Source organism: Dipteris shenzhenensis, chromosome 22 (genome assembly GCF_047967505.1).
Source record: "Dipteris shenzhenensis isolate YYH24624 ecotype China chromosome 22, Dip_SZ_1.0, whole genome shotgun sequence".
Classification (NCBI taxonomy): domain Eukaryota; kingdom Viridiplantae; phylum Streptophyta; class Polypodiopsida; order Gleicheniales; family Dipteridaceae; genus Dipteris; species Dipteris shenzhenensis.
Genome location: NC_141617.1, coordinates 16,389,818 through 16,451,521, shown reverse-complemented (window position 1 = coordinate 16,451,521; position 61,704 = coordinate 16,389,818). Strand labels below are relative to the sequence as shown.

The following is a 61,704-nucleotide window of genomic DNA, read 5'->3' as shown; positions in this document are numbered from 1 at the left end:
TCTTCCTAAAATTTTCCTATTTTTTCTAAAAGTTTTTAAAATTTCCCTATTTTTTTCTCTCCCTATTTTGTCTAATTTCCTTTTTTTAATATTTCTCTATGTTTCCTCTCCCTAATCTCTCTCTCTCTCTCTCTCTCTCTCTCAAAACTTCCCCTTAGTTCTTCCAATTTCTCTATTTTCTTCTCTCAATAATCACTTTTCTCTCTTTTTCCTAAATTCCCTAAGTTCAACTCTCTCAAACTGCTCCTCTCCCTATTTTTCCTCTATCCCTATTTTTTCATAAGTTTTACTTTTCCTCTTTTTTACTTGTTGTTTTCCTAATTTCTTTTATTTTATCCTAATTTCCTAATTTTCCCTAATTGTTCCCTATTTCTCCCTTTTTTTCTTTAATTTCTTCTAGATTTTTGGGTCACATATATATATAAGGATGACAAATTTTCACCACGATTACAATAATAGAAAAGAAAGAGAAAGACCATGGGGGATGAAGCTACATTTTGACCTTTATTAGCATAAATAATATACCATTTGGGCTTATATGGAGACATTGGCTCTGGGCTAAACCATTTGGACTTTTATTAATACATGGACTAGCCTATCGGATATATAATAGAGCCACAGTGGAGAGGGATAACTACATGGGATGTTACTCTAACCAGATTGGGACCATGCATGAGAAATGGAAAGCATGAGCTTGGACCACTTCCATGAATTAATGGAATGAATGCATGGTTAAGGGTATGCATGCCCCCATTAAAGCTAGAGGGGTACATGAGGACCTTGAGACCTTCCCACTAGGAGAAGAAGGCTCTAGCATGAATTTTGAGCAAAGGAAGGCATTAGTAGCATGCTGAAATGCGAGTATATAGAAGGAGATCACGACAAGATCGATGATCGCACATAGCTCAAGGGATTGATAGGCTACATGACATTTGAAGTGAACTAAGCAAGGAAACGGATGGATGATGTGCATGTCATTGGGCTTTCCACCCTACATACCACTTGACTATTAGTGTTCTTTGTGATGGCAATGCTGCCCCTCAGAGTGGGGTATCTTTGCAAGGAATGGAGCTATGGCTCGGTGAGTAGAATGACACACTTCTGGACCTCGTCTAATTTTTGTTCATTGCGGGATGTGTTGTGATTGTAGTAGCCAGAAATACTTTGTTGGCATCGACCTACAACATTCGTTAGAGAGAGATATGAAAGACTATGTAGATATGTGCTTTTGTTGCTTTGAATGTTTTTTATCCCAAAGGGAAATCCATGCCATCACGAGTCAGATTGGAGTCTTCTTGAGAATGGATTGTGTTCTCTATAGCATGAAATCAAACATATGGCTAGCTAGACATATCAACTGGCATGTTGACGAGTTGGAGCACTTGACATCCGTGGCCCACAACCCCCCCTAGTATATAGGGGACTCTAGCCAAAAAGTGCGAGTTTAGTCACTCTATTCCTGATTGTACATACATGAATTTTGAGCAAAGGAAGGCATTAGCAGCGTGTTGAAATGAGAGTATATAGAAGGAGATCACGACAAGATGGATGATCGCACATAGCTCAAGGGATTGATAGGCTACATGACATTTGAAGTGAGCTAAGCAAGGAAACGGATGGATGATGTGCATGTCATTGGGCTTTCCACCCTACATACCACTTGACTATTAGTGTTCTTTGTGATGGCAATGCTACCCCTCAGAGTGGGGGATCTCTGCAAGGAATGGAGCTATGACTCGGTGAGTAGAATGACACACTTCTGGACCTCGTCTAATTTTTGTTCATTGCGGGATGTGTTGTGATTGTAGTAGCCAGAAATACTTTGTTGGCATCGACCTACAACATTCGTTCCCCATTCGTTAGAGAGAGATATGAAAGACTATGTAGATATCTGCTTTTGTTGCTTTGGATGTTTTTTATCCCAAAGGGAAATCCATGCCATCACGAGTCAGATTGGAGTCTTCTTGAGAATGGACTATGTCCTCTATAGCATGAAATCAAACATATGGCTAGCTAGACATATCAACTGGCATGTCGACGAGTTGGAGCACTTGACATCCATGGCCCACAACCCCTCCTAAGTATATAGGGGACTCTAGCCAAAAAGTGCGGGTTCAGTCACTCTTTTCCTGATTCTACATACACTAGCATCGACTCTCATTACTCATACTTAACTAAGTGTGTAATTGCTCGAACACTGCCCATCAAAAGTGGCTAGTAAACTTTGGATCCCTATCGCTTACAATATCAGTAGAGGTAAGTCATATAAGCGATAGGAATTATCAATGAAGAGGGGCACCTTTGATGTCTTTACTGTATTCTTCATTAGAATAAACAAACATATTTTAGGCAATCGGTCCACGATTACATATAATGAATCATGGCCTCTTTTTGTTATGGGTAATCCCACTTTAAATCCCATGGAGATACTTTCCCACTTTCCATCAAGAGCCTTCTATGGACTCAATAAGATGTTCATCCTTATTGGTCTAACAACTTATGAAACTTCATAACATAATCTTGGGCATCCTTATCCAAAGAAATCGATGCCGTATGTCTAATTTTGCTAGTATACATACTCTAACTTTGTAGAACAAGTAATCATCTCCGATGAAAAATTTCTTATGCCAAACCTTTTCATCGCTCATCACAGTAGTGTCGAGACACAAGTTGAAATCTATTGCTTTCTGCTTGTGTCATGTTCAGGGCCAACATCAGTAATTTGCTCTAAAGTAGAGGCCAAGGGTGAGGGATCCATCCTTTTTACTACATCCCACACCTTGGAATAATATGGACTCTTTAACTTAAGTAAAACTCAACTCATGAAGCAAATGAAACAAACCCTAACCAGTTCTAGTAAGCCCCAAGCCCTGGTACTATACAATTTCAAATGAGATTCCAATCAATCCACGGGATGCACCTGCAAACAAACCATAAGAGTTGGATCTAGCAGCTCATCTCCTAGCTATAGGCTCAACGTTGAGCCAACCCCGAGCTAGAGGTCAAGACCACCACAAAGAGCAAGCTAGGCTTGAAGTCCAAACATGTGTTCCATACCACATGCCCTTTCCTCTAGTGACTCAATGCATTAGTAACCACATTGTATTGACCTTTGCGATACCTGAGTTCAAAGTCAAACATCTAGAGCATCTCAGCCTAGCAAGCTTGATGATCCTTTAACTCTTTTTGAGATAACCATTTGATACTCTCTTGATCAAAGATGAGCACTATACAAATAATGGCACCACTTTTTTAACTCATGAACAATTTCTTACAGCACCCTCTCATCTCATATTCCTTATTTTGGAGCTTAAGGTGGCAATCAAAGGTTGTGTCATGTGGCGATCAAGGGGCTCCTCTTGAGTTTGACAACGGGGTGATCAGTTTGTGCATGGATAGTTCGTTTTGACGGTTTTGATCCCTTCACATTTTAATTTGGTCTCTCTCTCTCTACATGCTTACGCCCTTTCTTCCTTTATAGTTCCCTTTCGTCCCATCGCCTCCCCGCACATCCATGTAAGAAATTGAAGGATCTCTCACAAATCATTCTTGATGTCCTCTCGCGTGTGCTTCCACAATGTTCTTTATCACCAACTCTATCTACCTTGCTAGCTTTGCTTGCCAGTGTTCCAATGATGGGGGATGCTTTGCGCAATTAGAAGAGGCACACCATTTTCTTTCTTGCAGGCTTCCTATAGGTTCATCTGCCATTTTACTTCTTAGGGATTTGGTGCTTTCGAGGATGCTTTCCTCTTGCAATTCCTCTCACAAACTACAACAAACTAGTAAGATTCTTCTCAATTATTTTTGCAGAATTTTCTGGGTGCGATGTGTGTGTGTGTGTGTGTGTGAGAGAGAGAGAGAGAGAGAGAGAGAGAGAGAGAGAGAGAGGGAGGGAGGGAGGGAGGGAGGGAGGGAGGGAGGGAGGGAGGGAGAGAGAGAGAGAGAGAGAGAGAGAGAGAGAGAGAGAGAGAGAGAGAGAGAGATACGCTATGGATGATCTTTTTGGTCTGCAACTTCTTGCATAACACCCTATGATGGCTGCGTGCAGCATCAATGATTTCGATTGTCTGCAGCTTTCCTTTGTTTCTTAAAATCGAGGACTCGTCTCTTCAATACTTTCTCAACCAAAGAAAGCATCTTTCAAAGCCTTTAGCCTTCGGTGTCATCCCAAGCTCTGTCTTTGTTTTCACCCTCCGACACCTCATGGATTCTATCGCCCCCATTCTTGCAACACATTCATAGAAAATCCTACTCTCGTGAGAGAGAGAGAGAGAGAGAGAGAGAGAGAGAGAGAGAGAGAGAGAGAGAGAGAGAGAGAGAGAGAGAGAGAGAGAGAGAGGGAGAGAGAAACTAAGGCGATGGGGGGATTTCATCACTCTTTGCACGGAGCTCATCGAGCGAAATGCTTGTCGTAAGTCTTTAAACCAGGTTTCTTTTGTATTGCAAACTAAAGGGAATTTTGTACTTTGTATCTTTTGTAGCAGCATGCTTACAAGGGGTGCATGAAGACTTTCCCCTCTCCTCTTGGCACCCTCTCGACTGCCTCAAATTCTAGCTCACTTCCCCAGCTTATCTGTCTCAATCACAATGTCAAATTAGCTAGCCATGATGTGCCTCAGAAACTGCCTTAGATAAGCTCAACGTGCTGTTTTGGGATGAGCTTCCACATTTCATAAGATGCCTAAGATGTTTTCATTTTGTTAGCTCACAACAATCGACCACAAGTAGTGCTCAAAGGTGTTGGTGAATGCATGGAAAATAAATCTTTTGAGGAGACAACAGTTCAAGGCTCTTTGTATCCATGACTTGCACATAGAGATGTCATAAGCAGAAGCTGCAACAGGCAAGTTCTACTTTCGAAAGTGCAAAGGATAGATGAAGATTTGGCTCCTAACATTAAAGACCGCATACAAAGCTTTGCTTCTCATGCTGCGAGCTCATAGAAGGTGCAACTTTGTCTTGATCTTTTGGCATATCCTCCACTCAAGGGTGCTCAAATTGTCAAGAAATAAGGTCTTGCAAAAGGTGAAGATAGGTAGCGAAAACATAAAGCTTGGAAAGCATTGAGGTGATACCCAATTTTAAGGTGACCCTACTTGACACTTGCTCTCATGTACAATTTTCCAAATGTGGCATCTAGCTACATCTATTAGCTCCAGGTATTGATGACGACAGGCTAGATTTTCTCATTGTCATTGAGCTTAACAACACGGATCATCCTAATCAACACTTCAAATGTCAAGTTCATTTCTTTGAGGAGTAGGGCAGTTCAGCCAAGCTTTTCTCAAGAACTTTCTAATAGCTCCATAAAGATGGTTGCATCACGAAGCTGGCCTTTCAAAAGCCTACCATCTTGCACGATGATGCTCATGAGAAGCTATTCAGTACATCAAGTTGAATTAAGGATGGATATATCCACATTCCGAGTCTTGATGGCTTGAATGCTTTTTGGTTAACACCAGTTGGATAGGTGCATTCAAAAATTCAACTACTCTCATATGGATAACACTCATCATGCGAGCAAGTTTCCCATTTGGGACTAATTGTTGATGCATGTTGTTGTGTGGAAAAAGGATTTGCTAGCTACAATCATCACCATTCTATGTTTGAGCTATGTGATCAATTATTGTATGATTTTCTTTCCCATCAACATGATAAATTTATATTTTCTTACCACGGTCCAAGGTTTTCTTGCCTTTCCAAACAGTTTTGAGATGGTTTGGGAAGCAAAGAACATCGTAGACAACTTTAAGCTGAGGTTACCTCACTTGCAGGTACTATTATTGTTAGCATACATGCTTAGAGGAAGTAGGTTTTCGAGTAGCATTAATGTGTGATGTTGCCCAATGGCTTTCAATGATGTAGGATTGGAATAGTTTATGGCATCAATGTAGGATATTGCTATATGTAGAATTGATGGACACTATTATGGATGTTGCAAAGTGAATGTAAGAGCTTTCAAGGATGTATGATTAGAATCTTTTCAAAGTGGATGTAAGAGCTTTCAAGGATGTATAATTAGAATCTTTTACAAGTTCATTATAAGATAATGCTAGGTAAGGATTCTTTGGATGCTTGAAATATTGAAGGCACACTTTTGGTTTTAGAATCTAGTATTGGACACTTTTATGGCTTCATTGCTCGATCATACTATATTATAATTCTTCATATGCTTCTTCAATAGCACTAGAATGGAGAGCCCAATTATTTTGTGAAATATGATGGCTTACATTTTTACCCAAAAAAAAGCAAGGTTAGCAAGAGTATTCCAACTTATTCTTGTATGTGTGTGGGGTGTGTGTGTGTGTGTGTGTGTGTGTGTGTGTGTGTGTGTGTGTGTGTGTGTCTATATATATATATATATATATATATACATATATGTAGTTCTAGAGGAGATTGTCAAAAGATTGAGATGTTGGAGGGAAGTGAGGTTGCCCAATACCGAGGGGATCTAAGATTTGAGACACAAGAGCTTAATCCCTTGCAACCTAATCTATTGGCTCCTCCTTTAGAAAGTGCAAGCTTTGTTGGTGGCCCCGTAGGACTAACAAGAGATCTTGTAGGTGAAAATACTCGCAAATCACTTTCAGATGGATGCACAAGTTCTATCAGTATAGTGTGGAGATCTCACAATCGAACAATAGTGGAAGAGGCAGAAAGTCAAGGGCAAAGGCAAAGATGGAGATAACAATGGCAATGAGGCTGTCTCCAAGGTTATTGCACAAAGCATTGAGCAACGCTTTATGCAATCCTTCTTCGAGGAGATGGGAAAGCAATTGCATGTCTTCTATGGCAGCATCATCATGTATACCGCAAGTGCTCTCCCTTTCCAATCCAAAACCTTCTCCATCATCATAGCTAGAGGCAATGGCTTGTAGCAGAAACAAGAATTCTTTGTCGACATGAAGTTTGCTTCTGCCCTCAGCATTTTGTTCCTGTGGCATCCACCTCCTTCCTTATTAGCAATCCTCCTGCAAGCTCTCAATGTTGTGGTTCGCAAGAATCTCATCACCTCTTGATCTCTTAGTGATGGAGGTTCAAGGGTAGTTAGTAGTCAAGACTTTCGATGCATTTTGAGGCAAGCTTGGATAAGGAGCATAGTAGAGGTGGGGAAAGCTCAATTTGATGGCTATTAGGGTCCATGGAGTATAGGGGCTCATCCTCAATGCCAAGGTTAATGAGAGCAACTAGTCTATTGCTGTGCTTACTTGGGAGCCTTGTAGTGAAAATAAGGCAGAGGAAGAATTCAAAGCAAATGATGGGAAACACCAATGAAATCCACAAGCTAATGGTGGGAAGTAGTCAAACCAAGGATCCTTTTGATATGCATTGAGATCATTCATTACGTACGATGTTTAATTTGCCATAATACTATGCAAACTGGAATCAAGGATCGCATGGCTTTTGATGATGCTCCAACATGCAAGAAAGTCCACATTTTTTGTAAAAACAAGGGTACCTTCAGCTCTCTCTCTCTCGCTCTCTCTCTCTCTCTCTCTCTCTCTCTCTCCCCTTCTTTGAGCTTGGAGTTATATATTGTTTGAGAATCTAAGCTTAAATAAAACCCCTTCTCCCAGTAGAGTGAAACATAAAGGTTTTTAAAAATAGTTTTTATTTTTTCAATTATGTCATCCACATCTGTGTGTGCTTGTGTGTGTGACTTTATACTTACATACATGTGTATTGCATGCATATGTACACATGACATATATACCATATTGCATGTGTTTTTATTTCCCAAAATTATGTGTGTGTGTGTGTGCGCGGGTGCGTGTGTGTGTTTTAGACTCGACATGACCCCTTTCCATAGTGAAATGAAAACAATGTAGCTCAAAAGAGAGAGCAATTGTCATTAATGAAAAATATTGAACGCTAATGTTTTGTCAAAAGGTCAAAAAATTGTAGAATGCACAATTGTTCAAAAGGTTGCACTTTGATAAGTCGTGGCAAGCATCACTTTTATTGAAGAGGGGAGTCTACATACCTGCCACCATCCAACAAGAAAAACATGGTGAGAACCTGCTTAAAGTTTAGTTGGGAAGACATGTGTCATAAACACCCCTCCCTTGTTATCGGGATCACAATAAAATTAACACTTATCCACAAACTTATCAAGCATGTTTTAATTTAAAGAGTGTCGAGTAGAGTGGAGTAACCATAAGTGAATTTTGTACTCTCTAGAGTTTATAGAGGGTGAACTTAGTATTTTGTAGAAAGAAAGGGTAAGTAACAAGGAAGGGGGAAGGGGGAAATGGAAGAATTATAAGATTTATTATGAACTATGAAAAAAAGAAAAAGAAAAAGGGGGCTAGTAAATAAGATTTTGAGAAAGTTAGCAAAGGTGAAATCCAGTCTAGACGAAATTATGACAAGAGAGAGAGAGAGAGGGAGGGGGGGTTAGAGAGAAAGAGTTAGCAGAGAGAGATAAAGAGAAGGGGATTTAGGGAGAGAGGAAAGAGAGAGAGAGAGAGAGAGAGAGAGAGAGAGAGAGAGAGAGAGGACCATAAGGAGGTGGAAGGGAAAGCTAATGTAAGGGTGATAGGAGAGAATGACTAGGTGAAGAGGGGGGGATTGTAATTAAATAAAATATTACGAAAAACTATAGTCAAAAAAGTGGGGGGGGAAATTAAAGAAGTAAGAAGAGGGGTGTAAAAGTGTGTACAGTGGACTGAGTGTAGTAGAACAAGGACCGGAATGGCCATGGACTGCACCTGTGCATCCTTAGTGAGTATTGGTCTTGTATGGAGTTATGGCTGAGAGGCGGGGTCCGTGGGGCAACCAAAAACTGTGGCATAAAGTATGGCCTTCGAGGTTCACGGTGCGCTACCTTTGAAGACTACAGTCCATGAAGGGCTCAATAGCTCACAATCTCCAAAGCCCAGCCAATGGTCAGCACGGTAGTTGAGGAGGGGATAGGAGCCACGGGAATGCACAGTGCAGCGCCTAGTCTAGGTAGGGAGAAGCAAATAGACAGCCTCACATGGGTGGGAGGGAATTGATTGTTAGGATGGGTGGAAGGGAAATCCTGATAGTAAGAACAACCGTCAATCGGCGAGGTACTAGGAACGGAGGTGGGGAGCAAAAAGGCAGTGGGCATACAAGGCAATAGATAGTAGAGTTAGAGGAGAGTAGGCAAAGAAGATAGTGGGTGGGAGGGCTTAATAAATAGGATAGGGTAGGAGGAGTCGGGATGCTGGGGAATTTTTTTGGGAAGGTTAGGATAATCAAGATCAAGCTACGTTAGGGCTCCGTTAGGGAAAGGTTAGGAGCGAGGTTTAGTTAGGCAAAGGTTAGGGAGAGAGGGGGCTAGAGAGAGAAAAATTAGAGGGAGAGAGAGTCAATTAGAGGGAGAGAGAGAGAGGGTAAAGAGAGAGGTGAAAGAGAGATAGAGAGCAAGTAGAGAGAGAAAAAGAGAGAGAGAGAGGGGTTAGAGAAGGGGAGAGAGAAGAGAGGGTGGAGAGAGAGAGAGAGAGAGAGAGAGAGAGAGAGAGAGATTTGGGGGAGAGAGAGTAAAGTAATGGAGAGAGAAGAGAGGGGGGGTGTTATAGAGAAGAGAGAGAAAAAGTTGAGAAAAGTGGTACAACGAGGGTAGAAGAAACTTGTATTATCAGGAGAGAATAAAGGTAGAAATGGGGGGGATGAGAGGGGCATGTAGGGGAGATGTAAGTATGAAAAAAGGAAGGTAATAACATACTTGTTGAGAAGGGGAGAAGAGGAAAACTTTAAGGGAAATATAAGCAAAAATAGGGGGGAAAAAGGAGAAAACTAGGAAAAAATTAGAGAGAGGGGGTGGGGAGAAGGAAGGGAAAAGGAAGGCAGGGGGAATTAAATATGGAAATAGATAGGGGGAAAGGGATAAAAAGTAAAGTGAATGTAAAGTGGAAAAGGATAGTAAGTGTGTGTGTGTGTGTGTGTGTGTGTTGATAGATAGATAGAGATAGATAGATAGAGAGAGAGAGAGAGAGAGAGAGAGAGAGAGAGAGAGACAGAGAGAGATGTATGCAATGCCACTAAAAACATAGTTACCACTAAAAGCAATGCTAAAAAATCATTCAAATATTGAGATTTATAAAGCCAAAATTATTTTCCTTAAAACAAACAATTGTATTCCTCGAAATTAGAGTGACCTAAGATCCCAACCTTGAGACGTGACAAAGTCGGTCCCTAACCCGCCATCGTAGATGGGTCATGCTACTCATAAGCTAAATAATTAAGTTGTGCATTATCCAATTTCTTACTTTCAAATGAAATAGGTTGATCGCCTTGGATAAGGAACGCCATGACCGTTGGCGTCCAATTTTAAGCACAAGTGGCTAGTTTGGATCCACTACCTTTAGGATGGGATCAATAGCAATCGCCACCTTGTGTTTTGCAAAACTCCTTTGCTGGGGTGACCCCCCGAGAAGGTCTATCCCTTCCCCTTTAGCCGATCCATTATAGGAACAATAATCTTCACATTGTCCTTAACAAAGTTGCGATGATAAACCCCAATAAACCTAACAAAAATTTGTAATTTTAATAGATTTGTCAGTGCAAGCCATTTCAAAATAGCCTCAACCTTACTTGGATCCATATGTATCCCCTCACCAAAGACTATATGACCCAAATAAGCAACTTCTTTGACAACGTATTTGCATTTAATTTCCTTAGCAAAGAACGAATTCTCTTGAAGCAATGTAGAGACCCATCTCAAGTGTCCAAGATGTTCCACTTTTGGATGAGCTATCATATAAGAAAATGACAACAAACTTACATAGATACGGTTGCAAGACTTTATCCATAAGTATCGTAAAAGTCACAGGAGCATTAGTCAAAATGGAAAGGCACGACCAAAAACTCATAGTGTGCCATTCTTGTTCGAAAAGCGATCTTGGGGACATCCGCTTGCCATGTGGATACCTGATGATAACCAAAATGCAAATCAATCTTAGAAAAAAATCATGCACCCTTGAGTTGATCAAACAACTCATCAATGTGTGGCAGAGGATATCTATTCTTAATCATGATCTTGTTAAGGCCACGGTAGTCTATGCACAATTACATAGACCCATCCTTTTTCTTTCTTAACAGAATCGTTGAAACCCAAGGGGACACACTTGGCCATATAAAGTCACTTTTGAGGTAGTTCATCAACTGATATTCTACCTCTCGAGCCTCTTTTTAGCTCAGTTTTGGTAAGGGGGTAAATTGATGGGTTTAGAACCTGATATAGCATCTATGGCATGTTCTACCCCACACTAAGGTGGTAAACCTTCAGGTAGCTCAGCTCAAATCCCTAAACTCATGTAATTATTTTTTCAAACATGCAATTGCCTTTTTTTACTGCATAGATTTTGTATTAAGAGAAGTCATGCACACTTCAATTTCTTCATTTCCATTAGAAGTTGAAAAACCACACAGACATGCCACATCATCGCATAATAAAGTAATACCAAAAAATATCTTGAATTTCAAAATTATGTACAAGAGTTTCAAGTTCCACACCACACACCATCATCGGAGATGTAGGCACATCCTTTTCACCATGGTATAGCCGTCTTACCGTCTACCTTAAACTCGGAGTTATGAAGGTAACTTTGGGACAAATGTGGACTTAAATCATATAAGTACTCCCTACCCAAAATGACATTAGCATGGATTATGTGCATAGTCTGAAAATCAATGTTCATCTCATGACCTTGGATAACAAGTGGTACATCATGGACGATGATGTCCCAAACATCATTATCATAACCATTTAGCAGTGAGACCACATCATACTGGAATTTAACTTCTTGACTAATTTATAATTCAAGAAATTGTGCATGGCACTTTCATTTATCATGACCTGCACCTTCTACCCACAAATATACCATGCATCCGAACGTGTCATGTGGCCTGAAGGTGGGTAACCACATAGACGCAGTGAGACAACACTCATGGGAAGCATAAGAATGACAAATTGTTACCTCACAAAATTTACATGGATTCTCGAGAGATAATACTTGTATGGTACGAATGGCCTTTTTAGACACTTTTTCCTTACTCTTGTCCTTCTTAGGACACTGATTATGATTATATTGGTCCTTGAGCTTTTTTCACTTGCTCAAACTTTTGTTGAGGTCTTTTTGTTTCTAGGACGCTTGATTTTCTAGGCGCATTAGATGCACGTTTCCGTTTGCCAACTATGTCATTAAAGATTTGCGCAGATTCAATTGGTCCTTCAAGCATCTTAGGCTCATTTTGCTTAACTTAATTTTTATAATCAGGGTCAAAGCCCACAGATGAATCGTGCAATTTGGAAGTTATTGATGCCGATAGGCTTCAAATTGACTTCCCTATATTCACTAATGTACTAAGTCAGTGGTTGATTATTCATCTTACATTGATCTATAGGAGAATAAAAATAAATAATCTATGGAAATAACAAAAATGGAAGCAAAAACCAACTAGAACTCCAACACCTGAAATTCTCTTTTGCAAATTATCACGAATTAGGCGCAACTCCGCAACCCTTCAAGCTAGACCACTATAGGTCAAAGTTAAACCACGATCTTCGAGACATTACAACATCCATTATTGGTCTTGCACTCATCTGCAATTGTCGAATTACCATTGTCGTAATAGAGCATCCCTTACAAGCGATGAGAATAATATGAGACATCTACAGAATATGCCAAACTTATTATGTTCTTCAATCCTTGATCAAATAACCATAATCAACTGATGGAAAAAAATAATTAGGGGATTTTTCTTTAAAAAGGTCTATGGTTGCTCTGACTTTATTCTATATTCGAAAGAAAAGCTCTACATTCTTTTTTGCTAATTGTAGTAGAACATTTGTCATGTGTTTTAAGCCAAAGATAGCTTGCTCTTTCATATGAGAACAAAACTTGAGGGTCAATCATCCGAAATTGTACAAGTTTATTGGCTATATTTCATCTACAATAGGAGGTTTAGGAGGAGAATGAATCCACCTTAGCATTTTGGTCCTTGTTGACATAGGCAATTTCAGCATATTATGGCTTTTTTAATCATCATCATAGTTAGAAAGGGCCTACTGATTCTCACGATGTTCATGAGATAGAACACAATGGTACAACTAATGGTGGAAAGCAATTCACAAAGAAGCCTAATTTAAGGGTAAAATTGATCATCTTTTCGAAGAAGCACCCACAAAATATAGCAATGTCACTCACCCAATGAATGGGCAAAGGGGAATTACTAGTCAAATTCCATTGCAGGTGTGGTAGCTCACTTCATAAAGTTGCAATGTAGCCTTCTTGCATGTGCTGGGCCAAGTGCTGGTTGCCCAGAATCACCTTGAGAATTGGATGGGAACTAATGCTGAAAAAAATATTTTTTAAAGCCCTTAAATTAAGGGTAACCCTAAGACTTAACCGGGATTGTATCTTAAATTTCTCAAAAGTCATATAAATACTGGGATTTTCCAATAAAACACGTATACTATGTCTCTTAAAATTAAAGGCAGCCTCGAATCCTAACTCGAATTTCTCAATTTAAGCCGAGAAAAATGCTAGCTCCTCGACCCCTACTGAGGTGTTGCACTTCCCCTCCTCCACTGGGCCAACCCAAACTGTTAGGAAAATTGACTTAGGTAAACAATGGGGGCGAGATGGCTCTTTATTTTTAGTTTTATATCTGCTTGTGTCTTATTCTTCCTGTTTAGACATGGTTACCCCCCAAAAAAAAGGGGGGGGGGATCCAAGTGGCCGCTGTGTACGCATAGGTACACATGAGTGTGCCAGGCAGCAACGATGTTGTGTGAGTGTACACGGGTGCACTAACTGGACGAGAGTCGAGGTTAGAGATAATAATAAGGGTAATAAAAATGAAGCGTTGAGCTGAAAAGCAACTGATTTTGTACGAAAGGGAGGATGAATAAAAAAAATAAAAGCAAAGAGGAACAAGAAGAAATAGATCACCTTTCAATAAGGAGCTCATTCTTAACCTAAATCTTCAATCCTTATTCTTATCTTCTCTTTCATATCCTCTCTCAGCTCCAAACAGCATCTATGGCTATGGCTGACGATCAACAGGACGACGTTCTTCAAGAAGTTAAGGAGGATATCGGCGAGGTACCTATCCTCTTCCCCCTCCTTTTCCTGTCTGTTTTTTGTTGCTTTCTTGGCTCACCTCCTTTCCCCTCCCCCTCAGCTTGCCCCTTTTGACCCTTCCAAGAAGAAAAAGAAGAAGAAAGTCGTCATCCAGGATCCCGAGGATTCGGAAAACTTGGAAAAAGTGGCAGAGAAGATGGAAAGCCTCTCTGGTATGGATTATATCATTGGCATGATCGCAGACTTCGTTTTTGATGCGTCGATCTCTGCGCATTTTGGTGCATCGGCGGACTTGCACCCCTGAAATTTGTTATGGTCTGATTGCGTTTTATGCAGTTGGTGATGGAATCGACTCTGCTTTTGCTGGAAAGAAGAAGAAGAAGAAAAAGCCGGTAAATATTTTTGCATGTGAGAGTGCTCTTTTATTCGTTCAAAGTTAGATTGTCCAGTTGGTGCCCACACTGTTATGAATTTGCAGGTGGAAACTGATTTTCAAGAAGAGGAAAATGGTGATTCGTTGGCAGAGCCGAACGGTGAGTAGCTATGTTTTTGGCAGCTTTTGCGAGTTGTTGCATTGTGCTTTACTGGAGCCTAGTTTAATGTCGCTTGTAATTTTAACGCGTGCATAGAATCAACTTGGGTTGAAGTTGGGATATTCTGGGTTGTGCAGGTCTTCAGACTGAGGATGATGAAGAGGGTGAGGGCATTGTTTTGAGAACTCAGTTTCCTTGGGAAGGAACAACTCGGGACTACCTATATTCCGAGGTGAGGGAATAGCTTGTTGCAACAAAGAAGGCGGTGAACAATCGTCTTGCAGTTTCTTGCACTCTGTTTTTTATTCATTCAGGTCTTTTGTTGAGACGGTGATTGGATGGAAATACGGCTTGTGGTGTTTGTATAACGACTTCTGATCACGTTTTCTGTGATAGCTTCTTGGAAGGGTCTTCAATATTCTGCGCCAAAATAATCCAGAACTTGCAGGAGAGAAACGGCGGACAGTTATGAGGCCTCCTCAAGTTCTCCGTGAGGGTACCAAAAAGACCGTATTCGTCAATTTCATGGATCTTTGTAAAACGTAAGCTTTTAGAAGGCTCTTCATTTCCTCATAAAAAAGATAGAGTCTCGGTTATGTCGGGAAAATTTGGTTAGTTGAAAAATGGAACAGAACTCATTTTGGCTATTGAAGTTTTTGTTGTTTGGGTTGGGATTTCAAAGCTTAGTAAACACTAGGTTTACCCAAGAGATTCTGGAATCTTTCGAAACTCAGATGGCAGCTTATGCTTGGCTACTGAGCAGAACATAAGAGGAGCTTTGCCTACTAAGTTATTTTATTTTCTATTTTTCTTACTTACCCAAGTCGCTTACAAGCTCTCTTCTTTTCTTTTGGTTCTTTCACTTTTTGTTAAAAATAAAAATTTTAATTAGTAAAATTGGATATATTCAAGTCCATGATAAGATCTCCTTTTGTTCCAAACCATAGTGCTGGGTCACTTTGTTTGTTTTCTTGTGCTGTCTATTTTTATTGTTTCATTCCTTGTGCCACTTCCAGCAGGAAATTTTCATATGAATATTTCCTTCCTGATTGTGTTCACACATATAAACCTTTGGCAGAATGCATCGCCAGCCCGAACATGTGATGAACTACTTGCTTGCTGAACTGGGTACCAGTGGCAATCTTGATGGTCAACAACGCCTAGTTGTTAAAGGAAGGTTTGCTCCAAAGAATTTTGAGGGTATCCTTCGAAGATATGTCAGTAAGTTGTCTATTCTCAAATGCTTCCCCTTCTTTTTAACAGAGATGAGAGAATGCCTTTACACTTGTATATGCAGTAATTTTCAAATGTAGAATTATGGTCTTTAGAACAACAAAAATCTGAATTTGTACGAATGGATATATTTTAGTCGTACAATGGTATGTAAGTCATACAGCGATAAACTAATTCCGAAGAACTTTTGTTGTTGTATTTCTGTGATGATATTGTGCACAGATGAATATGTTATGTGTAATGGCTGCAAAAGTCCGGATACTGTTCTCACCAAGGAGAATCGGTTGTTTTTCTTACGATGTGAACAGGTGAGTCATGGGCTCTGAACTTTTCAGCTTCTCTAAGGACTACCGTCTGTCTTTGAATGCATGGGTGGAAATCTGTTTGGGCATGTTTTCTCAGGCCTGCCTGGTCTGAGTGGACGGCCCCCCTCGTACACCCTGCTGGTGGCTGTCCCGTGTGGCTGTTTGCTGGTGGCTGTTGCTCGCTGTTATGTGTGGCAGCTGCAGCTGTGTATTGTTGTTCTGCTGCTGTTCAGTTTGTCTGCTTGACACAACCCCAGCACTCCTGAAACCTCTGATCTGCAAGCAAACACTAGAACACACCAACGTGAGGAAACTGAGCAGGCTGCTCACCACCCAACCATGACATCTACGAGATGTGATCCCGAATCAGGAGATGTCCCCTCCGAGCCACGAGCTGAGCTACTAGCACGAACTCCCAACCAGATCCTAACCAGCCTGGTGTCCCATACCACCAGGTGGCGCTGTGAAGCCTGGGATCTGCTGCTGGGCCTTGGGCTACGCTATGATGCAAGTGCTCGTCCGCGACTCAATCTAGGATCAGACATAAAACTAGGAACGAAACTTGCTCCCATCGGCCCACTGAGAACTGAACCTGTTGGCCCCTTATATAGACTCGGGCCCCAAGTGCCAAAAATAGCGAAGATCTCTAACTGGTTCGTATCCTTGCCACTCAACCCGAGAATCAAGCCCGCCTAGCTCTAAGCCTCCCCAGGCTATCTGAGCTAGTCGTGTGTACCTAGGACACATCGGATACCAATCCGTGCACATGACATACTTCCCCTCCTCTAAGAACTCACTCCTGAGTTCGCTAAAAAATCCGGGAATGTCCTCTGGAGGTTCTGTAATGTCTCCCATGTTGCATCCTCCTCAACACGATCCTTTCACTTGATCTTGTATTTTGTGATAGTTCTATTACGAATTTGTCTATCACGAAATTCAAGAATAGTCTCAGGTTCGTGTGGAATAAAAGTTAAACCTGTAACTTCTATTATCTCTTGGGGAGAAACAAGTTGATCATTCGCACCCAATACTTCTTTCAGTCTATTGACATGAAATACTGGATGTACTTTAACATCAGGAGGTAATTCTAGTTTATATGCAACTGGTCCAATTCTTTTAATAAGCTTGAACAGACCACAGTATTTGGGGGATAACTTCGGAACCAAAGCAGTACTTAGGCTCTTGGATTCCTTGGGATTTCGCAAATATACCATTGTTCCTTCAGAGAACTCTCTAGGTGAACGATGTCTGTTAGCATAAAATCTGTCCCGATCTTGGGCACTTCTAATAGACTCCTTGGCAAACTGCAACATTTCTTGCACGTCTAGCAAGAAGGTCTTTGCAACATCATTTTGGATTCCCTTTAACCGAACCATAACTGGTGACTTAGGTTGAAACCCGTACATAAGCATAAAAGGACTGTAAGTAGTACTCGTGATAGAAATTCTATTCCCTAAAACACACTCAGATCACGAGCGATGGCATCTATTATTTCCTCCCAGCCTACTCTCGTAGATCGCATAATTTTCAATTGATTCGTCCCTTTTTCCTTCCTTATGCATATCCACGAGACTCTCATCTCCCTAGATGGTTCCCCTTGCCAAATGTCATAATTTTAGCCTTTCCACTTGGTGCACCATTTACCCCTCTCTTGGGGCACATTTAAAACCACTTGCCCCTTGGCATTATTGCACATTTAGGTGCACCTAGGCCTTAGCACTCAGAACCACCTAGTCAATGCCATTTGACCCTCACCTAGGACCTTGGCAGTTACTTCTCTTGACCATATCATTTACGCACATTAATTATTACAACAGTTGGTCACCTAAGAGAAAATGCCCACCGATCTTTTCGAGGTCATGCTATCTCGGCTAGAGCATAACATTCCTTCCCTCTTCAAGCATCAGCGTCCTCGATGATGAAATCTGGGAACACTCTCCGTAACTGGTATACGGATTCCCAGGGAGCTTCCGATAGAGGCTGACCATGCCATGCAACCAACACCGTGGGTATCTTTCAATTTCGTATTTGCATTGTTCCTCGGTCCAGGATTCTTGTTGGTTTGCGCCTTGCAATATCCTCTATCTCCTGAAACAAAACCACACCTTCGATTAGTGAGTCACCTGTATGCAAAAATTTCTTTAAGCGCGAAACATGAAAAACCCGGTGCACCTTACACCCCTGTGGCAATTCTAATTTATAGGCTACACTGCCTATTCTCTTTAGAATTAACCACGGCCCACAGTATCGAGGTGATAACTTAGCACACTCTCATGAAGTCAGTGACTTCGAGTGCGAAGGAACTCTAAGAAAAACTTTTTCTCCTTCCTTAAATACTCTTATAGACCGGTTTTCATTCGCATACACCTTGGCTCTATCCATAGCCTGGCGGATATTAGCTCTCGCAAGTGCTAGCATCTCCCGCATTTGAACTACAAAGTTCGCGGCACTAGGCACTTTCTGAGGTACTCCAACTATAGTTGGATTGGCTGGTCTATAACCATAGTTCAGCTCAAACGGACTGAACCCGGTAGAGGAATGTTTTCTATCGTTGTAGGCAAACTCCAACAATGGCAACCACTTGTCCCACGTATGTTGCCTCAATGACACATATGCCCTCAGCATATCCTCTAAAGTCTGGTTGACTCTCTCCGTCTGACCATCCGTCTCAGGATGATCCCCACTACTCATTCCCAGCTCAATCTGTAGTGTCTCAAACACGTTGTTCAAAAATGACCGGTATATCTGACATCTCTCTAACACTATGGATCTAGGTAATCCATGCAGACGAAATATACGTCTAATAAACAAATCCGCCACTTGCGGGGCACTAACAGACTCTCTAGTCGGAATGAAGTGAGCCATCTTGGTTAGACGATCAACCACCACAAGGATAGAATCATACCCTCCCTGTGTCGTAAGCAGCCCTACAATAAAGTCCATGGAAATGCTCTCCCACTTACTTAGTGGTATCTCCAAGGGTTGTAAAAGTCCGAGTGGCTTCACCTGCTCGGCCTTGCTTACCTGACACGAGAAACACCGTGTCACATATTCATGAATATGCTTTTTCATCTTTGGCCAAAAGAAATCTCGCTTCACGAGATCATATGTCTTCTCGACTCCTGGATGTCCCGCACACGGGCTATCATGGCACTGTCGAATGACTCTCTGCCTGAGATCATTCTGACCAGGTACTACAACCTTGCCATTTCTAACTAGCATACCATCCCTTATGGTATATCTTGCATAAGTTTGGCCTTTTCTAGATGCTAGGTCATCCTTTTCATTTTCCCCGGGTTTTAACACATGAGCCTTAGGCCACAAGCTCTGGACAAACTCGTCCACCCTTTGAGTTTCTCTGATCTCGGTCATTAGAGCACTCTCTAATACTGTGAAACTCAGGTTATGCATAATGCGAGACAACGCATCAGTTACCTTATTATCTTTTCCTCTTCGGTACCGGATCATTAGATTAAACTCCTGCATGAGCTCTGCCCACCTAGCTTGGCGGCCCCTCAGGTCAGGCTGTTTACAAAAATGTTTCAGAGTATCATGATCCACATCCACATAAAACTCTGAACCATACAAGTAATGCCTCCATGTTTTCAGAGCATGGATAACAGCATACAACTCCAATTCATGAGTTGGCCAATTCCTTTGAGAGGGAGAAAGCTTCTTGCTTTCAAAGGCTACTGGCCTTCCCTCTTGAAGGAGAACTGCTCCTACCGCAATGTCACTTGCATCGGTTTCTAGGAACAGCGGTTTCTGGGAATCAACTATTTTTAACACCGGTCCTGAGACCACAGCTTGTTTTATGGTGTTAAAACTTTCTTGTTGATTCTGTCCCCAAATAAAAGGTACTTTATTTGAGGTCAGATCAATCAATGGCGATACTATTCCGGAATATCCTTTGATATGCCTTCGATAAAACTGGACAAATCCCAAGAATGAGCGCAACAACGCGGTCAGACTCTGAGGGATTGGCCAAGTTAGTATCGCAGTCACTTTTCTCGGATCCATTTCTACCCCCTGTGGAGTAATTATGAACCCTAAATATTCAAGCCTAACCATACACAGTATAGTTTTCTTGTTATTTACATAAAGACTGGCTTTCCTCAAAGTAGTGAAGACTACTCTTAAGTGTTCACGATGCTCAGTAATACTTTTACTGAATATCAAGATATCGTCAATAAAATGTACTACGAACTTTGCGATATACGGACGTAGTAAATCGTTCATAAGCATGACGAAGGTCGCTGAAGCATTGGTAAGTCCGAAGGGCATTACCAAAAACTCATAATGACCAAACCTGCTTCTGAAAGCGGTTTTATGCACATCCTCGGCTCTAATCCGGATCTGATGGTAGCCACACTTAAGATCTATCTTGCTGAAAATCACGGCTCCATGTAATGCATCTAGCAAATCATCAATCGGAGCCATTGGATACCTGTGCTTAGCAATGATATTATTCAATGCTCTGTAATCTATACAGATGCGAAACGTATCATCCTTTTTCTTCTTTAATATCACTGGCGAAGCAAAAGGTGAGAAACTTGGTTGAATCTGCCCCAACTTGAGGTATTCTTTCAATTGTTTACGCACCTCCGGCTCTTCAGCAAAACTCATTCTATAGGGAGGTCTATTTACAGGTTCTGCCCCCGGGATCAGTTCAATCTTATGTTGAACATTCCGCTCTGGAGGTAACCCGTAAGGTAGTTCATCCCTAAAACATTTAGAGAACTCCTCTGTTATAAGATTAGCCAGCTTGGCCATCTCATCACTTTGCATAACATCCGCTTTAGTCGAAGAATCATCAACCGGCTCTACCAATGCTGTGCAAAGGAATAAAAACTCTACTTGAGCTTTTCGGATTTTCATCACGGAAACCAACGGTCCCTGAGGTATATCTTTTTCACTTCGCAAGACATAAAGCACATCATTCATCTTGAATTGATATACGTGCTTTTTCCAATCAATGGCTGGATTCTTCCTAGAATGCCACGCCATACCCAGGGCTATATCTGCATGAGCAAGCTTGGTCATTTCAAAATCAAGCTTCTCAGCATAGTCCTGAATCCGAAGCTCCAACTGGGTTATCCTTTGGTCCCATACTTCAGTTGAACTTCCATCTGCCATTCTGACTGTATACGCATAGTCAGATGGGCTTGTTTTTAATTTCAGCCTCTTCACGAGCTTGGAGTTAATCACATTGTGAGTTGACGCCGAGTCAAACAACACAATGACATCATGATTGGCCACTTGCCCTTTCATTTTAATTAACTCCGTATCATTAAAGGCTGTATACCCCGTTGCTGCGGGCTTAGATAGGATGTTATCAGGTGCACTCGTCACTAGCTTAGCAACAGACACACATAACAAACAAGGTACTAACCTCTGAGAAGGTCCCGCCAGTTGCATCTGCATATGTTCCACATTGGGACTCTCTTGCATTTCCACGTCGCATATTATCATATTAGCCGTGCGACGGTCTTTATTCAGTGGACAATCCTTCCACTGATGTCGTTGAAGGCAGTCGAAGCACAATCCTTCTTTTCTGGCTTTCTCTTTTTGTTCAGGGGTCAACGAGGACTTTGATTAAGCCCGGGCTGCCATTGGAGTTATTTTCCTTTTCACCCCAACGGTGGTACTTGTTTTTACTGGTCCCTCAACTGGCTTCACCTGCTTGGTTTGGCCACTTGGCTGCGAGACACTTGTCTTTGAAATCCATTTCCTTTGAAATCCCCCTTTTTTCGGGTACTTATACTGAGTCCCTGCCTGCACAAATCCACCAGATCTGCCCCTGGCATCCTCATAGTTCAGGGCTACTGCAATAGATTCATCTAATGTAGTCACACATTTAGCCCGAACTTCCATTTTGATCTTGTCGTTCAGTCCATAGATATAGTCTTTTAACTGAACCGACATAGGGAGAGGGTCTGTTATTTTCATGACACATTCCCTGAATTTGTCAGTGTACTCAGCCACCGACAGACTCCTCTGACAAAGATTTCTATAAGCATCCCAAGCTCGAGACTCTTCATCAGGTGGGAGAAAGTGTTTTTTAAATTCAGCTTGAAACCCTTCCCAGGTGGTAGGAGCAACTTGATCCTTCTGTTGCTTTATCCACCATCTATCCGCTGCCTCAATAAACACGGATTTTCTTTAGATCAGATCTGATTTCACAAATGGCGAAGGCTTCTTCCCACTTGTGTAACCAAACCTCGATCACATCAGAACTGCGCTCGGTCATCCGACCAGCGTACTTTTCCGATCTATAATTAGCGATATCAGGCACTTTGACCCTTGCGCGCTCTAATGAATGTATACTGGGCTCTGGCTCTGCTGGAGCTTTGCCCTCATCAATTCTAGACGGTCTAGCCGACAAGGCTTGCACCATCTCCTTGATCTCATTCTGACCAGCATTCACTTGAAGCTGCTGGTTCATAATCTGCTGTAAAGCATCTTCTAATATCGAAATCCTACCGATCAAAGTAGGTGCTGTGTGATGTGACATTTGTTGTGTAGACCGTGCTCTAGACTCACTAGGATTCACCCTAGAATTCTGTCCTTCTGCCTCCATAGTTTCAAAAGGAAAATGGTTTTTTTTTAATAAGATCTCCCTTTTTTTTATTTTTTTATTTTTATATTAAATAAAATGCAGGAAATTAGGCGACAGCCTCTGTTGTAGAAAACAAATCAACAACCACTCCAAATTTGTAAAGAGGGAAAAAAAATGCTCCCTGGAAATTCCACGCAACTTAGGTGGGCGCGCTTTGCTCTGAGACAAACTCGAAGGCAGTGACTTTCGCTTCCCGATTTTCCCTGTGTGTAAGTCGGTCACGTCAACAGTGCTCAGAGTTAACTAATAGATCACACGGCCAGCATCGACGTCTACATCCCGACCCTTCGCCTTCGTTACGTCATCTATGACCCCCAGGCCTTCGTTCCATTCACCTCCTATTGTCTCCACGCAGTCGTCCGTCGATATTCCATCTAGGGAGATAATCCGCTGACGAATTGAGTTGCCGTAAACTTGTTACTCCCTAGATGGTTTCCCTTGCCAAATGTCATAATTTTAGCCTTTCCACTTGGTGCACCATTTACCCCTCTCTTGGGGCACATTTAAAACCACTTGCCCCTTGGCATTATTGCACATTTAGGTGCACCTAGGCCTTAGCACTCAGAACCACCTAGTCAATGCCATTTGACCCTCACCTAGGACCTTGGCAGTCACTTCTCTTGACCATATCATTTACGCACATTAATTATTACAACAGTTGGTCACCTAAGAGAAAATGCCCACCGATCTTTCCGAGGTCATGCTATCTCGGCTAGAGCATAATAACTCGAATGCTTTGCATTGTTATAAGCAAATTCTATCATAGGTAGATAATCTTCTCATGAAGACTGTCTCTTAGAAACATATGCCCGAAGCATATCTTCAACCAATTGGTTGACCTCCTCTGTACTGCCATCGGATTGTGCATGATCTGAAGAACTCATACTTAGAGTAGTTTCTAACTTCTCAAAAACAAGTGTCCAAAAGTTACTTGTAAACTTCGAGTCCCTGTCACTGACTAGTTAGAGGGCAAACCATACAGCTTAAACAAGTGGTCCACAAACTCGTGAGCCAGTTGAACAGCTGAAATAGTTGTTCTAGTAGGTAAGAATCGAGCCATTTTTGTCGGACGATCGACTATGACCCAAATGGAGTCATGACCCTTGCGCGTTCTAAGGTGTTCTGCCTTAGTAACCTGACAAACCCGGGAACCTACCACAGTTTTCAATAAATGCACGCATTATAGGCCAATAAAAGGTATGCTTCACAAGAGACAGAGTCCGATGTATACCCGGATGTCCAGCACTAGGAGCATCATGACACTCCCAGAGAATCTTGGATCGAAGTTCTAGAACATCTGGCACACAAATCTTTCCATTTCGGAACATCAAGCCGTTCCTAATCATCCACTGACCTCCCGCCGCCTGTATTGTAGGGGGCATAATCCTTGAGTCTTGGTCAACCATGGAGCTCTCATCTTGGACTTTCTGCCAATAAGAACTGAAATGACTATCAGTTGCGCAAAGCCCTCTCAAGGATTGAAATAGGTCTGAGGATATTTTCGTAAATGACATAGCATTTACAAACTTGACTCGACTCAAGGCATCCGCCACACTATTCAACGAACCCTTCCGATAACGTATTTCAAAATCAAAATTTTGCATTAATTCTGCCCATCTAGCTTTCCGTCCCCTCAATTCAGACCCATCACACACATACTTGATTGACTGATGATCGGTCAATATAAGAAACTTCGAACCATACAAGTAGTGTCTCCAAACCTTTAGTGCATACACGACTGCATAGAGTTCTTTTTCTAGTGTGGGCTAATGATATTGGGTGTCGTCTAGCTTCTTACTCTCAAAAGCTGCGGGTGTGTCCTCTTGGAATAAAGCTGCCCCAATTGCAAAATCACTCGCATTGGTCTCTAAAACATAAGGCCGGGTAGGATCGGGTAATGCAAGAACGAGTTCTTCCTTGATAGTTAACTTCAAGGTTTCAAAAGCCTTATTCAATGCATCATTCCAAGAGATAGGTTGGGTAGACCTATGTCCACGACCTTTTAATATGTTTGTCAGGGGTGCCGTGATGTGTGAATAATCACACACAGACTTGCGTAGAAATACCGTAAATCCTTGGAAAGAACGAAGTTGTTTCACAGTCTGAGGGATAGGCCATTCTAAAACTTTGTGGATACGATTCAAATCAATGCTAATACCTTCAGAAGAAATCTTGTGTCCTAAGTAAATGATCTCCTTCATAAAGAAGTCACATTTACTCATCTTGGCATAGAGCTTATGCTGTCTTAGAATAACTAAGACAATCCGGAGGTGTCCTATGTGATCCTCTAGCATTCGGCTATATACCAAGATGTCATCTAAGAACACTATAACGAATTTGCCCAGAAAATCTCGGAACAAATCGTTCATCATTTGCTGGAAGGTGGCAAGAGCATTGGTCAAACCAAAAGGTAATACAAGAAACTTGTAGTGGCCATACCTAGTTCGGAATGCGGTTCTATCTATGTGTTTAGCATAGATACGGATTTGGTGATAACCCGTATGCAAATCAATCTTAGTGAAATACTTCGCTTCGGCGAAACGGTCCATTAGATCATCGGAACGATGTAGAGGGTATCGATTCTTAATTTTCATTTTATTCAATCATTTATAATCTATACACATTCTCCATGAAGTATTTTTCTTCTTTCTTAAGAGGACAGGTGCTCCCCAAGGTGATTTACTTGGGCGAATATAGTCCATATTCAAATAATCCTGTAGCTGTGAAGCTAACTCATCCTCCTCAAGCTGGCTGATCCTATAAGGTGGAACACTAATAGGTTGAGCCTCAAGTACTAAATCTATGCGATGGTCTACTACCCGTTCTGGATGTAAACCTTCCGACAGTTGAGCAGGGAATATATCCATGAAATCATCTAACAACGTTCTTAATTCACGGTGTTCAAACACACTTAAATCATTCTTGTTATTAATAGAGACAACAAATGAAGAAAGCGGAATCAAAACACACTGATAGACATCATAATAAGAAGTGTTTAATATATTCCGAAGCTGCATCGCAGATACAAAAGGTACCTGAGAAGAGGGAATATTATCACACTGAATACAAAATTGGGTGTTCTTATCGAAAAAAGAAAGAGTATAGTCCCTCCATCCAATCCGAATATCGTGGGTTTTAAATCACCCTATTTCGATTAACAAGTCCACATGCTCCAAGTGCATGACATAGCACGCAAGAGCCGCTGTGTATTCTTGAATCCGGATAGAAAGCGCTTTAATCTTGCGATCCCAAAACTGCTTCCCAGCTGGAAGCAACACCTCATAGGTGTGATCGCTAGGTATTGTGGATAGCTCCATCTTCTGCACAAGTTTGTAATTAACAAAGTTGTGAGAGCTGCCCGGGTCAAAGAGAATGTTAACTCTTTGGTCCCTAACTTCTCCATAAACTCGGAAAAGATTATGGGAACCAAATAACGAAGTATTATAAGTGTAATTACAAGAAAGTGGGCAGGTAATGACATTTACAGAAATACCTGTCATCGAAACTTGATTAGCTTCCTTAGCTTTGGTACCCGGGCTCGCCTGGGCCTTCGGTCCTGACGCTTGCTTCTAGTTCTTCCACTTAGGACAATCATTCCTAGTGTGGCCCCACTCCTCGCAGATGAAGCAACGTCCCTCTTTCTTTAGCTTTAAGGTACGAAGGAAACAGGCACGACCATTCTTTGCCTGAGTCAAATGTTTCTTGGAGGCGTTGTCTATAGACTTCGACTCCCCAGTATCAGTGGTGGATTGGAAGAACTTCCTCTTGTTCTTCCCACCCGTGTCGGCAACTGTGGTTTCCTTTGCGTTGGCCATGGTATCATCATAAATGCGCGCGTAATTCATGGCCTCTTGCAACGTGGTACACTTGTTGTTCTTGATCTGTAACTTGTAGGAGTCAAACAAACCATCCACAAAGAAACCTAACAAGGTCACTAGATCCATCTTTGTAGTTCTGGTCTGCAAATCCCGAAACCTTTGAAGATAAACCTCAAAAGTCAAATTCAGCTTGGACATATCGAGGGCTTTGAGCTTGCCTACGATATCGTAACCTTTGTGCTCCTTCAGAAACTCTTTCTTGAAGACCCCTTCGAATTCTATCCATGTTGCAGTTCCTTCCACCACAATAAAGCCTTTCCTGACATAAACCCGGCTGCAAGCTGTATTTTCTTGTCATCTAGGTAAGGGTGAAACTGGAAGTGTACTTGCCACTTGTGCAACCAAGTGTCAACAACCTCCTTGGTACGAGACTTCTGGTCTCCGGGAAAAGGATTTGGAGTGATGTTCGGACCTAACACTGAAGCCATGGCATCCACATGAGTGAGCGCCTGAATAGTGTTAGTCAAAAGTGTGAGTGTAGTTTGAATCCCTTGGAGTTGCTGTGTCAACCCCGTTTGATTCGTGTTAACTTGCTCAAACTTTCCATCAAGAGCAGTGGTGAATTCAGTGAAGGCTTTTTTCGTAATCAGATCATCGTAGAGACCCTGGTCATCCTCCGCATGGTAATTCATATCCTTGTCTCCCATCGCAAGCTCAGGGTCTACAGAATCAGCCATGACTGAAATCTGATCTGAAAAGAAGATAGGCTAGAGAAGAGACAAAAGTAGGTGGCCTCGGAGCTAGGAGGTAGAAACGAAGTGAAAGCTGGCCAGGAATGAGGCGATGGAAGAAGGGAAAGCTGGCCGATGAAGGTAAGCTGGCTGAGCTGATTTTTCAGCTCAGATTCTTGAACCTGGGACTCCGCTCCTGGCTGTCCGGACGAAGTGCTGTAGCAGGCTGTACAAGTGTTCTGGCTCCCGGGCGTGAAGGTGTAGAGGGGCTGGAATTCTGCGCAATCTATAGGCTATGGGAGAAGGCAATTTGGCCGATCTAAGAGCGGGAGAGCAGGCTTTTAGTAAAGCCTTGCTTTGCCAAAAGCTCATCCTCCAAAAACGGAGGGGTAGCGCTTTTTTAAGCCTCCAGGCCCCCCCGAAAAGCAACTGGCCTAGATTGCGATCTAGCCCTATCCTGTTGCGCACCTTCCTGCGCTCCCCTTCTACCTGCCATCACAACCCCTGAGCAGCCAGCCGACATGCGGGATCCCCTTTGGTTCGCCCCAACTCTACGCTCTCTCCTGACTCCCTTCTGACACCTCTACCTGGACCTCACTACTTCCTCCTAACTACACCTCTCTTCCTCTCTCTCAACCTGTCACTTCTTGCAACAAAATCACCCTGCACTCTCTCTCTCTCTCCTTCCTTCTATCCCAATCTAATACCACTTTCCTTAATCGATGAACCAGCAGACACTTGCAGGGTTTGAGCACGAATTTCGAAATTAGGGCATACATGGAGAAAAAAATCGTCCAAAATTCTTGCAACAGAAGTTCCTACCTCAGGAGTTGGCTCTGATACCAACTGACACGACCCTAGCACTCCTGAAACCTTTGATCTGCAAGCAAACACAAGAACACACCAACGTGAGGAAACTGAGCAGGCTGCTCACCACCCAACCATGACATCTACGAGATGTGATCTCGAATCAGGAGATGTTCCCTCCGAGCCACGAGCTGAGCTACTGGCACAAAATCCCAACCAGATCCTAACCAACCTAGTATCCCATACCACCAGGTGGCGCTGTGAAGCCTGGGATCTGCTGTTGGGCCTTGGGCTACGCTATGATGCAAGCGCGCATCCGCGACTCAATCCAGGATCAGACCTAGCACCTGGGAATGAAACTTGCTCCCATCGGCCCACTGAGAACTGAACCTGTGGGCCCCTTATATAGACTCGGGCTTCAAGCGCCAAGAATAGCGAAGACCTCTAACTGGTTTGTATCCTTGCCACTCAACCCGAGAATCAAGCCTACCTAGCTCTAAGGCTACCTGAGCTAGTCTTGTGTACCCAGTACACGTCGGATACCAATCCGTGCACATGACACTGCTGCTCTTTCTTTCCACAAGAAATAGATATCCCAAATTGACACGACCCCATCACTCCTGAAACCTCTGATTTGCAAGCAAACACAAGAACACACCAAACGTGAGGAATCCGAGCAGGCTGCTCTTCGCCTAACCATGATCCCGAATCAGGAGATGTCCCCTCCGAGCCACAAGCTGAGCTATTGGCATGAACTCCCAACCATGTCCTGACCAGCCTGGTGTCCCATACCACCAAGTCGTGCCTAGAGGCCTTGGATCTCTTGCTGGGCCTTGGGCTTCGCTAAGATGTAGGTGTCCATGACTCAATCCAAGATCAGACCTAGCACTTGGGAACGAGACTTGCTTCCATCGGCTCATTGAAGATTGAACCCTTGGGCCCTGCGACTCAATCCAAGATCAGACCTAGCACTTCGGAACGAGACTTGCTCCCATTGGCTCATTGAAGATTGAACCCTTGGGCCCCTTACATAGACTCGGGCCCAATGCGCCAAAATTAGTGAAGATCTCTATCTGGTCGTACCCTTGCCACTCAACCCGAGAATCAAGCCTGCCTAGCCCTAAGCCTCACTAGGCTACCTGAGCTAGTCTTGTGCACCCCAGTACACGTCAGATACCAATCCGTGCACATGACACAAATGTGGCTCCCCCACCTTGAACACCTTTATCCATCATTGCATTGATGAAAATTTATCTTGTCTTGCCCTCACAAAAGAGCCACCACGAGGTACTTGTTGAACCTCGATACACATTAACATATTTTATTTCAGTTTTTACACTAGTAATTCTTTGGTGAATCAACTTCATATTAATTCTCAATCCTCTTGTCATTACAAGAATCCACATAATAAATGTCATTAGAAACAGCAATGCACTTCATATTGAATATTGCATTTACTCTAGCGATAAAATGAGGGCCAAGTTTTGCTATTGCCATATAGAATGATAGGCTGACCCTTAGGCTCAAACAAATGATGATTCAAATGATTTGTTACAAAAAGTTGCACTCTGCAAAAATCCATGGCATGTTGATGAGCTATGAAGTTTTACTTTCCTGAAACCCTTAGTTTTCATCGATTTTGGCAAATGTAATTGATTTGCTACAGGTCTGTAACTCTTCAATCCAACTATCAAAGGTGTTTTTTTTTCATGAAACAACTATCAAAGTTTCTCTAGTAAGCTTCTAACTATGGAGTTCACAATAATACTCCACTTTGTTCAGCCTCTTGGACATCATCCCAAGTTGTTGGTTTGGGAGGCACAATCTCTTTCATAGGTAATCAGAACCTTATAAAACCTAAATCCCATGAAAACTTCGAACTATGTTGAGAGAGAGAGAGTAGGCTATAAGGAGCAGGAAGGAAGTGAGAGAGTAGATAGGATTAGATGCCACATCAGAAGTGTACAATGAGTGTTGGATGGAGAGAGAGAGAGAGAGAGAGAGAGAGAGAGAGAGAGAGTAGGCTACTAGGAGGAGGAAGGAAGAGGGAGAGTAGATAGGATTAGATGCCACATCAAAAGTGTACAATGAGTGTTGGATGGAGACTTATATAGTCCCTCCACATATCCCACTAACTCTACCAAAAGGCTATTAAGGTAGCCCTTTCCCCCCCTTAATTACATTCATTGAATGCCTCCTTGTTCTACCAACAATGTGTTTGATCATTTTGTGTTAGGGGGTTGGACTTTCGTGTATCCAGTGGCAAGGAAAGATTGTGGGACCATGCTTACATGACTCATAGCAAGGTTATTTGGTTGTTTAGAGGCTAGATGCACCATGGTCCAGCAAAGACATCATCGTTGCAATACATCCAAAAAACATGTATGCTAGCATCCAATTATCGGAGCCCTATGTTGTTGCATATGTGAGAACTCTAGATTCTTTGAATGTGGGGAGACTAGAGGACTTTATGGAGTTGTTTGAGTCCAAATACAGCAGCTATAATGATGATTTTCAGTTCTTCAGGACAGCATAACCAGAGATGCAATGCAATATAGCTCATTGAAGCATTCATTAAAGTACCATGTAGTTTATATGTCAAAGAAATCAATGCTTCTCATGTGGAGAAAAGTGGACAGCATAGTACAATAGGGTGTGCAGAACAAAACCGTGGGAACATTTGGAACTTATCTGATTATAGAGCTTTGTGATGATGTCTGCCAAGATGGATTACCACCCACCCACATGATCCCGGAGGTGCCACAACATCCAAGGCAAAGCATTATGTCACATTTCCTTTTGATCCTAGTGGCATGCATGATGAATACCTTTTTTTAATGGCAAGGGGGCCTTGGTGCTTAAATCACCTGCAATTTTGAGGACGGATGGATTGTAATGAAGGCCAAGTTTGGGCCAAGTTAGTATGTTTAAACCTAGAAAGGGGCATATACATTGGAGGGGACTATATAAGTACCCCTTGTACTCATCATTTGATGTGACATCTAATCCTATCTACTCTCCTTCCTCCTTGCTTGCATTCTTTCTCTTTCCCACCTCTCTCTCTCTCTCTCTCTCTCTCTCTCTCTCTCTCTCTCTCTCCTAGCCCATCTCCCTCGTTCTCTCCCCTTTTCTAATCTGTCCCTACTCCCTTTTCTACAGTTTCCAGCAGAAAATGAGCTGGGAACATGACTGCCTAGGAAATTTTGGCTAGACCAAAGCTAGGGTCTCAGTGGGTTAAAGCTCCGGAGTGCCGACAGAAATTCAGTACAAAGGCCTTTGTATAAATGGATGCTCAAGTATGTGTGTGTGTGTGTGGATTTGTATGTGTGAGAGTATATGTTTATACTTTGGTCTACACCCACTGTTGGGCATTGATGATGTCGGTGGGGATGTCATAGTAGCTAGTCCTTGCTATGCGTGATGGAGTTTATGGTTTTCAATCTTATGAGTGACTATCGTGAGATTAAAACTGCACTATGTTGTGTTTTTAGAGGAGTTTGGGAATGTTCCTGGATGTAGGTATATGTGTTTTTAGAGGATGTGTTTGGGAATATTCCTACCACCACAACTTGTTGCCCTTGTAGTGTGCACTTGCCTGCTTGTTTGTGAAACTGCCCTAGTCTTATTTTGAAGGGTATTTTAGCAGTAGTTAAGGTATTTTTGATCATTTTTTACGAGCACTACAAGAATTGCTTTCCAATGTGGCAATTATTTTAGAAGATTCATTTCTCTCTTGCCCAATGCCCTTCAAATTTAGGGACTGACACCTCATATTTTGAGAGCTCCTTCCCGATCAGGGCCCACATCGTAGTAGAGTGGTGGGCACCGGCAAATCAGGGCGCACACCAGTGAACTCTTCCCACCTACTGTGGTGCTTGCTTGCACAAGGATTGGGACCCACTCTAGCAAGTATCACCGAAGTGCTTATGCGAGACATGGCCAGCAGGCGTGTTCTACACCATTTCCGTGAGGGGTATTTGCTGGGCATACAGACCACCATCATGGTTGCTCGCTCCTGTTTCGGAATCTCTATAGGTGATGAGCCATGAGATCCGTAATTACACTTGTAGTTGGCAACCTGTATCATCCACAAATCATGTACCTGCAAATTTTGAAAGGTGAGTAAAAAATCAAATTACATTGTTAGCGAGCACCGAGCAGCTAGAGAGAATTGTTGTCTCTTGCAGTGCTATCATAATGCTAGATTCCGGTTCCTAGATTATAGAGAGATTGAGTCGGTTATCGTGACTCTGTGTGGTCCAAGTGAGTTTTGAACCCAATCCTTTGCATCTTTCATTAAACCTTTAATCTAGTTCATTTGATCAATCTCGACTAAGAATATAAATATTCATTTTATTTGCTACTAACCTATTGTGAGAAGATTGAATTTAACAAACCTCAAGGAGGTGCAGTGGCTACTTGTTTCACCCACCGTGTTTACGGATTTGGTTTGCATGTTTTGAGCCATGGTTGGCTGTCTGGCTGGAGCCACCTGATGCAACCTCGTATTGCCTCTATTCATGGTCTCAGCTGAATGTACATGCTGCTTATCTTGCAGCCAACTGGCTGCCAGCTGGTCTGCTAGCCAGGCCACAGGTTGCCACAGTGCAGGCAGCCTGGTTTGCGACACAGCCAGGTTGGCAAGTTAGATGCCCTTACTTAAGGGAAGGGGGCCCTTCAGTCTTATTCCTGAGTCCGCTGCAGCCCACCTTGGAGTAGTTTGGGGAGCAACAGGAACCACTATTGCATGATTTCATCATAGGAAGCCTCTACAACAATGCTGATACCAGCATTGCCCCCTTTTTCAGCCATAGGGAAAATCGGAGCTACCTCGAGGCTTTGTTAAAATGATGTGTTTCACTTCACCTCTTCCAGTAAAATGCAGGAATTACCCCTCTTCAATAGGGACCATTTCAAATGTTACTGCTTTTAAAATCTGTTTAGCAAAGCAATCTGAGAATTATTCGCTTTCCTCCTCTACATCCTCTGCCCTTCGCCCTCCTCCCACATCAAGTTCTGTCATCCTTTGGATACCCCTCTAGAACTCCTGAGTTATCGTAGGATACCAATCAAGTCTTGTGACTCCCAGCTGCTCGGTGTTTCTGACAATGGCTTCTGTATGACAAATTGCTCTTGAAGCTATGCTGAAGAGACTACGAAGCCTGTTTCACTAGGCACCAGGCTGACTGAAGTTGATGTTTGCTTTCAAACTTGGGTATGAGAATTTGCTTGACAAGCTTGATGCATGCACAATTTTGGAAATGAAGTAATTGTGGATGGTGGTCCATGTCATATGTTCATCCCTTGTAGGGTTTGAAAGGTTTTTCCCATGCAACTGCCTTATGGGAAATGGGTGAACAAAGGATTGCTTTGAGTGTCTCGTGCATTTGCTAGTGTATTCATGGTTGACTCTGCCTCTACCCTTAAATGAAGTACATCCCTTTGCCCACCTTTACAAAGTTAATTACCATCTTCTTTGGTTAATCCTGAATTTGTATAGATGTACAGCCTAATTTTATTTAGATAGGACTTTCTCTGTCAAACTTGTAGATATTGTTGGTTCAGAATTTGAAGCATAGAAGGGGGGGCATGTAACAGTCATGTATTGTGTGTGCAGTGTGGATGCTCCCGATCTGTGGCACCTATAAAGGCAGGTTTTGTTGCTCGAGTCGAAAAACGTAAGACCGGAACATAAGATGGGGTGTTTCTGTAAGGTGCACAGCATGCTGGAGGTTTGGTAGTAGAGTGTATCCAGGTTGCTGTCTCCTGTCAAGTATTTGGGAACTTGGCGACATACCTTAAATATCCCCTTAAGGTTAGAAATAAATTATGGCTTATTGTATATGTGCTTCTAGAAATCATTCAGTTGAGGATAGGCTTTTTGGGAATGAAGAATAGCTGAGGATAAGAATTTTTCCACAAGTATCACTTGTTACTTTGTGGTCTGAATGATTTTGTTAATGTGACTTCTGCATTTTTCCTGAGAGGTTGTGAAAAGTTGACAATTGATTGAACTGAGGCTTATCACTTGGTACAGGTTTCAATTGCTTCATGGTCACGATTTTGTTCATAGGATTTGTACTTTTCAACTGATAGCCTATCTGCATACAGTCCCCTACCCTACCTAATGCAATGTACTTTGATGTAAAATTATACCCTTAGGATCCATGTTTGATACTGTCATTCCAAAGATTGATGTCTTAACACTACAAGAACCGGAAAAGGTGTTTTTTCTGTCAATTTTCGTGCGCCCCCCCCTCCCATGCCTGCGGGCTCGGTCTTGTTTTTTTGGGGGGAGGGGGTTTTGCATCACAAGAAAGGGGAAAGAACCCTTATTAGATTGCAATCCCCACCTAATTAATCTCTATGGTATTTAAAAATCTCAATGATCTTTTTGCTTAGTACAGCGAATACTTAATTGTAAGGTTAACCATGTACATCTCACTCTCGAAAAAAGAGAGTTGCAGTTATTGACAAATCATTGATTGGTCAACCATGACTAGGATCATAATACTGAATTCTTTTTAAGGAAACTTGGATGTAAGATGGAATCAAGGGTCCTCTGATATAGCAAAATTGGTGTGCATGCCCGTAGATTGGTTGTCATAATCTAAGAAATTTTCCCATACGTAAAATTATATGGAGAAGGGAAGTGAGGTGGTCTTTTTTTTTGGTCAATTGAGGAACTCCATTATTTCTTAAGGGAAGGTCCAAGGGATACATTCATAATTTAATGCAAAGGGGGGTCAAACACTATCCAATCCACTCACTAGGTCTTAACACAAAGATGTGTGAAACAAATAGAATATAAGGATTTTAAATTCTTGCCTTCATAAATGAGGGGAGAGGGTTCCTCTCTTCATAAATGGAGGGATGTCAACCTATTTTGGAGCTTAAAATACTAAAGCAAAGAATGATAATGTTGTAGCCTAGCAAGGCATGCCTCAAAGTAAATAAGCATGTCCATATGATGCCAAAGCTCTCCTTCATCATGGAATTTCTTTTTAGAAGGCCTTGTGGTGGCTCTTGTAAAGTGCCAAACCATTGAAGTACAAGAGGATAGATTGGTGGTCTCCGAGAATGGCATGTTTCCCAATGTATAGTTGAGGTAAGGATGTATATTGGCAAACACATTGTGCAGTTTTGCCAATTTGGCTATGTGAGCATGGTGGTGCACATGGAAATAAGAGTAGATGATGTGGAAGTGTCACCATGGTCCTAAGATCTATGTATCTAATACATGATTGTCTTAGGGATGAAAGAGGGTGATGGTCTAATCAAAGTTGATCATAATACAAAAGTTGCCTCCATTATATAGAGAAGGGAAGAGAATTGGTGTTTACTATGTCTTATTGTGATCATATTGATGGACTAGAGCTACATGTTCTTCCTTAGCATCCTTCTGTTGATATTGGGTAGATTTAGATGTCCTCTCCATGTGAGTTTGGCACAATTGACACCACAAGTAGCTTGCTTGTCTACGACGGGTCTAAGACTCGCTCCATTGGGTCTCAAGGTTGTAAAATATCTCTAATTTGAAAAAAATAAAATTCAACCGTAGAATAGCTTGGCTTGGCTCACTCAGCTTGGACAATAAAAGTGAAGTATAGATGGTCAACCTCCAATTTAAATAGATGGGCCTTCCATATTTGTATAACATTCGTGCTTCAATAAATGGGATTTTTTATGACATGAATTTTTGATTCACCACCTAGGCTTCACACATGCACACATGCACAAAGACTTTTTTTTGGGGGGGTGAAATTACACACACGAGGGAGGGGGGGGGGAGAGAGAGAGAGAGAGATGTTTGTTATTCCCGAGGGTAAGGGTTAAAATTCTACCAGCACCACTAGATTTATCAAGATTTATTCATCTTGCTAGCAACACTGAGCCAGAGGAATAAGATTCCTAAAAGGGAAAAAAAGATTGCATTTGCAAGGTTCGTAAGCTTTGTCTTGCATTTTCTACATAAGGAAAAACATCCTGAGGTTTATTAGGCAAGCTTTTGAACCGCTTGTTGTCAACTCATGTCAAAGGAGCTAGACGTCCCGTTTGATTTCTTACTCAAGCTTGTTGAATGTGTTATAAGCAATCTAAATAATCTCATTGAGTTTGGAATCAATTTGAAGGAATAAATCAAGCATGAAACCTTCAAAATCAAAGCACCACAAAAATGTATTCAGTTCCATGGGACTTTGATAAGCTTGTTTGAGTTCGCAGGTGTCCATTTGACTTGTTTATATGCACCTACTGTGGTCATTGCAAAAATCATTAGACTTAGTTCCTCCAGATCACTATGCAGTTGCTGTGAAAATCACAGTGGGCAAGCATGGGGAGGGAGAGGTTGTGGGAACGTCCTCAAGATTTCTTCGCGTGCTAGGCAAGGAGGTTGCATTTTTTACGTGCCACGTTGCATTTGAAGGGTTGTACCACATGGCATTGCCCTTTGCGTATGAGATGGCACCTCAGAAATAAGTAAATAAAGAAGATTAAAGACATATTGATAGATATAGACATAGATGTGCTCTTTTAGAGGTTATGTGTAACGTGAATTGTAAATGCCAAAATACACATTAACTTATAAATACAAATACACTAAAATACATGAAAGAGAAGAACGAAAAACCATGAAATGGAAGAGGACACAAGGCAAAGCATAGGGTACAATCTCGCCCCTCAAGGTGTGTGGCTCGTGATCCCACACCTTGAGTATTTATAATATTTTAAAAGTAATGCATGAGCCAAAATACAAGGATATGTGATCCTCTCATTGCCAAGGCATGTCCTTGCCTTTAGCCATCCTTATACATCCTTTTCTCTTCTCCACTCCTTTACTCACGATTGAGTCTATCACATCCAAAATACATGCCCAAAAATAATGGGAAGGCTTTAGAGCACTCTCCCTTATTACATTTTGAAATAGGCCCTTGGCCATTATTACAAAAGCCTTTGCATGGCATAAAGCATTAATCCACAATGATTCAACACCACTCTTCCAAGATCATAAGCCAATAAATGTAAAAGGAATTTGAGGCCTTTATCAATTGCAATCAACAATTGCGCATTAATTCATATGACCAAATATACCAAGGTGAGGCACACAGCCTTATACTTCAAATATTTGCCAATAATTGCCAAGGCTTGCCAATGTTACTTTGAGCTTTAATATTTTTGATCTTCCTTAGCATCAACTGACCTCATGAAACCAAAGCATATTAGTAAAATAATTGCATCGCACATTAAATACTAATAGCTTCAACACTTAGCATCCTAATGGCATACACCAAAATACTCATGACTACTTGTCATAGTACCAACATGCTAAGAAATGGTCATCACATGCATCTACTAAATAATTCAAGTATTTCATAATGGCATCACCCACAATACTTAATTAAATGGTCCTCGTTTAGCCAGGTGTCCCTGAAGTAAACCACATAAGAATACTGATAGAACCCCCGCCACGTCTAGTGCGATTCTATCCTATTCGCAAATACTTTGCTTAATTTCAATACAAGAATTGAGAAATAATTTCTCGTAACATTCCCTCTTGCTTGATATGCAATTGACCGTAGTTGTGTTTTTATATGAGTGTAGGAGATCAAGGAAATTTGAATATATTACTCAAGGAAATCTGAGTATATTACTTAGGAACCATTGTGCTTCTTTCTTTCGAAGGTGCTTGAATCTCATTGTGTGGATTTTCACTGATCATTATGATACAATCAAGGATTACCCTTTTCAATACTTATTTTTCCAAACAGAGAATGAGAAAAGATTTACCCATCTAATGATGGATATGAACCATAATTGCCTTCAACTAAGGCTTTCCAACAATGTATACTACTTGATAAACATCAAAGGTATACCATCTTTGAAATATTAATTCATCAATTAAAATATTCATAATGTTCCTGAATGAAGTCTAAAAACTCAAGTATAAAACTTGCACTATCACATGCTTCCCAATCAATTGAAAATCTATTTCACATTGAATTCAATTTCAAGCATCTTTGCATCTTTGAAGAGATGATGTCTTGGAAATTTCTTCTCCCTATCATTCGTCTTCTTAGGATAATCATTCCTACTCATTACTTGAAATTTCCAATTTCTTGGATAGTACTAACTTGCATACTTCAGCAGAGTTCTAGTACACATCAAATTATATATCAAGTAATTATATCTTTATCTCTTGGAGATAATTTCACCAAAGTTTCTTCCCTTATCCTTTCCTTAGGGAAATCATAGTCAAAACAAGATTTGTATAAAATATCCTTGAGAGATACTAACTTCAATAATCAAGATTTAATCTAGCTATTAAAAGCTTTCCTTTTGATAGCTAGACACATGCAAGATCTGCAACTTGGAAAAACTTCATAAGCAATCATTCATGTATTGCCTCTTGCTTGGCATGAATGTTCATCCATAATTAGAGAAAATCTTTTTTTGCTTTCGCAAAGCTAAAGCTCGAATAAATTTGCAAATCAAAATACTCAAAAATAAAGATCAATCAACTTTTCTATAATTAAGCTTTGTCAGGCATCATCATCTTCTTGATATATGCCAGATTTCTTATCATATATTCCCCAATTCTAAATATGAAAGAATGTTAATACTTATTTATCTTGCCATTTTTATGATCTTGTAAATGGGACCTATAATACTTTCATTGCCATCTTTAGCTAAATATGTATGGCCAAATCAAAATGAATAAAAATATTCTTTGATCAATTCAATAAAATTTAAATCTTGCTAGAGTAAAACTTATCATGTCAACTTATATCTTAATGTAAATCATAAAAGTTTTTCTAGCTATAATTTCCCTTTTTTTTTTTTTGGGATCATCAGTAAATAATATCTTGAAATAGCTTAATTAATCAAAACATAAACTAGTAATGATAGGTAATAACCCAGTATATATTTTCTTATGTAGCTACAAAATATACACAAAACATTATCTAACATTACCACCAAAAAGCTACATTCACCACTTTCTTGTCTCTTTTGAGTTAGGGCATTATCACTTCTTTTTATCAAATAGCCAAATATATATTTTTCCAATCTCGGGACAAATAAACTTAAGATTTGATTAGGTCAACAACAAAGCAATTACGATATTCAAACCATAAAATTATGATACTTTCCTCTAATAGAGGTCCGGAAGTTAATTATACTTCCAAAAGTTGTAGCTGCAATAACTTGGACAACCGGCTTTGAAAAAGCATTCAAATAGCTTTACTTATGAAAGAATTAGTAAATATGGGAGAGGGGTAGAAGAGGGGTGTGACTTGATAAGCTCTTGGGAGTCTCTGTTAACGTATTAGAGGGCAAGTCATCCTCTTATCATTTTGAAAACGGCTCTTATCTTCTTCTTCAACGATATGCGAGCTTTTCTCCCTTGACAAGCATTTTTGAACCCGCTCATCTGCTTCACCATAGCCCAAACAGACCGAGGGAATGCTTTCGAAGTTCTAAAAACCCTGTAGCCGACTTTAGAGGCAAATCCGTCACCGAATTCTTCAAGGCTGAATTCTCTTCATCTCGCACGGCCGTCCGAGACAGGATGCATTATTTGCAGCGAATTTCTTCCAAGGGCCGTTTTATCTCGTTTGGAGAGGCTTGGATATGCACTAGAGCAAGGGAATGGAAGAAGCATTGCGAGGCAAGGAGAGAAGAAGCGGCTCGCATGGCATCACGAACAAAGATGAAAGTCTCTCTGTTTTCTTTTCCAAATGAGGAACAAGACTAATCAAAGTTAGGCCCTTCAAAAATTTAACTTCCAAATGAGGAACAAGACTTTAATCAAAGTTATAACTCTCCAAAGTACATTTGGAGTTTCCCTTTTTTTTTGAAATCTGAGTCGAGTGCTCTTTCAGCTCTCTTCCCAACAATTCCTTGGGGAAGTACCTCTCAATCTCAGGTCCTCGTGGAGTGTAGCAAGAGCTCTGACACCATTGTAACTTGAATTGTAAATGCCAAAATACACATTAGCTAAAGCATAGGGTACAATCTCCCCCCTCAAGGTGTGTGGCTCGTGATCCCACACCTTGAGTATTTATAATATTTTAAAAGTAATGCATGAGCCAAAATACAAGGATACCTCATCCTTTTCTCTTCTCCACTCCTTTACTCACGATTGAGTTTATCACATCCAAAATACATGCCAAAAAATAATGGGAAGGCTTTAGAGCACTCTTCCTTATTACATTTTGAAATAGGCCCTTGGCCATTATTACAAAAGCCTTTGCATGGCATAAAGCATTAATCCACAATGATTCAACACCACTATTCCAAGATCATAAGCCAATAAATGTAAAAGGCATTTGAGCCCTTTATCAATTGCAATCAACAATTGCGCCAAGGTCATTAATCAATATGACTAAATATACCAAGGTGAGGCACACAGCCTTATACTTCAAATATTTGCCAATAACTGCCAAGGCTTGTCAATGTTACTTTAAGCTTTAATATTTTTGATCTTCCTTAGCATCACCTAAACTCATGAAACCAAAGCATATTAGTAAATAATTGCATCTCGCACATTAAATACTAATACCTTCAACACTTAGCATCCCAATGGCATACACCAAAATACTCATGACTACTATTAGCCAGAAAAGAAATCGAGACCAGAGGCTAGAGGCTAAGCATGGCGACGCTCGGGGGCCATAGAGGAAAGGAGAACGTGAGGACGAAACGTTATCATGGGAGGGGAAAAGGAATTAGAAGGGGAGGGAATGAAGAGGGAGACTATGACACAAGGGGAAAGGGAGAGGGGGAAGAGAAGCATGTACATGATGGGAGGGGGAATGTAAAGATGGAGACATCAAGGGAAGAGGACCATCCTTTATTTTAAAAGGAAGGGAAGGGAGAAATCAAAGTACTAGCTAGGTGGCTTTACAAGAATGAGCGTGTCCCATCAAGGAATAGCCCCCTCCTTTTATAACCAAGAGAGGGGGTCTCTCCCAATAAATGCATCCTCCCATATGCATGGTGTGTGTGGAAAAGTCTCCCATGTGGGCTAGGCAGTTACGCACTCTCAATTGTGTGCGATAACCCTTTGCCTCATTTTTCCACATAAATCAAGCCCCATATCTCAAGTCTATGATACTCCTTTGGTCTCTTTCCAATTTTATAATACGTTCAAACCTCTAGGAGGACAAGTGGAGGGTTGGCACAAGGAATCTTGCCACCTCATCCTACTTTCCCCATTATTTAACTTACTCTCTTGGACCTTCTATACCTCCCCCACATGGGCCTATCCTATATGGAGGGAATAACCCAATATAATATCCAGCTCCACCTATTTTATATTACTTCTCCCATGGTCAGAGACTATTACCATGGGTGTCCCAAACCTTGTGCAGATACGTTCAAATATGAAATTTGAAACTGCCTTACCATTTGCAACGGGGAGGGCGATAGCTTCAGCCCACTTAGTGACATACTGAGTGGCTATCAAAAGATACTTCTTTTTGTGAGCAGTCATGGGCAAGGGCCCGACAAAATCTATTCCCCACTTCTGAAACGGATGGATGGACATCACTGGGTGATGTTGCCCAGGACGCAAATCCTTCCTACCAAAGAATTGGCATGGTTCATAGGTTTTGCAATACAAAGTGACATCCTTGAACAAGGTCGGCCAATAGTATCCAGCATGTAAAATCTTCTTAGCTGTATAGTCACTGGCATAGTGGCCTCCACAAAATCCATCATGATAATGCTTCAATACCTTAGGTACTTCATCTGCATCAATGGCCCATCTTAGTATCCCATCCATGCCTTGACGGTACAACACCCCATCAAAGAGGATGTAGCGCCTACTATCTCTGCGGATCTTCTTTCTCTCATAGCTAGTACTTTCTGGAGGAAAGGAAAAGTAGTCAGAAACCTGTAGATACCACCATACCATGGATCCCCAACTTCTATGGCCACTACAAGGGTTACATCGAGGCACTCCTCTAAATCAATCAAAGCATTCTTCAAGTTAAAACAACCCCCTTTTACAATTTTGAAAGAAAAATCATATTCTTGTAGAACTGCCAACCATTTGGCCAACCAGCCCATGGGATTTGGTGATTGAAGAATCTGCTTTGCAAGACCATTGCTAGAGATTATAATGAAGGACTTTCCAGCCACATAATGCTTAAATTTCTCAATGCAAAAAACCAAAGACAAGGCATGCTTGTTACCCTCTGAGTAGCATCATTCGGTGCCGAGCAATTGTCAAGAAGCAAATCGAACGGGATAAATGAATCGATCCTTCCCTTGTTGGAGAAGAATACCTGCCAGAGTGTGCTCACCAAACCCAGGATTGATATAGAAAGTCTTTGAACAATTTGGATTGCATAGAATGGGTTCTGAAGCAAGAGCATTCTTGATTTGTGCAAACCCATGATCACAATCCTCATCCCAACAGAAATCAACCCCATCTTTTAATAGCATAGTCATGGGTCATGTCAAAGGAGCATATTGATCAATGAAGTAGTGATAGTATCTTGCTAGATTAACAAATAAGCGTACCTAACATTTGGTTGTTGACGGGGAGAGCTTGAGGATGGCTTCTACCTTCTCGGGTCAGGCTTGACACCCTCGGATGAGACAATATGTCCCAGTAACCTCCCTTGAGTGGCTCCAATGGTGCATTTCTCTGGGTTGAGACTGCCATTCGCATCATTGACCCTTTGGAAGGCCAACCTAACCTTCATGATGTGCTCCTTACGTGACGAGAATATAGAAAAATCATCTAAAAACACCTCCAAGAAATCCCCCAAATAAGGAGCAAACACCATCTGCATAAATCTTTGAAAGTTAGCAAGAGCATTGGTGAGGCCAAATGGCATTACTTTGAATGCAAATGTCCCCCAGGGTGTGGCAAATGTGGTTTTAAGCACATCTTCTTCGGCAATTCTAATTTGATAAAACCTAGAGTAACCATCATAGAAAGTATACATCTCATGACCACTTACATTCTAAAGAATGAGGTCTTGAAAGGGAAAAGGATGATGGTCCCTCTTGGTGGCTGCATTGAGTTTCTTATAGTTGATGCAAACCTGCCACTTGTTGTTTTTCTTTGGGGTGACTACCACTGGTGAAACCCATTCAGTATTGTGAACCGGAACAATAAACCCAGCTTCTACAAGCTTCTGCAACTCCGAGCGCAAAGCTCGGTCTGTAGGGGCCCTAATCTCCGATACTTCTGAGCCATAGGCTTCGCATCAGGCTTCAGCTCTATCTTGTGCTCTATGGCAGTCACATGACGAAGGTGGTGGTAGCTAGTTGCAAAGAGGTCATTGAAATCTTTGAGCATTTCTAGGCACTCGTCTTTCTCACTTGGAGTGAGGTTTGGGGAAAGCATAGATTCAAGCTGTTGAGGACTAACTGTTACCTTTTCTATAGGTGGCGGGGTCGGAGACACCCCCATCATGTAAACTTCCTCTCTGAGAGCTCCTCCCCCCTATCTGATTCTTCCATTGATTCAGACATTGAGGATGAGAGAGTATCACTGTCTTGCTCCTCTTCTTCTTCTAGTTTCGTGGCACTTGGTTGCACCGGGATCTTCTCCTTAGAAGCACCAAAAGACATGTGTCCTATCTTCCAATAGTTGACTGTATACATCACTCTTTCTCAACCATGGTCTCCCGAGTATGGTTGTGTAACACCTACCTGTATCTTCAATGTCCACTACATAGAAATTGATGGTGGTGGTCAACCCGTTGATAGTGATGGGCAAATCCACAATGACTCCTAGGGTGGCGAGTTGTCGACCATCTGCTACCTTGATTCGAGTGGAGGAACACCTTGTACATTTAAAATTCAATTTCTTCATGATTCGAGGCACCATGGTATTACATGCAGCTCCCCCATCAACACACACATTTTTGACCCGGCAATTATCTATGATGACATTGATTGTATGTGGGTGCCGATCAATTTCTTCAGAGATAGAAGATACCTCTCTTACCTTTCGCTTTTTCTTGTTCCTCCTTGTTGAGAGCCCTTGCTACACCTCACGTCTCACCTTAGGGCTTAATGCTATTAGTTGAGGGAGCGTGATGCTCAAAGAATGATGAGCAAGGTCCTGAATGACCAAATAGTCTTCTTGCCCCGAGCTGATGGGAAAATGCGAGGGCGACCACTTACTCCTATGAGATCTTTTAGTCTTCTCTATTGGTGGGTTTGCCATCTCAGCATCTGAGGGCTCTGAGAAGGACACCTTCTTCCTGGGGCGGCCTGGTTCACGGTTTGGAGAGGGGTCCGACGTGGTACGACTTCTTTTCCCGAGGTCAAGGTGTGAAGATAGTGGGAGAGAAGGAAGGAGTCTCACTTGCGGCTTTCTCACATACACAATGGGGGAATACACACAAAGGTGGAGGTTGAAAACAGTTTTCCTCTTCTTAGTTGTGAAAGCCAAAAGAACTCTAGTACAAAGAAATAGAAGAACCCTATATGTGGGTCTCAAACCAAACTCAGCTAACTAAGGTGGCATACTAACTGAGCCACGAACTAGAGTACATAAGGATAGTTGTCATCGAGCTATTATTCATGGGTGGTGTACCAACCGCATCTGCAGCTAACAAGTCAGTGACATAAATGCACAATGGTCACCCTGGCATATCACGAGTGGAGGTCGATATCTCAACACTCCCCCTCAAGCTCAATCCCAATTCCTGCACACCAAGCAGGTCTCTGAACTTGCGCAGCTTCTTTGTGCCCAATGCCTTCATAAATATGTCAGCTACCTGATCCTTTGTGCTAACATAAACTAGATCAATAAGACCTAGTAAAACCTTCTCCCGCACATAGTGATAATGCACCTCAATGTGCTTTGTTCTAGCATGATAGACTGGGTTATTTGCCAAGTGTATATTGCTCATGTTATCACAATAAATGACAACTGGCCCATCTGTAGACTAATGCATATCATAAAGTAGCTTATGCAACCAAGCTACCTCACATGCAGCCATTGCTGCACCCCTGTACTCAGCCTCTATGCTCAACAAGGCAATTGTAGGTTGTTCCTTGCTACTCCAATTGACTGCAGCACTCCCAAAAGAGCACATATCCACTGGTAGATCGTCTATCAGAAATACTACCAGCCCAATCAGCATCAGTGTATCCATGCAACTGTATCTGAACCCCAGTCTCATAAAATAGTCCATACTGCAATGTGGACTTCACATACCTGAGTATGCGTCTAGCCTTATCCAAATGCGGTTTCCTTGGAGCCTGCATAAACTGACTTACCAATCCAACAGCATAGCTCAAATCTAGCCTGGTAATAGTCATATAAATCAAACTTCCTACTATGCATCTATACATAGTAGGGTCTTCCAGAAGCTCACCTGCATTTGCACTCAGCTTCACATTCTACTCCAAAGGAACTGAAATAGGCTTACAGCCTATCGTCCCATATTTGGACAACATGTCCAATTCATACTGCCTCTGCAAGAGCCGTATCCCACTTGGTGATCTAATCACCTCAATGCCTAAGAAATAACGCAACTCTCCCAAATCCTTCATCTCAAACTTCTGCTTCAATAGCATTTTCACATGAAGAATATCTTCATCACTATCACCTGTGATGATCAAATCATCAACATAAATGACAAGCAGCATAATACCTTTCTCTGTTTTTCCCACATAAAGTGAGAAATTTGCCTTGGAAATCTGAAAGCCAATAGTGACAAGATACTATCCTATCTTGTTAGACCATGCTCTAGGTGCTTGCTTCAAGCCATACGAGGCTTTCTTCAACCTGCAAACAAACTCAGGATGAATAGCATGAACATAACCTGGTGGCTGCTCCATAAAGACCTCTTCTTGCAAATCACCATGCAAGAAGGCATTCTTTACATCCATCTAATGTAAAGACCATCCCTTTGATGTAGCCATAGCAATGACTGCTCTTACGGTTGCCATCCTTGCAACCGGACTGAATGTTTCTTCATAATCAATGCCATATGTCTGTGCATACCCCTTGATAACTAATCTTGCCTTGTATCTATTCACATAACCATCTGCATTGTGCTTCACCTTATAAACCCAACAAAAGGAATACCCAACTCATCATCAATGCTCTGTTCTGAGCCACTGGATTCACCATCCACATAAGAGTGACCTACATTCACATCAAACATGGGCTGATCTACCTTCTCTTTTCCTTTTCGTGATACTTGCATACCACTATCTGCATTTCTTTGAGGAGATTCTCCTGATCTCAATCTGCCTGTCCATGGTGAAGTATGTGAACCACTGCTAGAGGACACTGTAGGTCCATTAATATTTTGTGATTACTGCTGTGAATTCCGTGCAACATTACCATTTTGTACATCTATATCATCAATCACATTTACTGGTTTATACCACCTGCTCATCTCATCAAAAACATCTCTGCTCACTGTAAACTTACAAATAGAAGTGTTATAGCATCTATACCCTTTCTGCTGTAGAGAATAACCAATAAAGATGCACTTCTCAGCTTTTGGATCCAACTTGGACCTCAACTCATCTGGCACATGAACATAGGCAATGCAACCAAAAATTTTCAAATGAGAAATATCTGGTTTCCTACCAGTATACATCTCCTCTGGCGTCATGCCATGTATTGCTGTAGTGGGAGTTTGTTCATTATGTAAACTGCTATAGTAATTGCTTCAGACCAATAATAATCTGGTAGGTCTTTTTCATTTAGCGTGGGTTGAGATACCTCTCCAATATGCCTGTTTTTCCTTTCTGCAAGTCCATTTTGCTGTGGGGTATGACTGCATGAATGTTGCTGCTTTATGCCATGCTCCTACAGGAACCTTGCAAACTCATCTGACCTTAGGCATTTTATTTGTAGGCTTGTTTCTTTTTCAACCATAGCTTTAAAAGCTTTGAAATGCCCAAACACTTCACTTTTCTTTTTCATAAAGTACACCCAAACTTTTCTACTGTAATCATTAATAAAAGTGACAAAATAATGACAGCCTCCAATAGATGTAGCTTTAGTAGTCCACACATCAGAGTGGATTAATTCCAATGGCTTATTACTCTCTTGAACATGTCTAGGAAATGGTTTCCTTGCCTGTTTTCCAAATTGACAGGCTTCACATACCTTATGCATTTCTGCAACCTTGAATTTAGGCAATCCTGCAATAATATTTTGGGCTTGCATTGATTTAAGTCACTGTACATTAACATGACCAATGCGTTTATGCCAGATATCAATATCTGCAACTACACCGGTCCCATGTGCAAACATTGTTGCACTCAATTTGGGCATGTCCGCATCCAACGTAAACATCCTACCCTTCTTCTTTCCTTTTGCTATCAAGCAACCGTTATTTTTCATATCCTCAACAAAGCATCCATGAGGATTACATCTAACCTGCAAGCCCTGCTCAACCATTTAACCAACAGAATCCAGGTTCTTGGTGATATTCGGGACATTAAATACATCAGACAGGTATTTCTTTTTCCCATCTTGCATAGACAAAGGAATTTTACCAATCTGCACAATAGGATGTGCAGTATCATCACCAGTCTCCACAAATCCTAGTCTTTCCATTTTCCTTGCATCCTGCATCCATTCTGCATGACCTGTCATGTGGTTTGATGCACTTGAGTCAACATACCACACATCATTACTTTCTTCTGCACTTGTCATAGAATTGGTCATGTGCTGCACCATAAACAAATGCTCATTTCTGTCATCACCCTATCTACTAGAGGATGCATAATTGCCTTGCTGCAATTTTCCATTCATAATGTCATTCTGCTTTTTGTAGCAGTCTTTAGCCATATGACCCATTTTACCACAATAGTAGCATTCAACATTGCTGTTTGCATTTTGGCCTCTCTGCCATCCACCACGACCTCTTTGGCTCCCCCTGCATCGAGTTACCATGTCCTCCTCCAAACGACTAGTTTTCTTGAGTTTCCTGCATATTCTGATTTCTACCACGGCCTCCAGATCGGCCTCCTCTACCTCTTCTAGCATTTGAGTAGAAGAAAGTTTCTTTTAAAGTTCCTCCTAAAGAAAATGCACCACCATTTCTCTGCTCTTCAGAAATTAGAAGAGCAAACAACTCCTCAAAATCAAGAAATTTTTCACGAACGGCAATGGATGTCTGGAACTATGCATAATCCTTTCCTAGACCATTCAAGGTCACAGAAACTAGATCATCATCTTCCACTGGCGACCCAATGGAAGCAAGTGCATCTTCAATTTTCTTCACCTTCATGTGGTAGTCATTGATGCTCATATTTTCTCTCTGCACATTGTGCAACTCCTGCTTGAGCTGCATTTTCCTGGCTTGCGTATTTGTGCTGTACATTTTTGCCAAAGTATCCCATGCCTCCTTTGGCGCACTTGCATCCTGAATATGCACAATCATAGAATCTGAAATACTGATAGACAGCTAGTACATAACTTTTCAGGCTCTCTCATGCCATCCTTTAAATGCCTGCATTTCCTGTTGATTGGGAACATTAGGAAGAACTTGTTCTTCTTCATTTCCTATAATGAACTCCCAATAGCCTTTTCCCATGAGGAAATTCGTCATTCTAAACTTCCATGCTTGGAAGTTGTTCTTGTCAAGATTTTCAGTGACAATCTGTGAAAGAGAATCAGACGCCATTATAGAACACTACAAAATATTCTGTCATTGCAAAAAACATAGCTTCTGCCTCACACGAGCAAATCTGCAAAAGCTATTTAGAGCAGTGGTCGCACAGCAAAAACAGGGCCTTTTTCTTAGTGCTTGCAGAGAACTTCTTCCACACCGTGAAGGGCGTCTCAATCTGAGACAATGCACTCTTGCACTTTCTGGCTGTGCTACCTACAGAGATTTGCTCCCAAACTCGAAAAAGGAAAGCAACACTGGTCCTCTTACCAGGACATGGTGAACTTGGTTTGCTTTCTTGAGCTCCTTACCACGAACTAGGCTCTAATACCATGTGAAGATAGTGGGAGAGAAGGAAGGAGTCTCACTTGCGGCTTTCTCACATACACAATGGGGGAATACACACAAAGGTGGAGGTTGAAAACAGTTTTCCTCTTCTTAGTTGTGAAAGCCAAAAGAACTCTAGTACAAAGAAATAGAAGAACCCTATATGTGGGTCTCAAACCAAACTCAACTAACTAAGGTGGCATACTAACTGAGCCACGAACTAGAGTACATAAGGATAGCTATCATCTAGCTATTATTCATGGGCAGTGTACCAACCGCATCTGCAGCTAACAAGTCGATGACATAAATGCACAATGGTCACCTTGGCATATCACGAGTTGGAGCTCGATATCTCAACACAAGGATCTCTTCATCAGAATCCTCAGTGCCAGATTCACTTAGAAGATTCACCCTTGGAATATTGGGACATTCCGTGTGATAATGACCTTTCTGGTGGCACTCATAGCATACAACATTAGCTCGGTCTCTTAGAGGGTTCGCTTGATTTTTGAGGCCCACCATCTCAAGCCGAAGATCATAAGGGCCTTGGCTAGGTCATTGACTCTAGGTTCTTTTATAGGAGGGGCCTCTTTAGCTAGAGGGGCCGAGGGAGTAGAAATGAGGGGGGCTCATGGGTGAGGCTGGGGAAATCTTCGAGGTAGAGGGTGAGAATATACACCTTGTTGAGGGTAAGCATCTAAGGGAGGACCATACATTTGAGGTGGAGGTGGTGGATACATTCCTGATGAGGGGTGGGGGTATGCCCCTGAGTTAGATCCCCCAGGTTGTTGCAGGAATTGAGGGGGTTGCAGAGGGACAATCATCTTTTTTGAAGTGGGGCCAGACTGAACTTTATCAAACTTTTGAGCAATCTCATGTGCTAGCACCATAGTTTCTGAATTCTCCCATTTAAGCTTGAGGCAGAATTCATCACTTGCTCCTGCTACAAGGTAGCCCAGCACATGCTGAGTCATTCCAGCTCGAAATTCGGCATTGTCGTCCTGTGTGGCAATTAAATGGTCTAGGAGCATGGCCGCTCGATCCACATATCGACGTGCCATCTCACCTTCTGACTGCTTCAAGTTTGCCACCTGTAGGTACACATTCTCTGGCTCCTCTTCTTTGTCGAAATACTCAATCATTGATGCTGTCAACCTTGGCCAGCTTTGACAAACGTCTTCGGCCTGTTTCTCATACCACACTTGAGCCAAACCCTCTAGAAATGTGGGAAGAACCAACAGCCATCTGTCTTCAGTAAGAAAGTTGAGAGAAACACAATGGCGCTTGAAGGCCACAAGATACTCAGTTGGATTTTCTTCAACCCATCCACAAAAAATGGGAATGTTAGCCATGCTTGGAAAATGGAAAAGAGAGAGACGAAATGAGCCTTATCTATGGGCAAACAATGGAAAGAGGTAGCTTGAAATGAAAATCAGGTGAAGATACATCCACAAAACACACATAGGTAGGGTAGTGTGTGACTGCTATATTGTGAAATACTACACGGGAAGAATTTTCAGCATAGAATAGCTCATAGACAATCTTAAAAGGACCAACCCTCATGATATCACAGCCATCTTTACAAGCGAGGGTTAGAGACACGGTGCTGCATGAGGTTGTTCATCAAGGCAAACAAGAATGCCATGACAAATGTCAACAGTTAGAGAGCTTGCACATCACCTTCGGCTTCTTCCAGTTCTTGTAGTCACCATGCTATTTCTTTAAGGGGTGTGCGGTCCGGCATCCTTCTTTTGAGCAATGTCCTTGAGGACCTTTCTGATGATCTTCCGAAGTCGATAAACTCATATCAAGTATGCCCAACACTTAGTTTCATGATGACCACAACCTTTGCATTCCTTACAAATGATCACCCTCCTTCGAGGCTTGCAGCTTTGTTGGGGTGGTGCTTCCACTCACGTCATGTGTGATTGAAGTACAAGCTTCTCGTGCCAGGAAATAAAGTACTTTTGCTTTTTACAGCAAGAGTAAAATCCCCATGGTTAGAGAGTTACAGTTCCCGAGATTTCAATATATAAACAAAAATCATTACATTTTCATAACTTCCAAATTGTTGGCCCAATGAGAGAGGGGGTGCGCGGGATCTGCTGTTATAGTTTTGCAGAAACTTAGAAAAAATGTCAGCGACCAGAAGACGCAGGAGCACAGAAAATTGTCGCATGGGTGAACATAGTAGATGCGCGAAGTAAGAAAACTATCCATGACTAGAAGACGCAGGACCCTAGAAAACTGTCACGTGGGTGAACACAGTAGACGCACAAATAGAATGCGCACAGGAACTCAGAAGGAGCACATATGTTACAGTTCTACAGATGCGATTGGTACGAGCAGAAGATTTGCCGGCCAGAATACACGTAGAAACCATGAGCAGAAAGCAGGCAAACTGAAAGTGCAGAAGTAGGGAGGTTTTGCAGCCGTAGGGATAGGGAAGGTACACAGTTTGGAGGTGCAAAAGTAGAGAACTGTGCACGGAAGAGGCTACAAAGCCGCACCTAGTCGTAGGAGTAACATGTTTTACACCACTAGCTGTGGAGATTCCGATCCCAGCAGCCACATAATTTTTATTAGTCAGAAAAGAAATCAGGACCAGAGGCTAGAGGCTAAGCATGGCGATGCTCAGGGGCCATAGAGGAAAGGAGAACGTGAGGGCAAAACATTATCATGGGAGGGGAAAAGGAATTAGAAGGGGAGGGAATGAAGAGGGAGACTATGACACAAGGGGAAAGGGAGAGGGGGAAGAGAAGCATATACATGATCGGAGGGGGAATGTAAAGATGGAAACATCAAGGGAAGAGGACCATGCTCTATTTTGAAAGGAAGGAAAGGGAGAAATCAAAGTACTAGCTAGGTGGCTTTACAAGAATAAGCGTGTCCCATCAAGGAATAGCCCCCTCCTTTTATACCTCCCACATGCATGGTGTGTGTGGAAAAGTCTCCCATGTGGGCTATGTGGGGGTTAAAGGTCACTGTGCCTTTACCCCGGTTATGTACAATACTCAAATACATATATAAATGAATGAAAAAGAAGATTAGGGTGGTTCTGCACCCACCAAAACTTATGTGGCTCTCTGTCTCTGTCTCTGTCTCTGTCTCTGTCTCTGTCTCTCTCTCCCTCTTCCGTTCTTGCTTCCGTTGAGAGCACTCTCAACTGGTATCAGAGCCCGGGTGATCTAGTTGAGTGTGTGTGAATGCTTGAAGCTCAGCAGCTCTATGGGAGGAAGGAGAAGCTCTGTGGGAAGCTTTGCGGGCGACTTTACTTGCATCTGTGTGTGCAGAGACCTTGGAGGAACCTTTGGAAAAGTTACTTTGTTTTTGCAAAGTGGTTTTGAGAGCCTGTTAAGTATTTTCAAAGAAAAAGTCGTTTTTTGAGCTTTTCCCTGTTCCGTTCGATGACAGAGACTCCGTATTGACTTGTAGAGGTAACTATTGCTTGCTTTTGGTGTCCACTTCACTTCAGGAGTTGGAAACACCTTCATTCTTGAATCTGGGATCATTTCATTGGATTTCTGGCTCATTGTGTCAGTTTCTGCGTTTTTTGCCCGGGTGTTAGAACTCAAGTTTGAAGCAACCATTTGCAGATCTGTCAGTTCCGGTGGGCTCAAGAGGTCCTAAAACTTCTATGTTGCTCATCATTCGCACTCCGGTGGAGTTTACAAATAGCTGTGTTTCCAAAAACGTTTTTCAATCCGTGTGTTGGACCTAGTGATTGAGACCACTATTTCCAAACCCGTCTATCCCATTGCGTTCCGGATGCCCAAAAACCCCTACCTATTAGTTCTTGCACGATTCGGTAAGGGATTTTTAGAGTTATAGATCTCAGTGTATTCAATTTCGTCTCTCTATTATGCATTTTTCATTCTAAGGTTTTGAAACCTTAGATTTATGCCACATGGTAGTGGATAAGTGTTGACTCCCATTTCTCACTCATTGGTTGGGATTTTGGAGTTCTGGCAGAAGAGAGATATTTGCAAATTTTTTTGCTGAGTCCGATTATGCAATGGCACCCATGTTTTGAGGCATCTCAGGTTCTATTTTCAGTAGCAGCCATCACCGTGGGACTATGATTTTTTGAGCATACCTTATGCAGATCACTCTGGTTGCAGTTTGAGCAGTGTCCGCTCATTCGTGGTATGCATTGGGTTGCAGTGGATGATTTATAGGCCATTTGGATGCATTACGGTCCTTATTGGATGCGTTGATAGACCCAAATTACCTTGTGGGATGCTATTTTTTATGGACGCTTTGCACATGGATGCTATTTTAAGCTGAGGGATAGCTTTGACACATTGCAGGTGATGCACTTATAGTGCTATGGTCTCTTGGATGAGATATTAATGATGCATATGCCAGTGGATAGTGTTTATGCTTGAGTCATTCGGCACTTATTGGCATTTTCTTTTGGGCTAGATTTGCTCATATGGATGCATAGTATATGCACAATGAGTCAGATGCATCTTTTGATGCTTTGAGCTTTGAGCTTTGGTGATATTTCACTCTATTGTGGCATACACACTTGGGTGCACCTGGTATTTGGGGTGATTCTCTCTTGCAGGTACTAGTATTTTGGATTTTGTTTCATTTGCATCATGGCATCCTCTTCCATGTTTGAAAAGGAGTTTTTCAGCATTAAAAAGTTTGATGGGACAAACTTTTCTTTATGGAAAGAACAAATAAGGGATATGCTTATTCAAAAGAAGCAGATTAAACCCTTGGCTTTATGGAAAGAACAAATAAGGGATGTGCTTATTCAAAAGAAGCAGATTAAACCCTTGGCAGGGATTGAAGCTAAGCCTGCAAATATTTCTGAGGATGATTGGAATGAGTTGGATGCATTAGCAAAGTCTACTATTAGACTTCATCTTGCAGAGTCAGTTTATTTCACAGTAGTAAATGAGCAGACTACGGAAGATTTGTGGAAGAAACTGTGTGACTTATGAGAAGGAAACTGCCTCTAATAAAGTTTACCTCATGAAGAGGTTGTTTGAGCTACAGATGAAGGAAGGGGTCTCCATTGCTTCTCACTTGAATGAATTCAATATTATTTTCAGCGAGCTTTAGGCTCAGAAAATGAATTTTGATGCGGAGACTAAGGCAATATTTCTCTTATGTTCATTGCCATCCTCATGGGATACCTTCCGTATAGCTGTCAGTAACTCTGCACCTGGTGGAGTACTGAAATTTGATGATGTTGTGGGTAGCTTGTTGGCCGAGGAGATTAGACGGAAGTCTATGGATGGCAACAAGCCGGATGCAGCCTTAAATGTGCAAAGGGGCAGATCATAGTTTAGGGGAAATCCCCAAGAAAGAGGGAAGTCACGTAGCAAATCCAAGGCACGAAACATTGAGTGTTACCATTGTGGCAAGAAGGGCCATATGAAAAAGGATTGCTACAAGCTAAAAAGAGAGCAAAAGGATAAGAAAAATAATGCAAATTGGGGTGCAAATCAAAAGGAAGAGAGTCCAAAGGAGGACAAAGGAAAAGTGAAGATGGAGGAGATCAATGCAGTCACAGATGATAGTTACAATGACGTCCTCTTCATGTATAGTTTATCTGCAGAGTTGCTTACCACTTCAGATGATGCATATTCCCAGGATTGGATTTTGGATTATGGTGCTTCATTCCATGTTACTCCCCATAGGGAATGGTTCTCCACTTATGACAGTGGAAAGACAGGTTGTATCCATCTTGGAAATGACTATGCATGTGACATAGTGGGAGTAGGTGACATAAAGTTTTCTTTTGCAAATGGGTCTGCATTTTTTTTGAAACATGTGAGACATGTGCCTAAGCTGACCAAGAGTCTTATTTCAGTGGGTCAACTAGATGATGCTGGTTTTCACACCACTTTTGGCTTTCAGAGTTGGAAAATTCAGAACACCACGAGACATCCACGACACTGCACTACCTGCAAAGGTGAACACATAACTAGAAGTGATCTCCTACTATTCACATGCCCTGCATAGTCTGAATCTGTGTACTGAAGTACTTGCATGTCTCCTTTACCAAAGCAGATGCACATCTCCTTGGTACCCTTCATGTACCTCATGATGCACTTAACTGCCTCCCAATGCCTCTTTCCTAGATTAGCCATATACCGGCTAACAACTCCCACTCTGCAAATGCAATGTCTGGTCTAGTAGCTATCATAGCATACATAAGACTCCCAACTGCTGATGCATAAGGAACCTTGGCCATCACGGCCTTTTCCTCATCTGATTTGGGACTATCTGTATGACTCAGTTTCACATATGGAGGCAATGGAGTACTCACTGCCTTCCCCCCCTCCATATTGAAATGCTGCAATACTTTTGTAACATACTCTTTTTGTGAAAGCCAAAGGAGTTTCCTACTCTGATCACGCATAATGCACATACCAAGAATATGACCTGTAAGTCCCAAATCCTTCATATCAAAGGCCTCATGTAACTTGGCCTTTAATGCATCTAGCTCATAAGTATTCTTGCTAGCCAATAGCATATCATCCACATATAGTGCCAAGATTATCAGGCTATTATCCTTAGCCCTTTTAGTGTAGAGGCAGTGATCAATTTCACTCCTTCTAAAACCCTGGGACCGAATGAAAGCATCAAACTTCTGATACCATTCTCTAGGGGCTTGATTAAGACCATAGAGACTCTTCTTTAGCTTGCAAACTAAATGCTCTTTGCCCTTTTCTTCAAAGCCTTCCGGCTGCACCATGTAAATTTCCTCATGCAAATCCCCATGCAAGAAAGCTGTCTTGACATCCATCTGCATAAGCTCCATATCCTCTGCTGCCACTAGTCCAAGCATGCATCTAAGTGTGGTCATCTTCACAACTGGAGAGAATATCTCATCAAAGTCCACACCCTTCTCTTGCTTGAACTCTTTAGCAACCAAACGGGCCTTGTACCTAGGCATATCATCACCTGTGACCTTCATTTTGTAGACCCATTTACATGGCAAGGCTTTCTTTCCATATGGCAAAGAAACCAAGTCCCAAGTCTTATTCTTCATAAGTGAACTCATCTCTGATTGCATAGCATACTCCCACTTGCATTGATCTTCACGCATCATAGCCTCTCTGTAGCAAGAAGGCTCCCCGCAATCAGTAAGCATCACATAGTCTACCCCTGGAACAAACTTATCAGGCGGTCTAGACACTCTAGAAGATCTTCTCAAGGGCATTTTAGCTTGCTGTCCCACCTGCATATCAGCCACATTTGGCTCATCATTTCCACCAATAGATGATCCATCATCTACCCTTGACTGTATACCTGTGGGAGTACTTGGTGGTACCATTTCTTGCACATTTGGTGCATGGACAGCTTGCTGTCTATCAACATATGCAGGTGGATTCACATCTTGGAAAGTGATTCTCCTCATTTCCACATCCCTCATGGGTGCCTTATGCATCTTCTTCTCATTAAAGACCACATCATGGCTGCGTATGATCTTCTTTGCTTCTGGATCCCAGAGACAATAGCCCATCTCTCCACTTTCACCATAACCTAGAAAGATGCATTTCCTAGACTTAGGATCTAGCTTCTTTCGAAGCTCTTTTGGCACATGTGCATATACCTCACACCCAAATATACGCAAATGAGAGTAAGAGGGCTTCTTGCCACTCCATGCCTCTTCAGGAATACCACCATCCAAACTATTACTAGGTGATCTCTTGATCACATGCACTGTAGTCTTCATTGCCTCAGCCCAAAAACCACCAGAAAGACTTGCATTGGAAAGCATGCATTGCAACCCTTCTTGAATGGTATGGTTCATCTTTTTTGCAACTAGATTTTGCTCTGGAGTATGAGGGGATGTGAGCTCCCTCTTAATGCCACGTGTATCACAGAAATGCTGAAAGTCATGAGAGAGATACTCTCCACCATTGTCAGTCCGTAGGCATTTAAGCGTTCTACCTGACTGATTCTCAACCAAGGCCAGCCATTTTTGAAATACTTGGAACACATCACTCTTCCGAGCTATAGCATAAGCCCATACTTTCCTAGTTGCATCATCAATGAATGTCACATAGTATTCAGCCCCGCCTAATGACCGTGTAGGCATGAGACCACATACGTCTGAATGCACCAAATCAAGCATTTCAAACTCTTTCTTTCCCCTTCTTTTATGGGCTGATTTAGTCTGCTTCCCATAGAGACAATGCTCACAAAATTAAAAATCAGAGAAACTCAAATGCGGTACATAACCCAAAAGGTGTGTGGATAAAAATGGAGAAATATTTTTCACTTGTAGCATGTTGCTAGGTGAGTGTATAGCTATGTACATAGCTAGTTGGTTGTGGAAATGAGTAGTGGACACCCTCATGATGGACTCCACACTGATGACATATTGTCTTGAGATGGAAGACACTTCTACAGGGACTTTGGGAGATAATCAAGTGTAGTGTGGTTGCAGCAGGCAATCCAGAGCAGTGTGACAGGGTTTTGTTGTGGGATGACATGTACTCTTTATGGTTGTCCAATGCCATATGTGCATGAAAGCACGAGTTTCTTTGTTGAGAATGCCTTGCTTCCAGTGTGTCAGGATTGGCTTCATGGTAGTGTGATAGTCCGTGGGGAACTAAGCATTACATGCTGGTTAGCAGGTTATGTGTGGGTGGTGCTTAAGGTCGGAGTATAGGCACTAAATGCCTTGGTATACTTTGAAGGAAAGAGTGGGAGAGTGGTGAAAAAGCAAAAGGTGACGTGGCCATAATAAAAAAAGCATGCATGCAGGTGGCTACGTGAGGAGGAAGAGGAAGCTTCTCAACGACGATGCTGGCATGCTATGTGAAGGACTACTTTAGAAGGAGTTCGTGGACAACAGGGGGGGCTCTCGCTGGAGTAGAGGAGGCTCTTCTCGATGGGAGTGACAAGAAGGAGAGCTCTGAAGGGGATAGCTTCTGAAGTTCAGGGGTCGACATGAGCTGCTGAGCAGGGAAGGGTTGCGCAGGAGAAGCCAGACGATGGCTAGACGGAGGTAATCAAGGTGGTAAGCTTTTGAGAGCAGAAGGGCTACGAGACATTCGAGAGTTTGTGAGCAACAGGGAGCAGACAGGGAAGAATATGTACGTGATGGAGGGGTGAATCTCCGATTACATGCCCTGGCGCAGCTGATCTCTGGGTGCTCCGTGAGGAAAAATGAAGCCACGGTGCTGGCTAGCTTCACACGAAGGATAGGAAGGAGGTACGTAAGGTGTGGGAGAAGGAACTGGTAGGGGAGCACGTTGCTACTACAGGGGGTGTGCTCTGTGGAGGTAGGGAGGCTCGTAGCATGCAGGGAGTCGCCAATATACGGGCTGAGGGACCTTGGAAACGGAGAGGCTCAGAGAAAGAGTGATAGCGTAGGCACAGCGGGACCAGAGGCGATGGGAGGTTCGTGAGCTCTGGAGCAAGGAAGAGGGTAGCTGTGGCGATGCGATTGCAGACTACAGAGTCTGGAGGGAAGCCAAGAATGTGCGCGGGGGAAGGAGCTGCTTCTTGGGTGAAGGATTCGTGACGAGAGGGGATCTTTGAGGAGCGGAGGAGATCGTGGGCTGGAGTGCAGTGAAGGAGTGTGGGAGGACCACAGATGGGGCGAATTTCATGAGAGAAAGGGTTACACACGGTTGCAGGGAGTCCTTGCGCAGAGGCAGAGCAGGTAATTTAAGAGCATAGACTATGGTTTTGAACATGGCTATGGAGTATTGAGGCTTGGCGAGACAGACAAGCATGGCTGTGGCGTCGTTACTGTGTAGCAGGGTGAACATTGGGTGATGGGATTCTAATAGGAGGCTCATGGAGGCTTTTGTCGATGGGTGAGAAGGTGTGTGAGGGAAGGGCAAGAAGGGAAGCTCGGTTGTTTAGTGAACTCGCAAAGGAGCTGGAAGCTTGAGTTATTGGAGGCGACTCGCTTGAAGGAACATCACGATTGTTTAGAAGTGGTCGGAGGTTCTATGAGCTGGGGTTGTGACCACTCAGAACAAGAGGTGAGTGATGGAGGAGAGGAGCGCGGTGATCCAGAAAGGAGCATTGTCAGCTCACAGGAAGGTTACACGAAGAGGAGACCGTGGAGCTTGGTTGTCAGAGTAAGAGAAGCCGCCTCGATATGATTTTAAATTTTGAGAGAGGAAGAGGACTACTATAAGAACACCTTGGTAGGATTTTGGAAGAGGTCATATTTTTCTTGATGGAATTGCATGAAGAAGGTGCCGGGAGTGTTGTAAAGAGAGCATGGGCTTGCATTAGATGCAGGTTGAAAGTAGAGAGACCTTGCCAGGCGGAATATCAAGATTGCCAAGGGTGCTGGGCTATGATATGGGAGTGTAGTGCATGTAAGATTTCCTTTAGTTCATAAGGAGCTTGTGGATGGATGTCCGATGAGTTGAGGGATTCGATGTAGTAAGAATCTGAATGTTTTGTGAGCTTGAGCTCAATCAGTTGGAGAGCTTGACTTGAGCTGTATAGCCCAGTGGTTTTGTTTGAATTTGTGTGGCTTCCCGAAGAATGTAACCAGAGTCTGAGTTGTGTCTGGAAGTGTGTAGAGAGAAGGATGTTGAATGAATGCCTTTGGCCTTGTGATAGTGTTGTTCGGGTGTTTTAAATGTGGATGAGGGTGGCTGTGAAGGCAGGTTAGGCTCTACTACTTTTGTCCATCCAATGGCATAAGAGTTTCATTCCATTCTAGCTCATGTGCCCCAACCTGCAATGCCACAAAGAAGTGCTTGGGTGCTCAGTTATTGCAACAACATGATCAAATACCCCTAATACATGTAAGGGATACAAAGTCCCACACTTGGCACCCCTGGCCAAAAGCATAGAGGTGCGGTGCTTTGTCTACCACAGAGGCTGAGTATGTTGCAGCCACAGAGGGTTGCAAGGAGGCTATATGGCTTGATCGGCTAGTGGGAGATTTGGGGATTCATACAAGTGTACCGACATTGCATAGTGATTCCATGAGTGCTATTCAGCTAGCACGGAATCCGGTCTTTCATGCAAAGACCAAACACATTGAGGTCAGGTACCATTTCATCAGGGAGGTACTTGAGGACAAGCGCATAGAGCTTGTCAAGGTTCATACAGATGATAACCCTGCAGATATGCTGACGAAGAGTCTACCTAGTCAGCGGTTTGAGTATTGTCATGCATTGATGGGCATTGGATAGTATGCTCACTGGTTGTTCTCCCTTAAAGGCACATTGTCCTTTAAGTGGGAGGTTGTGGGGGTTAAAGGTCACTCTGCCTTTACCCCGGTTATGTACAATACTCAAATACATATATAAATGAATGAAAAAGAAGATTAGGGTGGTTCTGCACCCACCAAAACTTGTGTGGCTCTCTGTCTCTATCTCTGTCTCTCTCTCTGTCTCTCTCTCCCTCTTCCATTCTTGCTTCCATTGAGAGCACTCTCAGGCTAGGTGGTTACGCACTCTCAATTGTGTGCGACAACCCTTTGCCTCATTTTTCCACATAAATCAAGCCCCATATCTCAAGTCTATGATACTCCCTTGGTCTCTTCCCAATTTTATAATACGTTCAAACCTCTAGGAGGACAAGTGGAGGGTTGACACAAGGAATCTTGCCACCTCATCCTACTTTTCCCATTATTTAACTTGCTCTCTTGGACCTTCTATACCTCCCCCACATGGGCCTATCCTATATGGAGGGAATAACCCAATATAATATCCATCTCCACATATTTTATATTACTTCTCCCATGGACTTTTGCCATATCTCACTAAATGTAGCCTAGGTGGAGGGGTGGCACATGGAGGAGCCATGCCACCTTACATTTTATAATATTACTACCTTGGATTATGTACATCACACTTATGTGTCCTCTTACGTGGAAGGGTGGCACATGGTCATGCCCTACCCTACAACCTCAACCCTGGGCCCTATGCACACCATATTTTATTATACTATTGCCACACATACAAACACACACATATATTAATGCCTTTTTCCTTAGACAAATTTATCCATAACACTACCCGTCATAGTAGCAACATGCTAAGAAATGATCATCACATTCATCTACCAAATAATTCAAGAGTTTCATAATGGCATCACCCACAATACTTAATTAAATGGTACTCGTTTAGCTAGGCATCCCCCCTTAACTAAACCACATAAGAATACCGATAGAACCCCCACCACATTTAGTGCAATTCTATCCTATTCGCAAAATACTTTGCTAAATTTCAAGACGAATTGAGAAATAACTTCTCGTAACATTATGATTCCATTTGTTGTCACTTTACAAGAGCTGTACACAGCTTAGCTCAACTTTGGGATTCAAAGGAGAATTACACTTGATTTTGTTTAACTTCTTTTTGCAATATCAAAATTGCATTAAGAGAAAAAGAAAAGCTCAGCCTCCTTTTAAGGCAGGCAGTTACAAAGTATATCTCAAGAGGGCATTTTTTAAAGAACTTTTTGAGCTTGAAATAGGATACTATTTGTCTTACCAAAAACTCTTAGATAGAGCTTTAAGTCACCCAAAATTTCTTGGAGTATATCCTCAGATCTAGAAAGAATTACATGCGATTGCTTGATTTCTTATTTGCAGCAAAAGTTGTTGATGAGATTTTGCAATCAAGCATCACACTATTCCACTTCTCATTCATATGGGGCAAGGGATGCCAATTTTTAGGTTTATACCTCATGAACCCTCC

General features: G+C 42.1%; 1 protein-coding gene across 1 annotated transcript; it reads left to right on the top strand.

The window, feature by feature from the left end:
* Nucleotides 1-13,899: 13,899 nt before the first annotated feature.
* Nucleotides 13,900-34,150, top strand: LOC147887807 (eukaryotic translation initiation factor 2 beta subunit). The gene is made up of 9 exons (XM_087393327.1): nucleotides 13,900-14,081; nucleotides 14,161-14,272; nucleotides 14,397-14,452; nucleotides 14,539-14,593; nucleotides 14,731-14,825; nucleotides 14,990-15,135; nucleotides 15,672-15,814; nucleotides 16,049-16,134; nucleotides 33,724-34,150. Exons 1-9 carry the CDS (start codon nucleotides 14,019-14,021, stop codon nucleotides 33,799-33,801), a joined length of 834 nt encoding a protein of 277 aa, XP_087249453.1. The 5' UTR covers nucleotides 13,900-14,018; the 3' UTR covers nucleotides 33,802-34,150.
* Nucleotides 34,151-61,704: the final 27,554 nt, after the last annotated feature.

Coding starts and splice junctions, on each gene's coding strand:
- LOC147887807 (XM_087393327.1), top strand. CDS start 14,019: ATGGCTATGGCTGACGATCAACAGGACGACGTTCTTCAAGAAGTTAAG. Junction 14,594..14,730: donor TTCGTTGGCAGAGCCGAACG/GTGAGTAGCTAT, acceptor TGGGTTGTGCAG/GTCTTCAGACTGAGGATGAT. Junction 16,135..33,723: donor TTTTCTTACGATGTGAACAG/GTGAGTCATGGG, acceptor TTGTGTGTGCAG/TGTGGATGCTCCCGATCTGT.